The 72,089-nt window shown below is 36.2% G+C and overlaps 2 protein-coding genes and 1 long non-coding RNA gene across 4 annotated transcripts; all 3 read left to right on the forward strand.

Annotated features, from left to right (window-relative positions):
- Positions 1-5,171: 5,171 nt before the first annotated feature.
- LOC145283473 (uncharacterized) lies at positions 5,172-31,442 on the forward strand. Of its 2 annotated transcripts, none has more exons than XM_080132284.1 (2): positions 5,172-5,310; positions 21,636-31,442. In XM_080132284.1, exon 2 carries the CDS (start codon positions 22,614-22,616, stop codon positions 23,919-23,921), a length of 1,308 nt encoding a protein of 435 aa, XP_079988410.1. In that variant the 5' UTR covers positions 5,172-5,310; positions 21,636-22,613; the 3' UTR covers positions 23,922-31,442. The 2 variants fall into 2 exon arrangements, with proteins under 2 accessions (XP_079988410.1, XP_079988409.1); XM_080132283.1 differs by lacking the exon at positions 5,172-5,310 and adding an exon at positions 5,362-5,956.
- Positions 31,443-33,985: 2,543 nt separating this feature from the next.
- On the forward strand, positions 33,986-38,219 carry LOC145283475 (uncharacterized). Its single transcript, XM_080132285.1, has 2 exons — positions 33,986-35,116; positions 37,990-38,219. The coding sequence occupies exons 1-2, from the start codon at positions 34,549-34,551 to the stop codon at positions 37,992-37,994; spliced, it is 573 nt and encodes a 190-aa protein (XP_079988411.1). The 5' UTR covers positions 33,986-34,548; the 3' UTR covers positions 37,995-38,219.
- Positions 38,220-39,802: 1,583 nt separating this feature from the next.
- LOC145283476 (uncharacterized) lies at positions 39,803-47,558 on the forward strand. The gene is made up of 3 exons (XR_013868619.1): positions 39,803-40,186; positions 43,747-43,773; positions 45,747-47,558. It is a non-coding gene; the product is annotated as an uncharacterized LOC145283476 (long non-coding RNA).
- Positions 47,559-72,089: the final 24,531 nt, after the last annotated feature.

The raw sequence follows: 72,089 nt of genomic DNA on the forward strand, positions 1-72,089 counted from the left end.
TAAAATGGGAGAAAGAAGTAATTTCCTTTGTTAAGGCTCATGTGCCTTTTAATTTAAAGGGAGAGAATACCATGAAGCCGCTTTGGTAGGCTTTATGAGGAGTAAATTCTTGAATTATGGAAGATTTGAAGGTTGAAAATCTTTCAAAGAGGGGATTTCTTTTCTAGGGGCGATATTCTGCTCGTCTCGTTGGCGAAATTAAATTTTGTTCTTCTAAGGAAAGAACTCCACAACACACAGTAGTTTCCTTCGTTAGTTCTTTGACAATAATAATTTACCAGTTGTAAGACTCGATTGTCTTTTAATAACCGGTATTAATCTTCCCGTCGTAAGACCTTGTTGTCTTATAAGGACTGAGAATAAAATAACGTTGATAGTTTAGTTCTAAACAAACGTCTTTTTCCAAAGGATGAGAGAAAAAAAAACGTAGAATTTAACATCAAGAATCCTTTCTGATCTGACGGAGCCAAATAGTGTCCTTCTTCTTGGTCGGCTAGATTCGAACTGACGAAAACGGGCAAAACCCTTTCCTCCTCCTCCTCCTCCTCCTCCTCCTCCTCCTCCAGAGGGTAGGAGAGGGGCTCTGCTGATGATGATAATAGAAGTGACCTGCCGGTCAAGGAATGCGTTCCTTGACCTAAATGCGGAGATGTTGAATTCGTATAAATAAAAAATAAATAAAAATTATTTCTCTATTAAAAAATTTCCCCAATATATGGATAGAGTATTTCGAGATATCGACTGTGTCTTCGTATATATCGATGATATACTCATTTTCAGCAATGACGAACAATCCCATAAAAAAGATATCGCCAGAGTTTTCCAAATCCTTCAAGAAAACAATCTCAAAATATCACTCCAAATCGATTTTCCACGTAACTGCCCTTGACTTCTTAGGCTTTAAAATTAACTCAAAGGGAATTACACCAACTGCAAATAAAGTAAAAGAAATAGAATCCTTTCCGTGCCCTAAAGATGCTAAAAGCCTTCGCAGATTTCTTGGTATGATAGGATTTTACAGAAAATTAATACCAGGATTTGCAAAGTTAGTTTTTCCTTTATCTGAGAGAATGTGCCTAACACCGAAAGGATTAATCACCTTGAATACATTAGAAAAAGAATCCTTCTCTTCCATGACTAAAATATTAGGTAAACTAACGGAATTACCCCATCCTCAACCAAGCTGCACACAGTATCAACTTGTCACGGACAGCAGCAAATATGCAGTAGGTGCTGCCTTACATCAAGTCGTGAATGGAAGCCCTATACCAATAGGATTTTTCTCGAAGAAACTAACAGCAACACAGACAAGATATTCTACTTTCGACCGTGAACTTTTAGCAGCTTATTTGGCTGTATTACATTTTCGCCACCTCATTAAAAGTTGCGAATACTACTTCTAACAGACCACAGGCCAATATGCGGCGCATTCCACAGTTTAAAACCAGCAAAATCGGATAGGCAACAGAGGCAACAGCTAAAAATTGTGCCTACATTAAAGATGGCTTCCCGTGTGGCAGGGATATCTCTAGAGAAGATCCTAACTTACCGTATATGTGCTTCCGGGTTGCACTTGCTAACACCACTGCATTTATATTTGCCTTCTATCGGCCCCACAACAGCGGAGTTACTATCTTTAAGAGCATATCTGAGAAAATAGACCACATCCTGTCTGCACATCCCTCGGCTAACATCCACATCTGTGGTGACTTCAACGTCCATAACGTGGAATGGCTGACCCATTCAAATAAGACAGATGATGAGGGGAGGTTTTGTCATGATTTTGCCATTGCTTATGACCTCACTCAGATTGTTCGCGAACTCACCCATGTGCCCGATACACCCGGTCAATATGCAAGCCTACTAGACCTTTTTCTCTCAACTTCCCCTGAGCTATGTTCATATTCCGTTCATTCTCCTCTAGGATCCTTCGACCACTCCGTTGTATCAGTTAAGATAAAAACGAAATGTAATAAGTCCCCAGATGTACCCCTCCACCGTAATGTGTACCGATACTCTAAGGCTGACTGGGATAGCTTCCGTACATTCATATCTGATTTACCTCTGCACTCCATGTTTAAAAAGGAAGTGTCCTCTATAGTATCAGATCTGACCGAATGGTTAATTGTAGGCATAGACCAATTCATACCATCTAAAAAATTCCAATAAAAACCTAACAGCCAGACATGGTTCTCCCCACAATGTGCTGCTGCTATTGCACACAGAAATCACTTTTTCCATAGCTACCAACGTAATAGATGCACTGAGACTAAAGCTGCTTTCAGGACTGACAGCAACCACTGTCAAAGAGTAATAAAAAATGCAAGAGAGCTATATGCCCAGTCTGTTAAATCCAAGGTAGCTGATCAGCGGCTTGGATCCCACCAGTTTTGGCAAATAACAAATAGGATCCTGAACAGAAGTGTGCGTTCTATCCCAACCATTATCAATGGACCAGAGGTCATCTCGTCAACGTCAGACAAGGCCAAACTATTTGCAAAGAACTTTGCAGCTAATTCTACCCTATGCGATAAAGGCCATCAACTCCCCATATTTCCTCCTATAACACAGAACAAGCTAGGTAACATACAAATATCCGTGCATGAGGTCGCCAAGCTAATCAAGAACCTTGATTCCAGTAAAGCAACTAGCCCTGATGGCATCCCAATTATAGTGTTAAAAAAGCTTCAACCAGAACTTGCTCCCATACTTACGAAACTGTTTAAGCGCTGCCTTAAAGAGAAGTGCTTTCCGACTCCCTGGAAGACCTCATCAGTTTGCCCTGTATTTAAGAATTCAGGTGATAAGTCATCTCCCTCTCAATACAGACCAATAAGTCTCCTGTGTGTTATGAGTAAGTTGCTGGAATCCATATTAAATAGAGAAATAGTCAACCACCTCAGCAGAAACAACATTCTTAGTGACACACAATATGGTTTCCACTCTGCAAGATCTACCGCAGATGTGCTGACGGTTATATCTTACAGGATTAGTGAATCTCTTGACAAAGGCTTCCTTTCTAGGGCAATTGCTCTCGACATATCAAAGGCCTTCGACAAGGTATGGCATAAGGGTCTACTTCACAAGATTTCCAGCTACGGTATAGCTGGAAATGTTTTCTCAATCATTAAATCATTTCTCTCCGATAGGCTCATAAGAGTAGTGGTAGATGGACAAAAATCGGAGGCCTGCAATATAAATGCTGGAGTCCCTCAGGGGTCAATCCTGGGCCCAACTCTCTTCCTGATCTACATCAATGACCTCCCTAAACACATACTTAAATCATTCGTTGACATCTATGCTGATGACACGACCATCTACGGCAACACATCAAAGGCTGTAAATGACAAAGTTCTCTCTGATCTCGAGCGCGTGGTTCAGTGGGGGAAGATGTGGCTGGTTACCTTTAATGCATCTAAAACCAAACTCCTATCCTTACATCATCAACGCTCTGATCCCCAGCTGGCATCAATTGGGAATGATGTCTCTCGTCTGAGAGAGGCCCCGTGTTTTGACAAGCTTCTGGGTTTGACTTTTACTCCTGATCTGAAATGGAACACGTACATCAAGTCTGTTGCCAAGGTCGCTGGAAAGATGGTGGGATCCTTCTACCGTTCCAGAAGAGATCTCACTACTGATGCAATTCTCTATCTATATAAAAGCCAAGTACGTCCAAGGATGGAATACTACTGCCATATCTGGGCAGGAGCTGCTAAAACAGCCTATCCTGCATTGACAGAGTACAAAATAGACTTCGTGGCTTAGTGGGGGATGCCCTTTTATCTGTGCCTAAATCAAAACACAGATTCCATGAACAAAGCTTCTTTCTTAGAACTGCACGCCTGTGGAACTCTGTTCCGTCTGCCTGCTTCCTACCTTACTACAACTTGGATGTGTTCAAGTCCAACATTAACAAATCCTAATGAACCGCCCCCTTAAGTAAACACTTCATCAAATCTCCACACTAATGTAATGTACTTGCAATAACCCTTATCCCTGAGTGGCTTCCGGGCCTTGATAAGTGGTGACCACTGTGTAAAAAAAAAAATATATACATATATATATTCTTACATGCATAGATCGAACCAGTCGATTGATAGAAGCACAATCCATAGCAGATATTACAGCACAAACTGTTGCAGAAGCTTTTGTAAATATGTGGATTACTCGCTTTGGTGTCCCACTTCATGTCATAACAGACAGTGGCACACAATTTAAAAGTGAATTATTCATGGAATTATCAAAAATTATCGGATTCTATAGGCTAAGAACAACATCGTATCACCCACAATGCAACGGGCTGATAGAAAGAGCTCACAGAACTATCAAAGCAGTTATAATGGCCCGAAAAGAATCTTGGATTTCAGCCCTACCAATTGTTCTTTTGGGAATTCGAAGTATGCCCAACTGCTCTAATTTTTCCCCTTTCTATGCAGTCACAGGTGCAAAAATGTTATTGCCACACCAAATGATAGATTCGGAAAATCCAGAAACACTCACACAAAATTTTACTAAAGAACTACTTAAAACCATGGCAAAATTTGACTTGACTTACTTTTCAAACAGAGAAAAATCAACACAAAAATCTTACATACCAAATCAACTGCAAACCTGTACAAAAGTTTGGATAAGGATTGACCGCGTTCAAAAACTGCTAGAAGCCCCCTATTCAGGTCCTTACACTGTACTTGAAAGAACACCTAAATATTTCCTTATAGAAACTAACCCAAACACGCATACACAAGTTTCAATAGATCGTTTAAAACCTTACATTGAAAACAAGCAAAAATGTACACAAAATACAACTACCAACAAAAATAAAGAGCCTGATATTTTACCGCCTGAAAAAGTACAAGAACATAAAATAAAAACAAAAAACTCTGGTATGAGAGTCAAATGGAAAAAAGATAATGAATATTATTAAAAAAAAAAAAAAAAAAAAAAACACTCCGTTATCTGGTAGGAGAGTATTGTAGGAGTGAACCTAAGTGACCTCAGGCCACATACTACTATCATGAAGAAAATACATTGTTTCTTTAATCCTCTCTTTCTCTAAAAGAACTCAACTAACCAAGATACCCCAAAATCTATTCCCTTTTCTCTTCTGCTGTTGCTGCTCGCTCACCCCCCCCCTCTCTCTCTCTCTCTCTCTCTCTCTCTCTCTGACCGATGATTGACCTAAAAAGGATTGGACAGTCAGTCTCCAGGCTTCTACGTTGTCACACGTGTCCTGCGAAGAGCAGACACAGAATTCTAAAAGTATGTAAAGACTAAGAAAACAAAATAATCCATATCTTGACACACTTTAAGGTAAAAAAGTTACTTATGAAAACAGTTTTCGAAGGCAATTAGCGAAAATTAAGTTTTTCTAAATTGGCCCAAGACTTTCAAACTTTTAAGATAATTACCCCCCTTGTTCCGATTGTTCTGTTTATTTTATTAGCAAAACTCAATAATATTTTTAATCGATATTTTTGAATTTCGCTCTAATAAGGAAGACCCCCCCCCCAATAAAATCTTATCCAGGTAGGTAAGAATTACTTATCTTTCCTTTAGTAACATTTACTTGTTATAAATTTATTTTTCATCCATTTTTTGTTGGCCGTTCTAATAAATCTCCGTAAATGGTTAAGCAAATAAAATATTGAAAATGTTTCGTTAAGCTAATTTACGTAATCCTTTTTTTTTTTTTTTTTTATAAGTGACAAAAAGTGTCGACACCGGTTCATGTTTACTACTCACTTCACATCTCACCTCTTTCTCTCGGAAATAGAGAAATATTAATTATTTCATGTTTTTCCATAAATTAATTTTAACTTCTTACATTATTAATTGAACGATAAATGTCAAATTAAATTATTAGAAAAAATATTGAAAAAGAAAATTAAATGATTAGAAAAAAGATTCTGAAAATCCAAATTTGTTTTCCTTACAAAGGAAACGAAGCGAGACAAAGGTAAGTTTTTAAAAGATAAAAACTTGATGCAAAGTCAGAATTCAGCCTTATTAAAAAAAGAAAATCTTTATGATGCATGTACTGTTCAAGGAACGAAAGTCATATTCCAAGAATCATATAAATTAATCAAGTAGTTTTTTTTTTATATTATAGAAAATCAGTTTAGCGATTTTAATAGTAATTCGTAGCCATTACAAAGCAGATTGGCGAAACAAAAGTCTAGGTGATTCGAAGTACGCCTTCGTATCTATATAAAAAATGTATCGCTAACCAAACCGAACTTTCTGTTTTAGTTAAAAATAATCAAATTGGCTGTTAAAGCTGTAAAACATTGGAAACTTTTTATTATGTAAAATATATTACTTTAATATTTGATTTCTTTATTTTAGAAAAAACAAAACAAAAACAATGTTTTTGGGGTTTATTTTTAATTATAATAATATCTAATATATTTGTATTATGAGAATATCTAATATATTCTCTTGTGAGAAATCACAACGTTTTACGCACTATCGGCGATATCATCATTTGGTGTGTGCTTGAAATTCTGTCAACTCTATGGATGCTCATCGGCGCTAAAATTGATTAATTGAAGTGGCGATTTTGCTATTGGTTTCTTAGATTTTGATATTTACGTAAATATTACATTTATAAAAAAAAGAAAAATAATTAATTTAAAATATTTATTTATTTATCCGCTTGGCTGATATTTTTCCTTATGCAATAAATCTATCGAAACAACTAACGTATTAATAAGTTGGTTATCTTCAAGTTCCATCACCCGATGTTTACAAAGGTTTTGCCCAAAGCTGTCATTTGCAAAATGAAACTATTATTAAAAAAAAAAAAAAAAATGGGGGGGGGACTTATGCACTTATGTTATTGTGCTGAAATAATAAAGTTATTATTTAGAAAACCGTTCTTAGCATGGGAAGGAGAAGTGTTTTGCAATTATTCTGTACTTTTACCTAACAATTTAATAAAAAAGATATAATAAAACTTGACCTTGAAAATACTAGTTAAAATATAGCACGGTAATATAAGTGCATAAGCACTATTCCTTTTTTGCAAATCGTATTATTTAAAATAAAAAATATTGAAAACATGTTTATATTGGTTAATATATAAATAACTTTTAAGTGTATTTACTACGAAAATAATCAGATTATAAGCACACTTTTTTTTATTGCATTTTTACCTCCAACAAAGCACAATGCCACTTTCATGGAGAGGGTACTATCTAGGACACAAATTGCAGGGATACTGTTAAGGGTTTACAAAGAAAAAAAAAGATGCCAAAATAAAGTAACATGTACTGCAAAGCATACAATAGGTGGGTTATTTGCTGTAGCTGACGAACGACTTAGGTTGGTCCACCGAATATAGACTGATTATTTATTTGTTTCCCCACGAAACAAAATGTGACACTAGGTTGTTTTTAATGTGGGAGATAACCAGCTCCCCTGAAAAGGGGATTCTGCAAAAATAAAATTGCCTTAGTATAGAAGGGTTTCCCCCTCCATTGATTAAAGACAATTAATTTGAGTGCAGACACACACACACAATTCAGTGACCAGCCCAGTACAAGTACCGAGTTAACTGGTTATTTATTTGTTTCCCACAAAACAAAATGTGACACAAGGTTAGTTAAATGTGGGAGATAACCAGCTCCCCTCAAAAGGGGCATTCTGCAAAAATGAAATTGCCTTAGTATAGAAAGGTTTCCCCCTCCATTGACTAAGGACAATTAATTTGAGTGCAGCATCTGTGCAGACACCACACTTCAGTGACCAGCCCAGTACAAGTGTCGGGTGTCGACTGACACCTTACAGTTTAGTCTTCCGGTATTTATTGAGATTGGCATAGTCTATTAGTAGGTAGCATGGGTTAGTTCTGCCACAACACCTCCCCCTCTCAAGCTGATAACCAGATAGTATATCAGTATTTTTTACTCTTTAAGTAGACCATAAATAGCTCAGTGATTTTCCTTTCCCTGCCCAAACATCAAGGTCCTGCTGTGATTTGGGGAGGCTCAATATCAGATGTGTCGTAGATGGTTTCAATAGACTCTACTTCTTGGGGGATTCATTATTCAGGGCAAAATTTTTTCTTTGCCATTTTCTCATATATTAATTGCAAGAATTCAATAAAACAATTGATTACTTGCATGGATAGACTCTGCTACAAGTAATTAAGACTCAGCTTGTAATAATCTATCAGACAAGGGGCGATATTGTTCCAAGGGTTTCCACTAATGTTGTTAACCTGATAAACTGTCTATTTTGAAAAGATATGGGGTAAAATGGTTTGGCAGTTCTTTCATATTGTGGAAAAACAATTTGAGTGCTGTTATTTTGCTGCACATATCTTTGAATGACAGTAACTCTTGGTAAATAATGTTCCAATATTGAGAAAAATAGAGTTGTGACTAGTACCTATTGAGGTGTATCTGAAGTTTTCATATCCGGTGAAAAATTGGCTGCAGTCAAATAGATATTTACGACTGGGTTGGTTGGCAAGTGTGTCATCACTTTAGGACTAACAATAAAGTACCCTGCCTGATTTTGGTTTCTTGGTTTGTGCTCAGGCTTTAGGGGAGAGCTACTTTTGTTTGGTCTGCAACAGTATCAGTTTGTTTGCACCTTCTGTTTTGCTTTTTGTTGTCTTGAACAAGAAAAGTTTACTTTTAATTTGTTTTTCAATTTGAGTCTATTGTACTTTTTATTTTCATTTTGCAAAATTTATTGCTTAGCTAGTTCCATAATTTAAATTCATGAATCTAGTTCGACTCAAGTAGGTTAGTGCTATTCCTTAATATATAAGGTTTTAAATTTTTGGCTTTCCCAGTAATGTGATGGTGACTAAAAATTCACCTTCGAAGTTAATTTGCATACCATTAACAGCCTTTGCTGTTTTGTGTGTTTTAGCATTGTGGGTTTATTTAATTTCTTCCACTTATTTAAATTTACTATCAAAAGGTCTGAACTCGAATTGAGTTGCATTTTGCTGTTTACCAGCCCAGCTATTTCAGCCAAATAAACAGGCATTACATGGGCTGGTAAACAACAAAACAAAATAAACCAAATACAATACGCAAAAGTCCAGCTAGAATTCATCACTGACAACTTTCTCTCTCAACTTTCAGCACGTCTCTCCCCACTGCCTCTGCCAACAGACATTTTATCAGAAAACTAAACCCATTCCATTTGCATACATGTGCAGTGGAAGATGAGATCTCATGAGATTCCACAAGACTACAGCTTATAAATCCATGGCTGCCATCTTTAATTTCTCTTTCTCTCAGATCCCATCCAAAGGTAACTTGTATGACCGCATGACACACACACACAGGGGCACTTTCCGCTTTGATTATCACATTCAACTCTACAAAATTATTTACTTTCTTGAGGTCTGTAGCAGAAATTGTCAATGGCATTCCATATTGAATCTTATGAAAATGTGGTAGTGTTATCGGTAGACTTATTTTTTATGACTTGAGTAACCAGCTCTTACATGTCCAATTGATTTTCATAGAGTTGAGCCTCTAGCTTCATGAATGGTTTTTGTTGCTGGTGTTGTCTTTCATCTGAGCATTTCTGGTGTTCAAATAATTGTTGTTGATGTTGTCTTTCCTCTACACATTTTGTCTTTCCTTTGCACATTGTTGTTATTCAATTTGCAGTTTTAATAATTGTTCCAATGTACTTTGTAATGGTGTCTGTTGTTATATAATGAGTAAAATACTGAATTTACAGAAATTAAACAAAATCATGTTCAGATTAGCCAGTTTTTAGTATTTTGGGAACAACTAGGGGAAAAGAAAACAGTATTTCGTTTCCTTTAATAACTTTGCAATTGAACATTGAACATACAATTTTAAATCACTTTTTCCATAGCTACCAACGTAATACATGCACTGAGACTAAAGCTGCTTTTAGGTCTGCCAGCAACCACTGTAAAAGAGTAATAAAAAATGCAAGAGAGCTATATGCCCAGTCTGTTAAATCCAAGGTAGCTGATCAGCGGCTTGGATCCCACCAGTTTTGGCAAATAACAAATAGGATCCTGAACAGAAGTGTGCGTTCTATCCCAACCATTATCAATGGACCAGAGGTCATCTCGTCAGCGTCAGACAAGGCCAAACTATTTGCAAAGAACTTTGCAGCTAATTCTACCCTATGCGACCAAGGCCATCAACTCCCCATATTTCCTCCTATAACACAGAACAAGCAAGGTAACATACAAATATCTGTGCATGAGGTCGCCAAGCTAATAAAGAACCTAGATTCCAGTAAAGCAACTGGCCCTGATGGCATCCCAATTATAGTGTTAAAAAAGCTTCAACCAGAACTTGCTCCCATACTTACGAAACTATTTAAGCACTGCCTTAAGGAGAAGTGCTTTCCGACTCCCTGGAAGACCTCATCAGTTTGCCCTGTATTTAAGAATTCAGGTGATAAGTCATCTCCCTCTCAGTACAGACCAATAAGTCTCCTGTGTGTTATGAGTAAGTTGCTGGAATCCATATTAAATAGAGAAATAGTCAACCACCTCAGCAGGAATAACCTTCTTAGTGACACACAATATGGTTTCCGCTCTGCAAGATCTACCGCAGATGTGCTGACGGTTATATCCCACAGGATTAGTGAATCTCTTGACAAAGGCTTCCTTTCTAGGGCAATTGCTCTCGACATATCAAAGGCCTTCGACAAGGTATGGCATAAGGGTCTACTTCACAAGATTTCCAGCTACGGTATAACTGGAAATGTTTTCTCAATCATTAAATCATTTCTCTCCGATAGGCTCATAAGAGTAGTGGTAGATGGACAAAAATCGGAGGCCTGCAATATAAATTCTGGAGTGCCTCAGGGGTCAATCCTGGGCCCAACTCTCTTCCTGATCTACATCAATGACCTCCCTAAACACATACTTAAATCATTCGTTGACATCTATGCTGATGACACGACCATCTACGGCAACACATCAAAGGCTGTAAACGACAAAGTTCTCTCTGATTCTCTCTCCTCTGATCTCAAGCGCGTGGTTCAGTGGGGGAAGATGTGGCTGGTTACTTTTAATGCATCCAAAACCAAACTCCTATCCTTACATCATGAACGCTCTGATCCCCATCTGGCATCAATTGTGATGGATGGCTCTCGTCTGGGTGAGGCCCCGTGTTTTGACAAGCTTCTGGGTTTGACCTTTACTCCTGATCTGAAATGGAACACGTACATCAAGTCTGTTGCCAAGGTCGCTGGAAAGATGGTGGGATCCTTCTACCGCTCCAGAAGATATCTCACTACGGATGCAATTCTCTATCTATATAAAAGCCAAGTACGTCCAAGGATGGAGTACTGTTGCCATATCTGGGCAGGAGCTGCTAAGGACAGCCTATCCTGCCTTGACAGAGTACAAAATAGACTTCGTGGCTTAGTGAGGGATGCCCTTTTCTCTACCCTGCAACCTCTCTCCCACAGAAGAGACGTTGCGAGCCTGTCCTTGTTTTATCGTTATTTCCATGGCAGATGCTCATCTGAACTCCAATTTCTGGTCCCCCTTCGCCAATCTTTCACGAAAAACACCCGTCTAGCTGAATCCACTGTGAAAAATTTCCCCCACTCTTTATCTGTGCCTAAATCAAAACGCAGATTCCATGAACAAAGCTTCTTTCTTATAACTGCACGCCTGTGGAACTCTGTTCCGTCTGCCTGCTTCCCTCCGGACTACGACTTGGTTGTCTTCAAGTCCAATATTAACAAATTCCTAATGAACCGCCCCCTTAAGTAAACATTTCAGCAAATCTCACTAACGTAATGTACTTGCAATAACCCTTATCCCTGAGTGGCTTTCAGGGCCTTGATAAGTGGTGATCACTGTGTAAAAAAAAAAAAAAAAAAAATTCCTTGGAAAGAGTATTTCTTCTAAAAAAGAATGTCTTTTTTGTAGACAAGAAAATATAAATATCTCAACAGAAATATTCAATATTTTTTCAAAGCAAATGTCTTTATCATAGAACAGAAAAAAATATTGACCATGATGAAAAAAGCTGAAAACTGTATATAATTTTTTTTTTTGGTAAGTAAAAAAAGTTTGCTGACACACTTATTTAATGATGCAAGAAAAAAAACATGAACAGTTCATATTTCTCTTTCTTTTTTATTTATGGGTGTGCCAAGATGTCATGATAGTCCCAAACAAAGTGAAAAAAAAATGAAAATATTGCTACTTTCCATGAGTATGCAATACACTTATTTGTTTGTCGCAAGTTCCTCTCTTTCTCCTTTCCTCCGTGTTTTCTGAACACTTGCTTGGTTTGATTCAGTTTTTTGCCATGAGTGCTTTTGAATGTTGGGGTATTTTAAATTTGAGTTTGAAATCTGACATTGCCACTGTTATAGCCCTGTTAAAGAGTTACAAAGAAAAACAACACCAAAATAAAGTAACAACATGTATTGCAAAGCATACAATAGGTGGGTTGTTTGTCGTAAATGACGAATAACCTAGGTTGGCCAACTGAACATTGACACACCTTACAGCTTAGTCTTCAGATATTTATTGCGATTAGAATCGTCTATTAGTAGGTAACATAGGTTAGGTCTGCCACAACATATGTAGCACGATGAAACTAATGATATTTTTTTTACATTTATTTCTATACAAATGTAAAGTCCTTACTCAGAAAGTCTGTTTCAACTTCCAAATTCATATGACATTCCACATATAGCAGTATATGGTTAAAACAATCAAGTGTTAACAGTTTTATATTTACCTTTTTTTTTTCTTTTTTTTTTTACACAGTGATCTCCACTTATCAAGGCCCGGAAGCCACTCAGGGATAAGGGTTATTTCAAGTACATTACGTTAGTGTGGAGATTTGATGAAGTGTTTACTTAAGGGGGCGGTTCATTAGGAATTTGTTAACGTTGGACTTGAACACATCCAAGTTGTAGTCCGGTGGGAAGCAGGCAGACGGAACAGAGTTCCACAGGCGTGCAGTTCTAAGAAAGAAGCTTTGTTCATGGAATCCGCATTTTGATTTAGGCACAGATAAAGAGTGGGTGAAACTTTTCACAGTGGATTCAGCTAGACGGGTGTTTTTCGTGAAAGATTGGCGAGGGGGGGACCAGAGATTGGAGTTCAGATGAGCATCTGCCATGGAAATAACGATAAAACAAGGATAGGCTCGCAATGTCTCTTCTGTGGGAGAGAGGTAGAGAAAAGGGCATCCCCCACTAAGCCACGAAGTCTATTTTGTACTCTGTCAAGGCAGGATAGGCTGTTTTTAGCAGCTCCTGCCCAGATATGGCAACAGTATTCCATCCTTGGACGTACTTGGCTTTTATATAGATAGAGAATTGCATCAGTAGTGAGATATCTTCTGGATTCCACCATCTTTCCAGCGACCTTGGCAACAGACTTGATGTACGTGTTCCATTTCAGATCAGGAGTAAAGGTCAAACCCAGAAGCTTGTCAAAACATGGGGCCTCTCTCAGACGATCACAATTGATGCCAGCTGGGGATGATGTAAGGATAGGAGTTTGGTTTTGGATGCATTAAAGGTAACCAGCCACATCTTCCCCCCACTGAACCACGCGCTCGAGATCAGAGAGAACTTTGTCATTTACAGCCTTTGATGTGTTGCCATAAATGGTCGTGTCATCAGTATAGATGTCAACGAATGATTTAAGTATGTGTTTAGGGAGGTCATTGATGTAGATCAGGAAGAGAGTTGGGCCCAGGATTGACCCCTGAGGCACTCCAGCATTTATATTGCAGGCCTCCGATTTTTGTCACCTACCACTACTCTTATAAGCCTATCGGAGAGAAATGATTTAATGATTGAGAAAACATTTCCAGTTATACCGTAGCTGGAAATCTTGTGAAGTAGACCCTTATGCCATACCTTGTCGAAGACCTTTGATATGTCAAGAGCAATTGCCCTAGAAAGGAAGCCTTTGTCAAGAGATTCACTAATCCTGTGAGATTTAACCGTCAGCACATCTGCAGAAGATCTTGCAGAGCGGAAACCATATTGTGTGTCACTAAGAAAGTTGTTTCTGCTGAGGTGGTTGACTATTTCTCTATTTAATATGGATTCCAGCAACTTACTCATAACACACAGGAGACTTATAGGTCTGTACTGAGAGGGAGATGACTTATCACCTGAATTCCTAAATACAGGGCAAACTGATGAGGTCTTTCAGGGAGTCGGAAAGCACTTCTCTTTAAGTCAGTGCTTAAATAGTTTCGTAAATATGGGAGCAAGTTCTGGTTGAAGCTTTTTTAACACTATAATTGGGATGCCATCAGGGCCAGTTGCTTTACTGGAATCTAGGTTCTTTATTAGCTTGGCAACCTCATGCACGGATATTTGTATGTTACCTAGCTTGTTCTGTGTTACAGGAGGAAATATGGGGAGTTGATGGCCTTCACTGCATAGGGTAGAATTAGCTGCAAAGTTCTTTGCAAATAGTTTGGCCTTGTCTGACGCTGACGAGATGACCTCTGGTCCATTGATAATGGTTGGGATAGAACGCACACTTCTGTTCAGGATCCTATTTGTTATTTGCCAAAACTGGTGGGATCCAAGCCGCTGATCAGCTACCTTGGATTTAACAGACTGGGCATATAGCTCTCTTGCATTTTTTATTACTCTTTGACAGTGGTTGCTGGCAGACCTGAAAGCAGCTTTAGTTTCAGTGCATGTATTACGTTGGTAGCTATGGAAAAAGTGATTTCTGTGCGCGATAGCAGCAGCACATTTTGGGGAGAAGCATGGCTGGCTGTTAGGTTTTTGTTGAAATTTTTTAGATGGTATGAATTGGTCTATGCCTACAATTAACCATTCGGTCAGATCTGATACTATAGGAGACTTCCTTTTTAAACATGGAGTGCAGAGGTAAATCAGATATGAATGTATGGAAGCTATCCCAGTCAGCCATAGAGTATCAGTATACAGTATGGTGGAGGGGTACGTCTGGGGGCTTCTTACATTTCGTTTTTATCTTAACTGATACGATGGAGTGGTCGGAGGATCCTAGAGGAGAATGAACGGAATATGAACATAGCTCAGGGGAAGTTGAGAGAAAAAGGTCTAAGAGGTTTGCATATTGACCGGGTGTATCGGGCACACGGGTGGGTTCGCGAACAATCTGAGTGAGGTCATAAGCAATGGCAAAATCATGACAAAACCTCCCCTCATCGTCTGTCTTATTTGAATGGGTCAGCCATTCCACGTTATGGACGTTGAAGTCACCACAGATGTGGATGTTAGCCAAGGGATGTGAAGACAGTATGTGGTCTTTTTTCTCAGATATGCTCTTAAAGATAGTAACTCCACTGTTGTGGGGCCTATAGAGGGCAAATATAAATGCAGTGGTGTTAGCAAGTGCAACCCTGAAGCACATATAGGGTAAATTAGGATCTTCTCTAGAGATATCCCTGCCACACGGGAAGCCATCCTTAATGTAGGCACATATTCCATGCCCATGGCGATCTTGGGTATCAGATTTAGCTGTTAAATTAGAGTATCCGTTAATTTTGAACTCATCTAGGGAAGTGGTTGGCCCTATTTCAGTTTCACTTGGAAATAATATGTCCGGTTTTGTCTCCTGTAATTGGGTTTCAACCTCTGGAAGGTTGGAACGTAGACCCCTGATGTTGGAGAAGGAGACCTGGTAGTAGGGGTCTACATTGGAAGATGGGGTTCTAGGTTTAATCGAGTTTTTATTCTGGAGATATTTCATGTTGAGGTTTTGAGATTTGTAGAATAGGTCGGCATACTTGGTTAGAGCAGTACAGAGAGGGAAAGTAAGAGAGAAAAAGACAGGAATTTTTTTTTTTTTGGAGCACACGAAAAGGTAAAGCTGTAACAATTACCCACTAGTATGGCATCGAGAAGTCCCACCATAGACTACTGCATGGTCCAGATCCACTCACCAAATGGCAATACAGCAGTCCCAGTACTTTGCGCCTGCTGATAGGACAGCCTCCTTAGTGGTTAATCCAATGTTCGGGTCCCTGACTATCAGGCGGATAACGTCAGCCCAGACAAAACGTTTACCTCCAGCACCCTTACTAGTGACATGGCCACAAGGACAGACAGAGACAGAAAAATTTCCGACATCTCAGACTACTGGTCACCAAGTACTACCGACCTTTTAGCAGCTTTTTCTTCACCCTTTGTCAGAAAAATCACTCATTGAATGAGGACTGAATGACAAAATAGGAGAAGCGAGAGTTACTGGAGCTGCCGATAACACATCCACTGTATTATCTACTCTCCATATCTTGATAGATTGTTAACTATGCTGCACTCCCAAATAACAATTTCCAGGATTAAATTCGACACACTCCTGCCAAAAACTTTCAACTCCAAATCTTGATGTTCTGCTGTCAAAACTCTTAACTCCAAAACACAACGCACTGCTGACAGCATTTACTATTTTCACATCCAAAATCAACTCAGTCTCAGAAAGTTCAAGCTTTTTATGTCCAACTGAAAACATCTAAGTTTCATGTTAGTTGAACATAACGCAAGCTTATAAGAAGAAAAGTGGACATTTTTTTTCTTTTTTTTTTTCATTCTTTTTGTCTGCATGAGACTCTACAGGCTGCTAAAAATAGGTTTGTACTAATTTTTTAAGTGTCTAATCACAAAAGAGTAACTTTTTTTCCCTTTGGTAGCATTTCCGACTACATTTTGTTTTGAGACCAGTATTTGTAATTTGGAAAATATTAATAATCATTCTTATTTCATAATATGAAATTATTGGAAACCATTGTTTTGGTTTTAAGATATAGCCCATTTGGCTATGGCCTGTAATGTATTAGTTTTCTTTTGCCTTTTTTTATATGTCCAACTAAAACCGGAAAACCAGGTTTTACTTGAGAGGATGGTTTCAATATTCCTCTAACTAAAATTAAAACATCAATATTAAAAATATTTGCCTGTGCTCTATGCTAATTTATAATAGTGTTAGTTTTCTGATTAACAATATTTTAAATATTTGTTTTTTGTTTTTTTTTTAATTCAATTTTCACCCCAAACAAGGCACAGTGCCACTTTGAAGCAGGGGGCTACTATTAGGGAATTAATTGGCGGGGTCATTATGAAGGGAGAAGAGTAGAAAGATGTTTGTTAACATTACACTTGAACTTCTGCATATCATTGCAGTTGGGAAAGCAGAATCCCGGAAGGGAGTTCCAAAGACCCGCAGTTCTGGGGAAGAAACTATTGGAGTAAAAGGCTTTCTTGCACCTAGGGATCTCCACTGTAAAGGGATGAGACTTAGTAGCTTGTCGGGTTTGTCGGGGGTAGTTACGTCGGGGAGGTACAAGTGTTTGCAGTTCGTCAGAGCATTCACCATTAAAGTATTTGTAGAACAGGCAGAGGGATGCAACATCTCGTCGATGGGACAGAGGTTGAAGCCTAGATGACAGTTCAGGACCTATCAGGTTTGCGACTCTTCTTTGAACCCTGTCCAGGAGCGAGAGACAAGCAGCAGATGCACCAGCCCAGATGTGACAACAGTACTCCATACATGGGCGAATGGTTGCCTTATAGAGGTATAGGATACTGGCAGGCGTAAGTAGTTTTCTAGCACGGTAGAGGGAGCCAACCTTCCTTGCAGCAGCCTTGGCAATGCTCTCAATGTATCTATTCCAGTTCATATTCCCTGTAAACGTTAGGCCGAGGAGTTTAAAAGAAGTACTTTCAGGCAATGTGTTCTTGGCCATTGCTATTGGTGGTAGAGAAGGTTTCTTGTAGTTATTGAAGGAAACAAGCTTAGTCTTAGCAGCATTGAATGAGACCAACCATTTTTGTCCCCATTCCACTACGGATTGGAGGTCATCCTCTAGTGTTTCTGCCATTTTCTTGGATATGTGTTCATTTGTTTTCCCCTCATATCTGTTATAGAGAGTGGTGTCATCGGCAAATATACCCATCTCCGAAACAATATTATCAGGGAGGTCGTTTATGAATATCAGGAACAATAGAGGTCCAAGGATAGACCCCTGAGGCACTCCCGCATTTATGTCATATTGTTTGGATGTACGTCCGTCGAGGACAACTTTGATTTTTCTATTACTTAAGAAGGATTTAATTACGTTATGAATTCTTCCAGTGATTCCATATGATCTAATTTTCCTTAGAAGACCATCGTGCCATACCCTGTCAAAAGCCTTAGATATATCAAGGGCCACCGCTCTACCCTCCCCTGTTTTATCCAATGAACGGTATATACGTTCAGAAACTACAGTTAAGATATCTGCTGTTGAACGGGCTTGCCTGAATCCATATTGTTTGTCAGTCAAGAGTTTAGCAGCTGTTAGGTGCTGGACTAGGGCTTTATTAACTAAGGACTCAAATATTTTGGCGAAAAGCGGGAGGAGGCTAATGGGGCGATAATTTAGTGGGTCAGTTCTTTCACCAGAATTCTTGAAGACTGGTACCACAGAGGCAGTTTTCCAGCAGTCGGGAAAACAAGATTCGTTAAGGCATTTATTGTAAAGTTTGGACAGAACTGGAGCAACCTCGGCAGAGCATTTTTTTAATAGCACAGCCGGGATGAGATCTGGTCCACATGCTTTAGAGGTGTCTAGGTTTTTTATAATAGCATGTACCTGAGAAGGGGTGATAAAATTCCAACAGTACTCATCGAAAAAACAGTGAAAATAAGAGTAGGCTAAAAGTTTTTGTTTATTTTTCATTAAATAAAAAATCGTAGATGTTAATAATTAAATAAAAAAATGATTTCTAAATAAAAAAATGATTTCTAAATAAAAAAATGATTTCTCATATATTACAAAAAAGAATCTACAGTCAATGTTACTGTTAATGATATCAATATAACTGTAAGAAACATAAAAAATTGCAAAAAACAATACAAATATACATGTAAACTAAAAGATAATCATTTAACTAAGTTTTTAAAAAGAAATTTATGAATAAACTAGCATGCCACCTGGCGTTGCCCGATCATAAAATACACATAATATCATATTTTAATTCATGCAGAATTCTTATTTATTATAAACAGAAATACCATTGGTATTAAGCATAATGTTAAATTTCTTTTAAAAAAATGAAGTAAAAAAACAAAACAAAATGAAATTGAAATATATGCATGCGAGTATTATGTTCTTTCTAAACAGTTCACTTTTTGTAAATAAAAATAATTCTTGAGGTGAGATCGAAACCAAAACCTAAAGACTGTGTCAAGTACGATAATCATTACACCAACTTGACAGGATCTTTAAAATGTGTTTTTAAAGCAACTTATACTAAACGTATTGTGTATTGCCATACGCAGTTGTGAAACAGTTGGAAAACAGATAAAAATTCGATCATATTGTATACCAATTTTTCAATTTTGACCCCTTAGCAGCACTTTTTTCCGGATGAAAGCTGATTAAAATTTTTCCACATGTCTGAATACGCTATATACTAATTTCAAGTCTGTAAATCCAAAATTTGTTGAGTATATAGGTTGAGAAATGTCCTCACACACATTCTCATTTATATAGGTATATAGATAGTCATTTACAAAACAAACCGAATGAAAAATGATATAAGACACTTTTTGTAAAATAAATAAGTTCTTTTTAAGAACCTACACTGACAAGAGTTAATATCATAAAATTAATTTTAATTAAGATTCTGTAACAACCAGACTGTTAATTTAATTAACATGAGGCCTCTGTACATGACTTTTAAAAAGGCACTAAAATATAATTGCCCCTACTACAATTAAAACATCAAATCAAAAGTGATTTTTCTTAGGTTATTAAATTTCCTAATTTAACATTATAAATAGTCACTTTCTGTATTTTTTAAATATTGGAGACCTAACTAAAATTTCTGTTTAAGACTTCACATCACGAAATACTGGAATTTAATATTTAAATATTTTAAAAATTAATTACTTTTTAGAATTCTGTTTCTTTTGTTGTAGTTCAACTATTGAAAAAATATTGATTTTTTAACATAATATTGATATTCATGCCCATATATTATTTACAACTTCAAAGTAAGTGAAATAAGTAATAGGTTCATATATATATATATATATATATATGTGTGTGTGTGTGTGTAAATATTTTTTATTATTTAAATTCTTCAGATTTATAAAATGTTGTTTTTATGAACCTAAATTTATTTTTAGTTTTCATAACATGAAATATGGAGAGGATAAAACACCTAAAAATATATATTTCCTTAATATATTTAGTGAAAACTACTATTAAAATATAGGGTAATTTAAAAATGAATAAGTATTGAAAATTTAATGAAAATTGAACCAGTAGTTGAATTTTTTGCTAATTTTTTTAAACACAAGTATGTTTATGCTTTTGAAATAATCACTACATAGGAATGTTGTTTTATTGCATCGATAATGTAAACACAATTTTAATCACGCATTTTCATTGTTTTTGTACGCTGAAAAATATTTTTTTAAATATTACTAGTTTATTTTAAACTTCTTTCAAATTGTACAAAAAATATATTAAATTAGATTAGTTACATCATGTTACATATATGGGGATTAAATCTTTGGTGCACCTTGGCGGTACCTACTGTATTAATGTATTTTGTTAACTGTGATGCTAGAACTCCTGCTGGTTTTTGCTTTTTGAGGGAAGAGAGAAAGAAAAAATTTCATCACACATGGCAGTACAATCTTAAACAATTGCATCCATGTGACCTGACATAATACTGAACAACTCTGTCAACTCAAACCTGTACATCTCCCTTGATTCTACATGACACAATCCTGAACAACTTGGTTGATTCAAACCCAAACACCTCTGATGATTTGACAGTACATAATCTTGAACAACTCCACACATGCTCGTCACATCAGTAACTTCTTAATTTTCAGCACTAGTTCCTGGCATCACTGGGAATCTGCTTTTTTATAGAATATATTTAAAAAAATAAAAATGTGTACAAATGTTTTACATATTTTCTTTCATGTCGATTTAATTATTTATTTTTACTAGAACAGAAAGTCTGGTTTAGTAAGCATAATATTATTATCTGACACCAATCACAGCAGACCGAGTCGCCTATGCTTCTCTTTCACCAATCAGTCTTGTAATGGCTGTGAGTTACTATTAAAATCGCTAAAAATTGTAAGAAAATGATTTTCTATATTATACAAAAAAATACTTGATTAATTTTCGTGATTTTTGGAATATGACATTTTTGATCAAAGACTTTTCTTTATTTTTGGTCTTTATAATTAGGTTGAAGTCTGGATAAAACAAAACAAAACCTTGTACAAGAGTAAATTAAATAATTATTTTTTGTATTTTTAAAAAATTAAGTTGAACTCGGGGTATGCGTCAAAAATTCTACAAATAGTTTTTGTTAATTTTTATTAAATTAATTGATTTTATCTTATAACAAATTGGGTTGTAAAGTGTAAACGTAATGCAATAAAAATGGTTTTATTTTTATATTAAATGGAGAACTATTTCATGTTGAAGTTTATTTAGTATGACATGTAAACTAGACAACACATTTGAAATGTATAAATATGCTAAAATAATCCAGATTTTTACAAAACTGAATTTGCATACGTAATTATTCTTTTTTACTATCATTAATTATAAAAATACTGATTAGCTCAACTATTAAATAAAACCTTTAATTTTTTTTTTTTTTCACAGATTGGTCATTGCGATGGATTGAAATAGAAAATCATCAAAATTTCACAACACTGTAAAATGTGGATTTAATTTTGAGTTCCAGAATTTATGATTATTGGATTTAATCTTTCACTAGATGAAAGAAATGTGCAAGTTATGAGTTGAAAATCTACATGCTTAGCAAGATTGACAAAAAGACATTTCTGTGCATGGAGTGCTAATCTGAAGAAAAACATTATCATTGTGAAGTGTGCACAATTTTGTTCCTGGACAGTTTCAAGTGCTAACTCTGTGTGGCAACTTGGTATCACTAGAAATTTAAACTCATTTTTTTGTTGTATTATTTTTATAAAATGCTCAGAGCTTCCTAGACTAATATATATATATATATATATAGTCATCCATAAGCAGACTTTTTCGCTTTAACAGAGCTTTTTAGTGTAGCTAGACCAGCACCTATTCCAGGCATGCACATATATATATATATATATATATATATATATATATATATATATACACAGCTTTTCAATCTGGTTACACTAGCACTTATAAACCAATTAATTCCCTTGCTTAAAAAGGTTGCAAGTAAAAAATGTACATGCCAAGTGAGATTGACAAAAAGACATTTTCTTGCATGAAATATGGCTTGATATTTCAACACCAAGCAAATCTCCAATGCCATTTTTGCTTTCACAGTGGAGAAAAAATTTTACCATTGCGAAGTGTGCACATCTTTGTTCTTGGACAGTTGCAAGTGCTAAGTCTGTGTTGAACTTGGTATCACTAGGAATTTAAAATTCATTTTTTGTTTTATTTTTATAAAATATGCAAAGCTTGCTATGACACAGCTTTTCAAGGTGGCTAAATCAGCACCGATTCCAAGCACATATATATATATAGTCATCATAAAAAAACTGTTTTGCTGTAACACAGCTTTTCAGTGTGGCTAGACCAGCACCTATAAGCCAATTTATTGCTTAAAAAAGTTTTGAGTCAAAAATGTACCAAATGTCAAGTGAGATTGACAACAAAAAGACATTTTCTTGCGTGGAATGCGGCTCGATATTTCAGCATCAAGCAAACCTCCAACGCCACCTCCGCATTCACAGTGGTGAAAAGCCATACCATTGCGAAGTGTGTGCATCCTCGTTCTCGGACAGTTCCACACTCAAACGACATGTTCGTATACATACTGGGGAAAGGCCCTATTCTTGCAATGTCTGTGCATCTACATTTGCACGAAAATCCGATCTAAAGACGCACATGCGGACACATTCGCAGGAAGATCCATATTTTTGTGACGTTTGCCAATCAGCTTTCATCGATGCTGCGCAATTAGATGTGCACATGAGATTCCATACAGCTGATGAACTCTTTTCATGCACATTGTGTGAGTGTTTGTTTGCGTCAGGTTCACAGCTGAAAAGCCACATGCAGATGCATGCTGGTGAAAAAGCGCATGTTTGTAAAATGTGTGGATATGCATTCAAACAGAGCGGACATTTAAAGCGACACATGCAAACTCATAGCGGCGTTAAACCGCATGTGTGCACAGTGTGCAGTGCTGCATTTTTGCAACATGGCAGCTTAAAACGACATCTGCGCATCCACTCTGGTGAAAAACCTTACGTCTGTGAAGTCTGCGATGCATCTTTTTCTGACAGCTCAACGCTGAAACGACATGCACGCATACACAGTGGGGAAAGGCCTTACAAATGCAGTGTATGTGCATTTGCATTTTCACGTAAATCTAATCTGCAAACGCATTTGCGCATACACAGTGGTGAGACGCCTTACACATGTGATATATGCGGATCAGCATTTTCACGGAAATCTAACTTGCAAATTCATGCGCGCATACACACAGCTACAAAATCAAATTCTACCAATGCGAATGATTCCAATGTTGGCAAGAGTTCAGGTGAATCTGCAGAATCTTCAAACAAAGGAGAACTTTATACATACAACTCAGGTGGAGCTATGTTCATTTCAAGGTCACCTTTAAAAAAGCACTCACACACACCTGACAAAGATGGCACATATGTTTGTAAAGTTTGTGGCATAAAATTTCTGAAAAGTGAAAGTTTACAAAAACATGTCCAAGCAGATCATACGGAAAGGCAACAATATTTTTGTGATGTTTGTGGGACGGCCTTCATACAACGCGGAAATTTAAAACGACATTTGAAGATTCATGCCAATGAAAAAATGTTCAATCGCAAATTGTATGAATCAACACTTTTGGAGAATTCAAAGAAGAAAAAAAAAGGTAAAGGTCGCAAAAAATCAAAATCTAAGATTTTATAGCAGTATTATGCCAATCTGTATTTTGAGTTTAATAATAAAAAATTCAAATTTTGAGCTATCATTGAAGAGATACTTATTGTGATGAGTCTTGATGTTGTAGAGCAGAAAATTTTCAATTCCTGCAACATCATGGATACCAAAAGGATGTTGGCATTTATACTCTGCTAATGAAGAATTGTTCAATCGCAAATAGTATGAATTGACACTTTTGGAGAATTCAAAGAAGAAAAAAGAGGTAATGGTAACAAAAAATGAAAATCTAAGATTTTATAACAATACTAGCAGCCTACCCAGCATTGCTCAATTGTAAAATAAACAAATATTATATTTTAATTCATACAGAACTGAGATGTGCATGTGAGAAAGGTTTTTCTAAACTGTTCACTTTTTGTAAGTAAAAAAATACTCGAGCAGAGATCCTAAAGAGAAAACCTAAAGACAATGAGTTAAGTACCATAATCATTGGGTCAGCGTGACATGATTTTTAAAAAGTGTTTTCAACCTGCTTATTCTTAACATAAATAATGTCATTTGAACCATTCATACATTCATAAACCATTCATGAAACAACAGATAAAAATCTGATGACTCTCGTGTACAAATTGTTCAATTTTGACCCTCTTAGCAGCCCTTTTTTTTCCACATGGAAGCCTATTAAAAAGTTTTCCACAAGTCTGAATACCCGATATACCAAATTTGTAGTATTTTTATTAAAAGTTCATTGAGTATATAGGTTGAGAAGTATCTTCATGCACACACATTCTCACTTTTATAGATATATAGATTATACCAATCTGTATTTTGAATTTAATGGTAAAAACTTCAAATTTTGAACTATCGTCGAAGGGAAACTGATTGTGATCACTCTTGATGTGGAGCAAATGATTTTCAATTCTGATAACATCATGAATACCAAAAGGACCTTGGCATTTACACTCGGATGTACAAAGTCAGAAACAAAAAAAAGTTACAGATGCTTTGTCATGTTTAAATTTTAGTTGAATTGACAATATTAATACTTTTGCAGTTGAATGGAAATAAGAAAGAATAGCTCATAGTAATTGTTATATCTGATGATGCAACTATCTCTTAATATTTCTTATGTCTTTGCAAGCTTTAGAAAAAAAATTACCTGTTTTATTAACATGGCTATCTAATTTATATATGTTTATGTACATATCACAAACACATGTAATATTTTTCCCTGGGTTTACAGTGCCAATAGGAAACAATGAACACTACCTACACAAACAGCACACACTTAGCACATACAGCATTTTCTAAACTACTATTTTGCAAGACTATGTTTTCTATTTCAATTTCTATTGTAAGTTTTCTTCAAAAATTAAAATTAAATTGAAATGTTTTTCGATGGCTCTTAATGTTGTGTAGCAGAAAATTTTCAATTCCTGACAGGGCATGGGTACCAAAATAGTGATGAGTGTTACACTTGGAATGAACAAAGCGTAAACAATACAAAAAATTGCAGATGCTTTTGTCATTTTTAATTTGTAGTTGAATTGTGAATATTAACAATTTTTGAGCAAATGGAAGTAATAAAGGTAATTTTTATATCTGTGGTGATTAAAACAATCTCTAATATTTCTTATGTCTTTGTAAACATTAAGAGAAAAAAGTGAGTCTATTTTCATCTGAAAGAGAAGGGTTTAAGGCAGTATAATTTCGTGGTCATTTGAAAACGAAACTGATAGGTGGAGTCCAGCAGCAATTTGAGAGAAATTTTGAGGACAAATAGAGCCACAAACAAACTTTCGAATCACATGCTTCTACTTGCAACATTATGCACAGAAAGAAACCAAAAACATTGATGATTTTTGTAGCGAAATGCAAGCTGCAGATTCAAATGCAAGTTCAGGGACAAGTGTTAGATGGAAGACTAAGTAACTGATCAAATCATTGCTGAAACAAAATACCTGGAATTACAAAAACAACTACTTAGCAATACTGTGGCAATGTCTATGCCCAAACATAGAAGGTTTGAGGCCTCTGTGAATTGTATGAGACAGATAGGCAAACTACAAAAGAAACAGGACAGCCAAGTAAATGCAATAAAGCACAGATCAATGAATACAGACACATGTGGTGAATGTGGACATATCCATCAAAATGGAAACTACCAAATTTGAGGCAGCACATGTTCATTCTGTGATCGGAAAAACCACTAGACTAAGGTGTGTAACAGTAAAAAGGAACCCTGACAAACAGCCACAGACTAACAGGTCTATTAAAAACAAAGACTTCACATTGATACAGTATGCTTATGAAAACAGACAAAACTTTGTTAATATTTAGGACCAGATATATTACGACTTTGAGAAAATGTCCTTTTATTCAGTTAAAAAACACATTCAACAGAGCACTCAGTCAGAGACATTCGCCACATTAGATGTAATCCTACCAAACAAGAAAGGAGTGTATGAATTGAAAATTAAGGTGGACACAAGTGCGAAAGGAAATATACTCCCCTTATACATATTCCAACAAATGTTTCCGGAATGTGTAGACCAAAATGAACAACCATGTCCTGGCATGACATAGAAAAATTCTCGCTGCTTACAATGGATTCAGTATCCCACAACATGAATCCATACAAATTCAATTTGTATTCAAGGGTAAATGGAGGTACATGAAGTTCTATGTAGTGACCTCTCAGGGATCTACTATACTAGGACTCCCTCCCTCCCAGACTTGAAGCTAGTTACCTTACACTGTTCCATCCAAAGAACAAAGTGTGCCCCAGTCAATTATGAAGTAGCTGCTCCAGTTGCTCTTTCAATCAACACCCACAATCAACAAAAGATCTGATGGAAGCATATCCAGATCAATTTGATTGGGTTGGTAACTTTGCAGGAAAATACCACATCGTGCTTCGACCAAATAATCACTTTATAGTTCAGGCACTGACGAAATGCTCCATCCACATGAGGGATGAAATAAGAACAGAACTGGATGAAATTTTATCCCAGGAAATAATCTGCAAGGTTAATGAGCCAACAATCTGGGTTAACAGTATTGTGAATGTATGCAAGAGCAACAGCGAACTTCACCTCAAAAATCTAAACAAGAACATCATGCATTGCCACTATAAGACATCAACAATGGAGGAAATCTCCCACAAACTATCCTGTATTAAATTATACTCTTGATGGCAAAAACGATTGCTGGTCTGTAAAGCTAGATAAGGAGCCACGGTTATTAACTACCTTCGATTGTCCCTTAGGAAGATATTGTTTCGGAAGAACGCTCTTTGGTTTAGTTATGCCCTTAAACGTTTTCCAACAGAAGACTAATGTGATCATAGTAAAGTAGAATTCAGCACAGATTGCAGGTCTCACATTTGACAGTAACAAATGTGCTGTCAACCAGAAGCAAGTCAATTTCTTCAGTGCTATCTTCAACAAAGACGAGATACATCAGACCCCAAAAAATGGTGGAAATAAAATCACTCCCCAGTCCAATTAATGTAACAGCTACAAAAGGTACTAAGAATCATTACCTATATGACACCTTTTATTCCTAGGTTTTCAGACCTCACAGCAAACCTCAGGGAACTCCTAAAGAAGAAGGTTGGCTATGAGTGGCGCAATAGTCACCAGAAGTCACTGCAAAAGATAAAGGAAATGCCACTCTGTTATTGTGACCCTTTTTACAAGGTTCATAATATAAATCGATGCATCATTTAGAGGCTTTGGAGCAACCGTGATGCAAAATGACAAACCCATAGCCTTTACTTCAAAGTCCCTGACCCAAACAGAACAACGCTATGCAAATATCGAGGTGGACCTCTTAACTGTAGATTCATTTATTTATGGCTACTCGTTTGAAGTTGAAAATGACCACACACCTTTGGGAATGATTTGTCTCAAGAATTTAATCACTGCATCTCCACGAATTCAATGAATGCTGTTAAGACTCCAGGAATTGTATATGCTCATCAAATACCATCCAGGCAAAGAGATGCTACTGGCAAATGTAATATGGAGACTTCTCTAAAAAAAAAAAAAGCAAAAATAAAGGAGTCATTAATTTATACATTCAAGTAAACTTTGTACAATTCTCTATTGAAAAATTAATGTACATCTGTCAAATTACGAATACTGATACTATACTGTGTGGTCTGTAGTGACAGTCTTCAAGGTTGGCCAATATTTCACGGAGAACTATGTAAAGACATTCAATCGTGCTAGTCTTATCGAGAAGCTTTCTATAGAAAATGGCATTTTACTCAAAGGATATTAATCTCTGAATCAATAAGACCTGAAGTATTGGAAAATATATATTATATTATTTTATTATTATTTTATTTATATATTATATTATTGGAAAATATATATTATGGCTATATATATATATATATATATATATATTCACATGCTTTTTGTATGCATTCCTTGTAATCTGCATATGCTCTCATGTTGTCTCCTTTTATTTTACTAACCTTAAACTTTAACAAAATCTGCATAATGTTAGCTCATGCAAAACTGTAAACATTAGCTGATTTACTAAACTATTTGGTTTTAAAGCTGGAAATAATAACACGTGTATTGGAAATAATTAATAAAATAATTTAGAAAATTTTATTAATGGAAAATAATAAATTTGATTGTTAAAATATTGCTGTAACCCTTATAATTAAGCCTAGAATTTACTGAGATCTGAAAAATATGAAGGACAGGCAAAAGCAAGTAAAGAAATGCCAGCTACCCACTAGTACACATGTCGTGGATATATTGTAAGGCAAATGTATTTTAATTTAAAATGCAAATGAAGTCTGTTTGATGCATTATATATATCTTGTGTAAAAAACAATGAATACTTGCTATGTTTCATGGAATGTGAAACTCTTGACAAAATTGTTTTTTCTATGTGCTGATGAAGCCCAGTTGTGCAAAATTATAATTAATTAACTATTATACACTTATATGCTAACAGCAAGGCTAAAACAATTGTACACAACGTATTACCAATTAAAAACAACATTTTATAAATGAGTAACTATATTAGTATCTGTTCCTACTAACATATCTCTAAGAAAATATTTACAACTGTAGTATCGCACTATTGAGCTCTTTGAAAAGAGAAATTTATCTTTTATGTTATAACTTTACCAAATAGTAAAATTGCATACAAGATTACACACACACATATATATACACAACAAAATGGAACATAAGAATATAATTAAAAAACTAGATAAATATAATTAAAAATAAATAAAATGACAAAGAAAGAAACAATTAAAGAAAAGGAAAATACGTATAATAGAAAAAGATATAAGGGAAGCAACTCTAGTAATAAAAAATACATTCCATGAGTGTGACCACCCCTGAAATCCAAAATATTATCTAATAAATAAGAATCCGAAACCAAACAGAATGAATATTAGAATAAACACACATAAATGTGGAAATAAAATTATTTAAAAATGGAAATGAAAATAAATAAATAAAATATACAAAATTATGGTTTAAAACAGACATTTCAGTTAGCTTCACACCCAAGATGGCCGACTTGTAACAACGTGGGGATGAGATTTATTCTCCCCAAGCACCAGATTTCTCATGTACAAAATCAACTTTTTGTTGGCAACATCGAATGGAAACAACATCTGACAAGTTGGTAGGAACCAAGATATTTTTACGAACACATAAAATCATAAAATTGCCATCCCACTAACGAAACAGCTGTAATGAAGAAATCCAAGATGAAATAAACTGAAGTTACAAAAATGAAAAAAAGTAAGTCTTTGAATTTCAACAAAGTTTTGCACTATATATGCTCTGCACCTATAAAATAGACACATTGAGCTTCACTCAAAATTGACGGTGATTCAGTTTGTATCATAACAATCTCCACCCGTTAAACGAAAACTGTATATATTGAAATGAACAAAATTTCAAAAATGCTTTTATATAAAATAAAGAAAAAAGAAAATTTTTCCTACTCCTCGATTTGAGCTGAGACGTTATACTAGTTTACAATGTGGATTAAAGAAGAAATAACTTTCAGCCCCCAAAACAGCAATTCCAATACACAAAATGTACATGATGGACATGGTACAGGCCGTGAATTCCTTTATTAAAAGAATTCAATGGAGGATCTTCCACCACAAAAGTACAGAGGAAAACGGTACTAATGGGAACACACAAGCTAACCTGAATTACACAACCACCACTGAAAATGAAAGCACAGATATCCCATATGATAGAAAATATAAAATTAAATCCAGGAAATTTCCACCAATAATTCCTGCCTTGGAGACGTTCGAATTAGACATGTTAAAATGAACAAAAAACCTAAAAATCAAGAAGAAACAAAAATACATGAACCCAACAATTAAAAAAATCAACCCTACCTTTAAAAATATTAAAGATAACCCAAACTTAATGATTCCAGCAGACAAAACCATGAATGTATACATCATGAATTTCGAAACCTACAACAACTTAATTATGAAGGAACTCAATAAAAACTACAGAGTAGCATGTAATGAAGGACTGAATAATATAAGCTCTGAAACCTAAGTGAAAAAATGAACATACAGGATAAGATAGAGGGGTACACATCACTGTGCCCACGTTTTAAAAAAGATCATAAACCAGAATTCAATAATAATCCTAGCATTAGACTTATTTCCCCATGTATTTCAGATGTAGGAAACATTAGCAAAAAAATATTAGACGAAATCCTACCTAACATAAAATCCAACATTCACCATGACTTATAGAAATCATCTGAAGAGATAATTGGATGGTTCAGTAAACTACCCCAAGGCAGAAATAGAAAATTCCTTATGTTTGATATAGATTCCTATTACCTTTCTATTTCACCCAATCTCTTTGATGAAGCATTACAAAATTAGAATTAGACATTATAAGATTAGCAAGAAGGACTCTAATAAAATATGATAACAAACTATGGACTAGAAAAAAACAGGGACCTCACCTTTGACGTCACAATGAGTTCTCGGACTCTGCACAAGTAATGGACCTTGTTGGCCTTTATATACTAGATGAACTATATTCAACCCCGTTGTAAATTTACCGTTTGCATGGTATTAACCCCTGAATGCTTAGACTACGCACGAGCGCGCAGTGTTTCATACACAAATTTACATTGGTCGTCGCTCGTCGACAAGTACTTTTCCTGATATTAATGCGTGCGTGTTGTTTTCACTGGTTGCCATGTGTTGTCTCCGCGCGCGCAAAAACAACACATGGCGACCAGTGAAAACAACACGCAATACACTGGATAATAAACGCATTAATATCAGGAAAAGTACTTGTCATCACTTTAAAGAAAAGTGTGGAGGTTGACCTAATGTAAATTCGTTTATGCGCTCGCGCGTTGTCCCAGGGTTTAGGTGTTAATACCATGCAAACAGTAAATTTGCGACGGGCTTGAATATCAGATTCGTTGTCAGCGACCCCAAAACCTCCTTAAAAAACAATTGTTTTTGGTTGGGGCTATTATGGTATTAAACCAGATATTTACCTTTTCTTTTGGTTGTTGTTTATTTTTTGACTAGTCTAAGTTTCACGTAACAATTTAATAAAGAAAACATACCGAAAAACTGAAATGAAATAACTAAGAAATGTTTTTTTTCTTTTACTTTTGAAAATTCAACTAGACTAGTTTCTCATAACGATTTAATCAACAAAAAAATACCGTAAAAATTAAATTTCATGTTCCATCTCTGCATAATCACCAAAAGAAAACAATAAAGTAAAAAAAAAGTAAAAATTTCTTTTGTTTTTTTTTTCGAAATAGAACTTAATCAACAGTCGAGTTTTTTTTTTTTTTTTTTTTTGTTTTAACAATTTTGTTTTTAAATACTGGAAATCTGCATGAAATAAAAATAGAATCAGTTTGTTTTTTTTTTTTTGTTTTTTTTTTTAATTCTTATGCCCAAAACAATAAGCAATCGCTGTCGCGATCAGCATTCACCTGTAGGCGACCAATAGATAATCCCTTTTATTGTTTTTCTAAAACTTTAATCACAATATTATAATGTTAGATAATCGAAACTGTCCCTTAAACTTGAAGAAAACTATTTGTTTATTTTTACGCTAGTTTAATTTTTAATAGTAGATCCCCCACCTCAAAAAAAAAAAAACAAAAAAAAAAACAAGCAGTGTTCATCAAGTTGTTTCATTCTACAAAATTCTCGGGCAGAAATATTGCGTTCAAATCTATACGTACATCATAGCAAGCAAACTATACGAACATAGCAAGCAATCTATACGTATATAGCTAGCAATCTATACGTACATAGATTGCTAGCTATGTACGTATAGATTGCTTGCTATGTTCGTATAGCTTGCTTGCTATGTTCGTATAGTTTGCTTGCTATGATGTACGTATAGATTTGAACGCAATATTTCTGCCCGAGAATTTTGCAGAATGAAGCAACTTGATGAACACTGTTTGTTTGTTGTTGTTTCTTGGGAGGAGGTTGGGGATCTACTATTAAAAATTAAACTAGCGTAAAAATAAACAAATAGTTTTCTTCAATTTTAAGGGGACAGTTTCGATTATCCAACATTATAATATTGTGATAAAAGTTTCAGAAAAACATTAAAAGGGATTATCTAGCTGTTAGTCGCCTAGGGCGTCCCTTCAGGTGAATGCTGACGCGGCAACAATTGCTTATTGTTTTCGGAATAAGAATTTAAAAAAAAAAAAAAAAACTGATTCTATTTTTTTTATCTTATGCAGATTTCCAGTATTTAAAAAAAAATTGTTTTTCAAAAAAAAAAAAAAAAAAACTCCACTCCACTCCTGATAAAATTCTATTGAGGGGGGGGGGGCGAAAACAAAAGGAGTTTTTTTTTTTTTTTTTTTTTTTTTTAAATAGGCATAACCACTTATCAAGGCCCAGAGACCACTCCGGGAATAAGGGTTAAGAGTGTACAGCAATTAATTGGAGAATATAGTAATCGTCAGTAATGGAAATTCGGTAAATTTGTTAACAAGTGGAATCAAGAACTTGTTTACGTTGGACTTGAAGACAACCATATTGTAGTCAACTAGAAAGCAGGAAAACGGAAGACGATTCCACAGGCGTCAATTCTAAGAAAGAAGCTTTTTTCATGGAATCTACGTTTAGGTTTAGGCACAGATAAAGAGTGGGGGGAATTATTGATAGTGTTTTCAGCTAGACGAGTGTTTCTTGTGAAAGTTTGGCGAGGGGGACCATAGATTGAAGCTCAGTCGAACACTTTCCATGTAAATAACGATACAGCAGAGACAAACTTGCAACATTTCTGTGAGATAGAGGTTACAGTGAAGAGAAAAGGACATCTCCCACGAGGCCACAAAGTCTATTTTGAACTCTATGAAGGCAGGACAAGTCCTTTCTAGCAGCTCCTGTGGCAACAGTACTCCATCCTTGAACGTATCTGGCTCTTATATGGATAGAGAATTGCATCAGCAGTGAGATATCTACTGGATCGATAGAAGGATCCGACCATTTTTCCAGCAGCCTTGGCAACAGATTTGATGTACAAGTTCCATTTAAGATCAGGAGTAAAGGTCAAGCCCAGAAGCTTGTCAAAACTTGGGGCCTCCCCAAGACGAGAGCCATTCATTTTAATTGATACCAGATGGGGATCAGAACGTTGATGATGTAAAGATAGAAGCTTGCTTTTAGATGCATTAAAAGTAACCAGCCACTCCTTTCCCCATTGTACAACGTGATCAAGATCAGAGGAGAGAGAATCGGAGAGAACTTGGTCGTTTACTGTATTAGATGTGCTACCATAGATGGTAGTGTCATCAGCAAAAATGTCTATGAATGATGTAAGGATGTGATTTGGAAGATCATTAATGTAGATCAGGAAAAGAGTTGGGCCCAGGATGGACCCCTGAGGGACTCCAGCATTAATACTGTGAGGTTCTGATTTTTGCCCATCAACTACTACTCTTATGAACCTATCAGAGAGAAATGATTTAATAACTGAGAAGACTATAAGAGAAGTTTTTACTTTTTTATTTCATTGTTTTCTTTCGGTAATTATGCAGAGATTGAACAAGAAATTTAATTTTTATTGTATTTTTTGTTTATTAAATCGTCATGGGAAAGTGCAGCCTAGTTGAATTAAAAAAATAAACGAAAAAATAAAAAAACAAATATTTCTATGTTATTTCTGACCTGAAAATAAAAGAACTCTTCTTTTTCTTCCCTACCCCGAATTACCTCCTCTGTTTCTCTCTCCTTCTGGGAGACAGTAGTAGCAGCGATCGGCCATCTTTCTTTCCCCTTTTTTTTTTTTTTGCCGGCGCTCTTTTTAGCTGAATAAAGCTTTATACAAGCTAAATAAATCTTCAGTCTCATTTCGTCATACATCTACACAACAATTTATTCAGCTAAAAAGTAAAAGATGGAAAAATGTCTGAAACCAGACCGACTAGATGTGGACGCCAGTAAATCAGACGCGGCAGACACATGGCGTCACTAAAAAAAATCTTTTCACATCTTTCTTGACGCAGTTGGAGAAACGCAGCAGACTCCTCTAACAGACAGACAAAAACTATGTTTACTAATTAACCTTGTCTCTACAACTATATTCAAATATATATCGGACATGGACGATTACAAACTGCTATGGATACTCTCGAAGCTGTGTTCGTGCAGCCTAAAAATACTATATTCTGCAGACATTTACTGGCTACTCGTCGTCAACAAACGGACGAAAGTGTAGACCAATATTTACAGGCCCTTAATAAACTCGCCAAGGACTGCAAGTTCCAAGCCGTCACAGCTCCTCAAGCGAGGGATAACTACGCCAGAGACGCCTTCATCAATGGAATTTCTTCCAATCATATACAACAGAGACTCCTGGAGAACAAGAAGCTGGATTTAAGCATGGCATATGACCAGGCTTTAACCCTCGAAATGGCGCAAAAGCAATTAGCCTCTTACTCCCTACAGAACTCTCTGAATGCAGCTGCCTCCACTGTCCGGACCAAAGTTACAGAGAGTGATGACCAGTCTGAGTGTGATGAGGGACGCACTATAGCTGCTGCCTCGGGACAAAAATGCTTCTTCTGTGGGAACCCGAGACACGATAGATTTAGGTGCCCTGCCCGAAGCTCCGTTTGCAAGAATTGCAACAAGAAAGGTCATTTTGCTCGTGTCTGCCGATCCCCTACAGCAGCCGCTATAAATCACGGTGAGTCGATTCTTGCTTCTATTCCATCTTACAATTTTACAGAGAGTCTATCTCACTCATCGTTGTGTGGTAAAATTGAGGGCAAGTCTGTTAATATACTCATTAATACGGGAAGCTCGGAAAAGTTCATTCATCCTGATAAGGTGAAAAGGCTGCAACTGTCAACCATGGCAAGTTCGAGAAAAATTTTTATGGCTAGCAGTTCGCATTCGTCTTCTACTCTCGAGCATTGCATAGTATCCCTCAATCTGGGCGGAAGAAAATATGATGATGTCAAACTAGCTGTTATGGCCGACTTATGCTGTCACGTCATCCTTGGACATAATTTCCTACGCCAACACTCTTCTGTGAAAATACCTTTTGGAGGACCGTTCCCCCCTCTTACGATTTGTGGATTGACAGCAATTAATAATATCCCTTATCCTTCTCTGTTTACGAACCTAACCCCCGACTGTCGTCCAATAGCAGTAAAATCAAGGAGGCACAGCCTACCAGATGCTAAATTCATCAAATCTGAAATATCGTGCATGCTGAAGGAAGGGATTATCGAATCCTCTCAGTCTCCATGGCGAGCTCAAACGCTTGTGATATCCCCTGATAACCACAAGAAGAGACTCGTAGTAGATTATTCTCAGACAATAAACAGATTTACTCTTCTGGACGCTTATTCCCTACCTCGGATAGAAGACATGGTAAACAAGATTGCTGGTTATAAAGTATTTAGCACTCTGGATTTAACCAGTGCGTATCACCAGGTTGCCATCAGACCAGAAGAAAGAAAATATACTGCATTCGAAGCTGCAAGGAGCCTCTACAAATTTTGTCGGATACCTTTTGGAGTGACCAATGGGGTAGCTAGCTTCCAGTGAGTTATGGATGACATAATCAAGCAAGATGACCTCAAAGGAACTTATGCCTACATTAACAATGTCGCTATCTGTGGCCAGAACCAGGCAGAACATGATAACCATCTGAAGCAGTTCATGAATAGCGTGGATAAGTACGGTTTGACGCTGAATAAAAACAAATGCCATTATTCGCTTAGCTCTGTGAATCTGCTCGGATATACAATAAGCAGTGGTTCAGTAAGACCCGACCCCGATAGACTCAAGGGATGGGTGGACCTCCCTCTACCTCTAGACCATACTTCTCTTCGGCGAGCTATGGGGATGTTTTCCCACTACTCCAGGTGGATCTCAAATTTTTCAGTTTAACTAGGGTCACCCACTTTCCCCTCAACGAGGAACAAACGGATGCCTTCAAGCATCTGAAGAAAGAAATTGCAAAAGAAACCCTGGTAGCCATAGACTCAACTCTACCATTTGAAGTCGAAACAAATGCTTCAGAACATGCCATCGCCGCTTCGCTCACCCAAAATGGTCGTCCTGTGGCTTTCTTTTCTAGGACTTTAACGTCTGCTGAACAAAAACACTCTTCAGTTGAAAAAGAGGCCTACACTATCGTAGAAGCCATTCGAAAATGGTGATACCTACTACTTGGAAAGCATTTTAAACTTGTCACGGATCAAAAATCTGTTTCTTTTATGTTAAACCCCAAAAGCAGGAGCAAAATAAAAAATGAGAAGATCACAAGATGGAAGCTAGAACTCACCTGCTTCAGCTACAACATACCTTATCGTCCAGGAAAACAAAATGCAGTTGCGGATGCTCTATCTTGAATTTGCTCAGCCACAATTTCTATCGAGAAACTATACGCTCTGCACAGGGATTTGTGTCACCCTGGAGTAACCCGAATGGTGCACTTTGTTAGAAGCAAGAATATGCCATACTCCGTAGATGATGTAAGAGCGGTAACCAGATCATGCCAGATCTGTTCTGAGATAAAGCCTAGATTTGTTAAAACTCCGCCTCAAACACTCATTAAGCCAAGTCAACCCTTTGAGAGGTTAAGTATAGACTTTAAGGGACCTTTGCCAACAAATTCTCGAAATCGATTTTTGCTAACTGTAGTAGACGAATACTCCCATTTCCCTTTTGCTTATCCTTGTGCAGATGTCTCGGCAGCAACTGTCAAGAAACACCTTACCAGTCTATTTTCTATTTTTGGAAATCCTTCATACATACATTCGGATCGAGGCACTGGTTTCATGTCCGACGAACTCAAGGAATTCCTTCTCTCTCGGCGCATTGCTACCAGTCGAACAACTGCATTTAATTCACAAGGCAACGGCCAAGTGGAGAGATATAACGGGATCATCTGGCAAACAGTTAGCCTCGCTCTACGATTGAACAATCTCCCCATAACTAGCTGGGATAAGGTGCTAGATGTAGCACTACACTGCATACGCTCATTGCTCTCTACTGCCTCCAACTGCACCCCTCATGAACGTCTGTTTAATTTCCAAAGGAAATCTGCGTCTGGCAATTCTATACCAACTTGGTTAGCCAAATCAAAATCTGCGCTCCTGAGACGCCATGTATGCGGAAGTAAATATGAACCCTTAGTTGAGACAGTGGAAATTCTGGATGTTAATCCGAACTATGCGTATGTGCGACTTAATAATGGGCGAGAAACGACAGTGTCACTACGCCATATTGCACCACTTGGTGACGAAAACAACTATTCACAGCCTGAACTTGCTGCTACGGAGGATCCTATCAAGTCTAGCCTTGATCATCCTCCTCCACCAAGCGTCACTAAAGACTTTGCTATTAATACTCTGGCAGACATCAAAAATTATGCCCTCGAAACTGGCACTCCTACATCTCCTCGCCACTCACATTTGGATGATTTGCAAAGAACTTCCAATACTGATGCATTAAATCCCAGACGCTCGTCTCGCGTTCATTGCAAACCTCCATATTTAGCTGAAAATTACCAGCTTTGAATTTGTTCCTTTTCTCTATTTTCAGTTTGAGCAGAAGCTGTCCGAAAATATGTCCTGGAAGAACCTTGTGATACTGGACTTTCTTAGGCGGCGGAGAATGACCTGAAAATAAAAGAACTCTTCTTTTTCTTCCCTACCCCGAATTACCTCCTCTGTTTCTCTCTCCTTCTGGGAGACAGTAGTAGCAGCGATCGGCCATCTTTCTTTCCCCCTTTTATTTTTTGCCGGCGCTCTTTTTAGCTGAATAAAGCTTTATACAAGCTAAATAAATCTTCAGTCTCATTTTGTCATACATCTACACAACAATTTCATTTTTTCTGTGTTTTCTTTATTCAATTTTTACGTGAAACTAAGATTAGTTGAAAAAATAAACAACAACCAAAAGAAAAGGTAAATATCTGGTTTAATATGATAATAGCCCCAACCAAAAACAATTGTTTTTTTAAGGAGGTTTTGGGGTCGCTGACAACGAATCTGATATTCAAGCCCGTCGCAAATTTACTGTTTGCATGGTATTAACACCTAAACCCTGGGACAGCGCACGAGCGCATAAACGAATTTACATTAGGTCAACTTCCACACTTTTCTTTAAAGTGATGAAAAGTACTTTTCCTGATATTAATGCGTTTATTATCCAGTGTATTGCGTGTTGTTTTCACTGGTCGCCATGTGTTGTTTTTGCGCGCGGAAAAAACACATGGCAACCAGTGTAAACAACACGCACGCATTAATATTAGGAAAAGTACTTGTCGACGAGCGACGACCAATGTAAATTTGTGTATGCTACCGCGCGCTCGTGCGTAGTCCAAGCGTTTAGGGGTTAATACCATGCAAACGGTAAATTTACAACGGGGTTGAATATCAGACTCATTGTCAGTGACCCCAAAACCCTTAAGCAAACAAATTTTATTTACTAAAAAAAAACAAAAGTAAACACTACTGTGTCTTTTTTTTTAACATATTCATAACAAGTATAGACTAGTTAAAAAAATTAATACACGCTTATTATTATTGACGTGATAATCTCGTTTTGCTTAAATGTGCGTTCCGTTCCATTTTCATTTTGTACATTCGTTCACAGCCGCTATCTTGTGGACATCTCAAGTCAACCTTGCCAAATATAAATAAATATTTCATAGTGATATATTTTTACAAGTATTATAATATAATACTAAAAACGAACACAAAACAGTGGAACCCCCCCCCCAAAAAAAAAACAAAAACACAACTGAAACATTGAAACAATAAGCATTTTATTTGCTCACACCGAGTAAGTAGTCACCTAATCTTCCGTTACGCTTTTTTTTTTTCTTTTCCTATGTATTTGACATATGACTAAAAACCGTTTTAGAATACTTCGAAAGGCATTAGATAATTGCTAGTCGCCCGAGGAGGCGCCCGTACTTGAAAATGTCGATGGGACCGTCCGGGCATTTTTGTAGGCCAGAGTGTTTTCCTTTTTACTTTTGACTCGTATTTTATTATTATTTTTTAAAATATTTCCCTAATTCTGAAAATAAAAAAAAGCATTTTTTACAAAAATGTTTAACGCAAAAACAAAACAAACAGCATGCGAATGGTCGAAAACTCGATTCTTTTCTTGTTTTTGAATCCTCCAAAACTAGTGTAAATTACTAAATATAATTCTAATTTTATTTTATGCAGATCTTTTATTGTATTTTACAAATTCTTAGGAAAAGATCACTTGTCCGAACATTATTGTATTTTCTTTAACAAAGAAAATATATATATATATTTTAAAAATAGCACACAATAATTTCCACTGGCAAAATCCGGAAGTGGCTTTAAAGAAGTTGCTTCATAATTATCAGGAGCAGCAGCAATTACATATATGACGGACATAAAGTAGACGTACATTTTTAGTACGATCCCTTCAAATACAAAACAGGGAAGGTTCGCAACATTTCTTAGGAGGAAGTGTCTTGTTTCCATTAAGCGGTCAAAATGAACTCGCAACGCCATTGCGATATTTATTTTTTTTTGTCTTTATAAAGCTATCAAAATATCGCTACAAATCAAATAACAATTTTATGCACAATATTCACCGAAAATACCGACTGTTGCGCAATAGTACATTTAAATTAGCTCGACTTTAATTTTCTGCGAACTTGTTATTCCGGGCGCCATCTTTAAACTCGTCACATTTTAGTTAACACGTTTGTTAATCGTTTCTTTCGTGAAAGCAATTTGTCAAACATTTGGTACGTATTACTTTAATTGAATTCCTTTTGTAAGTTTTATAAGTTTATTTTCGTACAGGGCAAGTCCGAACCATTATGACCCCCTTATATTTTTACATATAGAAATTAGTTTACGTCTCTAGTTTGCATATAAACGTATAAAGAGCATTTTATACTAGGTATGACACTCATTTTCGACACCCATTACAACAGCAAAAATTTAAAAAAAAAAAACACACACAAGTAAAAACTAGTAAATTGAAATTAATTCATCATGATTTTTACTCTATATTGAAGAAGATGGACCAGGGTTTAAATCGCACATAAACATTACTTATTATACACCCCATAAAACCGGTGAAATTTGCTTTGAATATCGCAAAATGACAAAAGCTTAAAAAATAACAATGGAAGCAAATATTTCATAAATATCAGAAAAACAGCCGGTACTAGTGCACTTATTGATCCGTGCTGAAATAATAACGTTATTATTTAAAAAGCCATTCTTAACATGAGGAGGGGAAGGTGTTTTGGTATTCTGTACTTTAACCTTACAATTGAATAAAAAACATATCATAAAACTTTAATTAAACTTGGAAATACGATTTAAAAAATAGCGTGGATCAGTAAGTGCACTAAAAGCCAAATGTAGAAAAGAAAAACCTATTACAAATATACAATATACCTTGTTAAAGTTTTGATTCAATCATTCGTCAAATGAAATATAACAGTAAAAGTTTTCCCTTTGACTTAAAATATTATGAACAAAACATATATAAATGTGTATATCCAGAAATCATATATTTAAGCAGACAAAGCCTAAAACAATTAACTTCTGGTTCCTGTGGATGGCCCTTAGTGACAAATTTTCCTCATAAATTCATGTTTATTTATTATCTGATCTTCCATAGTCGGGTCAATACCGATTGGTATATATATTATTCCTTAATTGGAATTCATTTTTGAGATGAGCATTATATATATTAATTTATTTTTATTTCGGACTATTATTCTCATCTTTATTAGTTGTTTTCATCTTTATTGGTTGTTGTTTTTCACGACGTTTCGGCCAACTATTCCTCTGGCCTTCATCAGGTGGTAACCTCGACGTATAGGGACTTCGAATCTCCTAAGTGCATTCTCAGCAATCACTGCCATCCATAGTTGTTGTCATCTCACCACATTTTGGCCAAGTAAACCAAAATCAGATAATAAATAAATGTGGATTTATAAGATCAAAGAATCCAACCTTGATTGCCCTTCGGGGTCCGTGGCACAGTTGATAGAGATGTTGAATCTCTATGGACATTGTCTGAATGTTACGTTGCGCAGGACCCCAGGTTGGGAACGGTCGTAGTTAGTAGGTTTGTAACAAAAACGTAGTAGCTGTCAATTTCCTTGATCGTCCACTAGTGTCACTTGTTTACAATCCGAGCTAAACAGTTGTCATGGCAACTGCTAAGACAGCATGGTTATTTCCCCCTTGACCGGGCATTTTTTTATTCAAGCTGACTTATCAATTGTCGATCTTGTCATAACAACGACGGTATCTGAAACAAAGTTTTGACATGCACATAACGATCAGGCGTAACTCAAAACATAAAGGAAAGACATAAGTCACGATTGCTTTTCATATAAAAATATATTTTTAACTAAAGCCTTACATGCATTTTATCAAATTGTTAATTTTTGTGGCTTGGCTTTCCTTTCATTGAGCGATCGGAGGGGGGGGGGGAGAACGTGATTTCACTTCGACAATCGCACGTCCTTCAGCAGTCCTCAGACCTACTTCTGTTCTTCTGACTCCAAAAATCACATCGTTATATTCACAGGTTTTTTTTTGTTCCCGTATTTTTCCACAATTACGATCTCCGCCGGCTTGCATTTGATTGGTTAATTCATTTACTGTCGATAATTGATTCTTCAATTCCCAGGCAAGTTTTAGCTTTGTTTACAAAATGCATTGCTTGCATTTGACCCAGATCTCCAGTAACCCATTTTCTCTTAGTCAGGCGACTATTGTTTTTGTTTATTGCACGTGTCTTTACAACACGTTCCAGCCTTGACCATAATTGTTTTTTCCAGGACATTCCAATCTTTCTTTGTTCTCGCAAAGGAATGTCCCATTCCAGCAAAATATGCAATCTCCCCCACAATCACTTTACTTTGTAAACAAAAAATCATCGTCCGATTTTTCTGTTTACGCCGTAATTACTTTTGTCTGGTGGACAATCGATATTCGATGCCCTCCTTTCGAGTTTCTTAAAAAGGTTTGTTTTAACCGTTATGTATCGGATGGTCCCAGACATCCGTTACATAACATGAAGATAGCGGTTTCAATCCTACCCAAAGCTGGTCAGAGGTTTACTTGGCCAAAAATTGGTGAGATGACAACAACTACGGATGGCAGAATAATAGTCCGAAATAAAAATAAATTAATATATATAATGCTCATCTCAAAAATGAATTCCAATTAAGGAATAATATATATACCAATCGGTATGGACCCGACTATGGAAGATCAGATAATAAATAAACGTGGATTTATAAGATCAAAGAATCCAACCTTCGGGGCCCGTGGCACAGTTGATAGAGACATTGAATCTCTAGGGTTCCAGATGGACATTGTCTGAAGATAGCAGTTTCAATCCTACCCAAAGCCGGCCAGAGGTTTACTTGGCCAAAACGTGGTGAGACGACAACAACTATGGATGGCAGTGATTGCTGAGAATGCACTTAGGAGATTCAAAGTTCCTTTCCGTCGTGGTTACCACCTGAGGAAGGCCAGAGGTATAGTTGGCCGAAACGTTGTGAAAAATAACAACCAATAAAGATGAAAACAACAACTAATAAAGATGAGAATAATAGTCCGAAATGAAAATAAATTAATATCCAACTGACTGCTATTTAACTGCACTGAAACTGGTGCAATTTCCCATATAAAACTTGCAACATTTTTTTGACATTTTTTCATGTTTTTTTTATTTTTGAGCGATTATTCAGAAAAATAGGTAACTTTACACAAATAGGGAGGATTTTTTTTCATGTTTGAGTGATCCGTCCGAATGCCATTAACCCGGAATAATCAACGCAACCATAAAACATATTGTTTTACTGTGTACGTTTTCAGAGTCCCAATTGTTCTTTTGTTTTTTTCCTGTTTAAATTATCCAAATAAACAATTGTTAATACTGTCTGCTTTTTTTTTTTTTACATCATTCATTTCTGTATTACGTTTAAGTTATTTTGATGCAATTTTTTGTTTTACAAATAATCTACTTTAACCCATTGACAGCCATAAGAGCATATTACAACAGTGATTTTACCCACGGCCTTCCTTCCTATATATTTTTTTTACATTTTCTTCTCCATTTTTTAATAACCTTACAACCTTTTTTATCTACACACTTAACATACATAAATAAATCTGAAAACTATTTTTTTAAGTCACAAGTGTCACGCTCATACATGAATTCCATAGCTAATATAACATACTGATCCAATGGGTCACGGGTAATCTAGTAGTTACTAAAATGCTTTCACCCCATACTTTGTACTTACCCTTTCTTTTTTATTTACAGCATAAACTCTGTTACAGTTCTTTTAAGGTGTGTATCTTTTCATTAAATATATATACACTTAGTATTAACTTAATCCTAACTACCCATGTGGGGACGTAGAAATATTTGGTTTAGAAACCAAGCGTAGGGCTACTCTTGGATTTGATGGATCCGTAGATCTTGCCAGGTCATCTGTGTAAGAGAAGGAAAACTTTGATGTTAAATCTGTGCTACTGACCTAATACGTCTTGGCACCAGATAAATGGGAGAAGGAGGCCTTTTTAGTCCTGGTCGACAGCCTTCCTAGAGCTGGTGACAAACAAATTACTGGTTTGCAAACCTAAACTGCTTAGAGTAGATGAACTCTGCCTATCGCATGGCTTTCACACTCCTTCTTTGCCTATTAGCCAGGCACAGAAGTGTGATCACAGGGACTTAGTAGAAACACCCTGTAGTTGGCCTTGTTTCTTGACTAGGGCAATAAACATAGTTCCTCGCTCATGCATCATTCCCATCCCCTAAAACTGGGCATCTGTAGGGTGTTTAATGGCCACATATGCCAGCATGATTAAACCTCTCTCCCTAAAACAAACTATTAAATAAAATGATAGTTTAATCAAAACCTACGATTAAACCAGATACAAACTCAAACAAAACCAAATCGCCTCTCTTGACGCTTGCATTCACAAATATCCCCAAAGAACTAACAGATGATGTAGAATCATTTCTTCTAGCAAACTTTCTGGATATCTTATCACTAAGTTAAATTAATGTACAATCCTCCTTTACATGCCTGTTTATCTTCCACTTTGCTGTAAGAACTCAGAAAGACATATGCATAGACTTGGAGTCTATATTTGAAACACCTTCTCCTTGACTTGAGAATCCCAAGTAGAATCAGATGGCTAGGCTTTCATGTGCTTTAAACTAAACCTGCAACAAACTCCTTATATTTTCTCTACTCTTCTCCCTCGACCCAGGAATGTACCCTAATAAACTTAGTGTCTGACAGCATAGCTACAGCACCCTCATTAGATACTAGTGCCCAAGTACACGTGTTTGGTAACTCCAATGTCCACCAGAGTGCTTGGCTTGGTTTCTCTAGTTACGCAGACACAACTGGTAGCATCACACATAGCTTTTCTATATCCTATTCCCTATCACAGAAACACATTCTCAACCCATCTCCCTCATCAGCAGGATTAGCAAACCTCACTTTTAGATCTATTTCTGACCACAGTTCCCAAGGATTGTTTGACAAATGTCGATAGTACACTCGGATATGCTGATCACATTGTGATAATGATAGAAATCTCCCTAAATTCTCGACCCCAAGTTGAAGAGTCATTATTGAAAATTACAAGATACTATAAGAAGGCTGACTGGGAGGCCATAAGGAATGACATCAGAGATGCCTCATCCTGTAGTAGCTGCTTGTTAGGTTTGTCAAAGGTGAACTCCACATTCCCAATCTATACAATATTAGATTGGTTTGAGTCTGCACTACTAATCGCTGGTATTAGTGTTTAGTAAAAGTTGTCTTCAAGCCTCTGAGATAGTTTGTAATATTTAAAAGTAAAACTCTTTCAACTTTGGTCACTTTACATCTTCCTACAACCATAATTGCTTTAAAGTCTTTCAACTGTAATTGCTTTCAAGTCTGTCTTTATCTGTGATTACTTTTAAGTCTTATTTGTAATTGCTTTCAAGTCTTGCTTCAACTGTAATTGATTCTAGGTCTTGTTTCAACTGTAATTGATTTCAAATCTTTTATCAATCCAAAATAAGAAAACGAGTTTCATTCAATTACTGAATATTTCTTTACAGAAAAACTCATTTTAATAAATTGAGTAATTAAATTAAAAATATAATACCTTATGTTTTGAAATCACTAGACATAAAAAATATTTATTAAAAATATGACAGTGCATTTACAATAATTTGTAATTGTTTTAATTTTGCAGAATATGTATAAAATATTTTTCTTGGAATTTACCTTTTAATTGTTTTTAATTTTGCAGAATATCATTCATTGGATTAGAAAGAATATACATTCTCTGGGTGACTTGAAACATGGAAATGTTACGAAAAATATTTTTAAATTTCAAGAATATTTAATGTATATTGGCTTCCATTATGAACTATATATATCTTTTTATTTCATCGAACCTGAATTATAGAAGATATATTTGACAAAACTGTATATATATTTCATCTCTTTTTGATCCTTTTTAGCAGAACACAAACTTGACTGCTTGTCACAAATGCACATGACTTTAGAGACTTGCATATGATTAATGCCATCAGTAATTTATTCATATGATTATATTTGAAATCCATAATAAATTTTTAAAATGTAATGATACGATTTCTTACACAAGTACAGCATTTAAAAATACAGGGAATAAGATTGTTTGAAAAAAAAACACTCAAATATCTCATCATCAGAAATGAGTTTGGAATGTGATACCAGGAAAGATTCATATTCTTGTAAAATATGTGGTTGTTTTTTTGCCAAGAAAAACAATTTGGCTATTCATATGCGAATACATACTGGAGATAAACCATATTCTTGTGAAGTATGTGGCTTTTCTTTTACACAAAAACAGCATATGTTGCAACATATGCGAATGCATACTGGAGAGAAACCATATAATTGTGAAATATGTGGTTCTTCTTTTACACAGAAATCTGATATGGTAAGACATATGCGAACACATACTGGAGAGAAACCATATTCTTGTGAAGTATGTGGCTCTTCTTTCGCTAGGAAAGAAAATATGCTGCTACATATTCGATCACATACTGGAGAGAAACCATATTCTTGTGAAGTATGTGATGCTTCTTTTGCAAGGAAACATTATTTGTCTCTACATATACGAACGCATAATAAAGAGAGACCACATTTTTGTGAAGTGTGTGGTTCTTCTTTTACACGAAAACATTCTGTATTGCTACATATGCGAACACATACTGGCGAGAAACCTTATACTTGTGAAGTATGTGGCTCGTCTTTCACAGAAAAACAGCATATGCTGCTGCACGTGCGAACACATACTGGAGAAAAACCTTATTCTTGTGAAGTATGTGGCTCTTCTTTTACACAAAAAACAAATATGCTGAAACATATGCGAATACATACTGGAGAGAAACCATATTCTTGTGAAATATGTGGCTCTTCTTTTACATATAAACACAGTATGTTGATACATATGCGAACACATACTGGTGAGAAACCATATTCTTGTGAATTATGTGGGTCCTCTTTTACAATGAAACATCATATGTTGGGACACATGCAAACACATACTGGAGAGAAACCATATTCATGTGAAATATGTGGTTCATCTTTTACACGGAAGCAGCATATGTTACAACATATGCGAAAACATACTGACTTAAGCAAGTAACAATACTATAGACATATCAGTTGCATATAAGAGTAGCATTTTACCTGGACAAATGTACCAATTGGTTCATCAGAGCTGAGAAAGGTCCAAACAAAAACATTTTGCTTGATGACATTGATATCAAGGATTCAATTTTGGTTTGACTTGAGAAAAGGAAAGAAAAATAAATAAATAAAAATAAAACAAACAAATGAACAAATAAAAATAAACCAATAAAATATTTTTTTTGTTTTGGGGAAATTTGTCTTTATTCTCATTGGTCAAAAGAAATTGTTAATATATTGGTATAATGTGTGACAAAAAGAAATTTTATTTTTGGTACATATAAAAATAAACAATTTTCAAATATATATAAACATACAAATAGAATTCTTTTCAAATACATATAAACATATGCACAAAAATTCACAAATATACATTTTTGTTTTTAACAAATGTTTGCCAAAAAAAAAGATACAAAAAAAATTATTTGACAAAAAGGAAGTTTTTAACAAGTGGCTTTTTTTTTAACAAAAACTGGAAGCATTATGTTAGGTATTAGTTGGTTAATTTTGATAGTTAGGTAGAAATGGTCGCAGTTTAACATCGTGCCCCGGACAATAATAACTCCAGCAATATTATGAAGTTCAAAAATGCTTCTCGAAAACAGACACCACCAAGTTCACACTGCGCCGCAACGTGTTCACCAAAAGTAATTTTCCCAAGAAAAAGAATAAAATTATGTGCTATAATTGTGGACGACCCAACCACAAAAGTTTCCAATGCCAATATAAACGCTCTTAAATGGACTCCGTAAAAAACGTTGAGAACTTTGAGGAAGAACATACATTTCTAATCGCATGTAACCTTGACAATACCACAAATGGTAAAAATCGCCTTGTAGACTGTGGTGCTACAGCACACGTTATCACCAAAGAATCTTATTTTATTAATTTTGATTCAAACTTCAATCCCCAAAGTCATTTTGTTGAACTTGCCGACGGTAGTCAAATAAATGATCTAGTCTTGAAAAGAGGCGATGCTAAAATATCCCTAAAAAATAATAAAGGCGAAATCTGTAACTGTATTCTTAAAAATGCTCTTTTCATACCTACATTTAAGCAAGACATATTTTCCATACAGGCTACAATTAAACAAGGCGCGAATATAAAGTTTGGCCAAAACAAGTCAAAATTGATATACCCCAATGGAACTGTATTTGACATTAAAGAAAATGGCTGACTATATTATTTAAAATGTATGGTTCCTTAAAAAAACTGCCTGTCACGACTTAGAAACCTGGCATAAAATTCTAGGACACTCAATACAGCTGATATAAAAAAATTACCAAATGTAGTCAAAAGCATGAAAATAATACCTTCAGACGATCTTCCGAATTGTGATGTGTGCGCACAGGGGAAAATGACAAAACATATAAGCCGAACGTCAGACAAAAAAGCTATAAAAATTCTCTCACTTGTGCATTGTGACTTAGCAGGTCCGATCAGCCCGATGGGGAGAAATAATCTAAGGTATGTTTTGAACTTTATTGATGATTTTTCCGGTTTAATTCTAGTTTATTTTCTAAAAAACAAATCCAGTACTATCCTCGCCACTAAGAAATATTTAGCTGATATTGTCCGGTACAGCTCAGTAAAATGTATTTGCTCAAACAATGGGACTGAATTTACTAGTAAAGACTTTGAACTTAATACAACAGGTATTAAACACAAGAAATCTGCACCGTATTCCCTCTTCCAAAATGGCACAGCTGAAAGAGCATGGTGAACCCTTTTTGAGATGACAAGATGCCTACTTATCGAATCAAAATTAATACATAGTTTATGGACGTACGCTTTAATGGCAGCAGCAGATATCAAAAATAGATTGTTCTATAAAAGACTAGGGAAAATGCCATATGAAGCATTTTGCGGTGTAAAACCTAAAATAAACAGAATGCATCTATTTAGTTCTGATTGTTTTGCATTTATAGAAAACACCAGTAAACTAAATACTAAAAGCGAAAAAGGTATTTTCGTAGGTTACAATAAAACAGCCTAGCATATATAATCTACTTTCCAACCAAAACGAAAATATTAACCAGACACATCGATACTCAATAAGGGAGTGAAAAAGGTCAGACTTCTTACAAATTGTAAAGATACAAGATTATGCAGTGAATTAATGTTACTCATTGAACAGCACATCGGAAAGTTATAATGAGGCAAATTTATTACAAAAGAAAGTTATAATGAGGCAAATTTATTACAAAAGAAAGTTATAATGAGGCAAATTTATTACAAAAGAAAGTTATATTGAGGCGAATTTATTACAAAAGAAAAAAGAGTGAGCGAAAAAAAAAAGTCACTTGTTAAAAACTTGTAAATTTCCTTTTAGTCAAATATTTTTTTTTTTTTTTTGCTAATAAAATACTGCTTTGATTGTCACAATAAATTACTATAGGTTTTTTGCTTAGATCTGGTTTTAAAATAGATTTTAGAAGGATGTTCAGAAAAATTGCCTCCTGCATGGAATGGGTAAGGGCCACATATTCTGCTTTACAAGTAGAAAGGGCAACAATTTGTTGCTTTTTAGTTTTCCAAGGGATCACAGATCCAGTCTCTGACAGTCTGAAACAATACCCCATTATACTTTTTCTATCCTCAGAGTTACCCCAATCTGAATCTGAAAATCCTTCTAAATTTAGAGGATATGTAGACTTTTAAAAAATTAAAGATTGTTCCTTGGTTCCTTTTAGGTAATGAAGGATTTGTTTTGCACGATTAAAGTCCTTAATTGTCGTTTTTTATATGTTTTGAGATAGCTTTGTTACCGTGTAACATATGTCAGGCCTAGTGGCGGTCATCAAATAGATGAGGCTCCCTACCATTTCACTGTATAACTGATTATCTATGGATTTTGTTTCGGTCTCTATATTTTTATTTATGTCCATTTCGATGGGAGTTTTACGCGGTTTGCAATCTTGCATTCCGAACTTGAGCAGAATTTTTTCAATGTATCGTGATGGTTCATAGTTATAGTCTTATTTTCACAGGTAAATTTTGTACCGAGGAACCATTACAGCCATTCAAGATCGGCCATTTTTAATTTTTTATTTAATTTATTTTTAACATCTTTTAAAAGAGTTGTCTTTTTGTGTTATAACAGTTGTAAATGGTTTAAAATCGGCTGGAAGTCCCTTGAGGGTCATTGATATCAACAAGCTATCACTTATTATTTCACCTTAGAGTTTTATGGCATTGCCGGTTGTTTCTGCCCTTATAACATAGGCGGTAATAGTTTCATCCTTGTTATGTTTCAGAGACGTTAGTTCTGTATATAGTGATATAATTTTCCCTTTTGATAAATAATGTTCTCTTAATATGTTCAATGCTTTTCGTCCGTAATCCAATGCATCTCTTATAATCAGAGACAGACTTCTATCGTCTAAGCATTGAATTAGTTCTGCAAAAACAGTCGTGTTCTTTTTGAAAAATTCGGGGTCGTTAGGATTCTCTGTTGGAGATTGTATCACTTTGTGTAGTTTTTGAATCCTTAGATATCCCAGAAATTTTACCTGCCACAATTTGAATTTAGATTCCGATCCGTCAAAGAAAAGCTGATGGCTGGGCACATAACCTGTTAAGTGTTGTGACATTATGTTGAACAAAGATGGCGGCGTTGTTCAGATCAGATCCTGACTATAATTGGCAGTAACCAAGATGGCGGCCAAGAATCAAACGCGGTCCGTGATGTATTTAGCGGCGAACTGATTGAATCCAAAATTCGACAAATTTTATACTAACTTTGGAAGGTTTTCATTGGTTGTTTAGCACAGCCGGTGGTTATGAAAATGATTGGTGAATTTATTCGCTTATACCCCCATTAGTAGTCAAAAACATTTTACAAGTTAGTTGTACACCATGTAAGGAAAATTACTAAAACACAGTTTCCAAACAAAAACAAAGGAAATACCATTAACAATTAGCCATGCCTTTGAACACATGCACCTGTAACATTATTGACTGGCGACAAAGAGACAAAAACTAGACTTTAAAATGCAAAAATGCTGACAATTTACATAATATACAAAACTAGTATCTGCCTAGACTTTTCAACCAGCACACTATATATACCACTGTTATGAGAGCCATGCAATATCTTATGAGCTCCTAAAATCCAAACCTCCAAATAGTTCATTAACATCAAAAAACAAGATCGAGTGGGATAACCTCCATCACAAAACTGGCCAACATTTTGGACAAAACTGTCTTATGAGACAAAATCAGAAAACAAGTCTGTTATAGAAATAGCCTTAAAGAGTCACCAAAAGATACACAAAGAACCTTGATTGCAAAAGCTTGAAAAATGGGTCGACCAACAGCATACCAAATATTTTCTGGATGAATTCACCCAGGACTATATGCATGAGGAAGGCTCTATATATTGGCTTAAAGGCGGATCTCTCCACTATGATCAGGAGAGGATTATAATGGCTGGCCATAATGAAGGCTTGATGTCAAATGCTTATAAGAAGTTTTCAGCAATGACAAGTGCAGCTGCTGCCACACAGAAGCAGAGATTGTGAGCCACTTGGTATTCGCCTGTTTAGTTCTGCCAGAATACAGCTGCTATACAGTGTGACATAATGGAGTGTCTAAAAATCTTCACTAGACAATCTGTAAAAGTTGAATATCTAATACAGCAGCAAGTCCTGAGAACATACACCAAAAACAGTTGGAAATAAGTTACGCACCATCAACTATAACTATGCGATTCTTACAGCTAAAAAAGGGGCTATTAAACCTGACATTGAGATTTGGAATAAGAAAGAGAGTAATAACCTTAGTAGAATTTAGTATCCCTAATGATATTGGGTTAAACAAAGCTAAGAGGTAAAAGATAACAAAATACCAAGGTCTTGTGTTCGATATTAAAAGAAACTGGAATCTTTAAGTAATAAAAGGAGCAGATGAACTCATGAAAAAGAATTAAAAAAAAAAAACTACCTGACAAATATACCTGATAAACCAAGTGCAAAAATAATTTAATCAATTTCACTTAAAGAGGCCGTCATAATCTTAAAAAGATCTCTTGGTTGAAATGTATGAGATAGCAGGTGAACGTCGGGCATCCAGTAGTATGTCCCACCCTTAAAATGATAAGAAAATTGCAAAAAAAGAGAGAAATCGTCGTTGTGTGAGACTTATTCTTTCAGATGAAAACTCCATATAAACACATACTTGTAATAATTGTATTTTTCTAATGTATTTGGGTATTGTCTTTCAAAAAAAATAAAATATTGCGCATATGAACACATTCTAAATGAAATTGTGAAGTATATATTACTTATTTTTTATACGAATGCAATACTGTGAATATGTATGGAAACTAGATTCCTTTAAGTTATGTGACTCCTTTCAAACATTTAATAAGCTGATGCTAAAAAGAAACCATATCCTTGTAAAGAATTTATATCATTTATGATATAATAAATGTTACAACACAGGCGAATTAATGTGGCTGTTATACTTTACTTTGGTAATTCATAATAAAACTGGAAATGAATAAAAATTCGGGTTAGCATTTTATTTCTATAAACGCAAAGCCCAAGCACACATTCCAATTTGGACACTCGCCCAAATGCTGCTCTTGCCATTAATACAATCACTTGCAATCCATCTTTTGGCTGCTGCTGATTCTCTCATGTGCTCATATGCGCTATGTTACAGAACAAATACATTATGGTAACTACATTATTTGCAATTTTACACATAAGCACATGTAGTGACGTATATATGTACACATGTAGTGACGTATATATGTATACATAGTTAATTACTTAGAAGTGTTTGGCTCTTTTTAACATTACTGAATTGCATTATATACCGGACATATTCTTTCTAAGTGAAACTGGCATAGGGCCAACCACTTTTCTAGACGGATTCATAATTAAAGGATACTCTAACTTAACATCTAAATCTGACCTTCAAGATCGCCATGGGCATGGAATATGTGCCTACATCAAAGATGGCTTTCCATGTGGTAGGGATATCTCCAGAGAAGACCCTAATTTACCTTATATGTGCTTTCGGGTTGCACTAGCTTACACCACTGCATTTATATTTGCCCTCTATCGGCCCCACAACAGTGGAGTTACTATCTTTTAGAGCATATCTGAGAAAATTGACCACATCCTGTCTGCTCATCCTTCGCCTAAAATTCACATTTGCGGTGACTTCAATGTCCATAATGTGGAATGGCTGACCCACTCAAATAAAACCGATGACAAGGGGAGGTTTTGTCACGATTTTTCCATTGCCTATGATCTCACTCAGATTGTTCACGAATCCATCCATGTACCCGATACACCCGGTCAATATGCAAGCCTTCTAGACCTTTTCCTCACAACTTCCCCTGAGCTGTGTTCATGTTCCGTTCTATCTCCTCTGGGATCCTCTGACCACTCTGTTGTAGCAGTTCAGATAAAAATGAAATGTAATAAGTCTTCAGACGTTCCTCGCCACCGTACTGTATATCGATACTCTATGGCTGACTGGGATAGCTTCCGTACATTCATATCTGAGCTACCTCTGCATTCCATGTTTAAAAAGGATGTGTCCTCTATAGTATCAGACCTGACCGAATGGTTAATTATAGGCACAGACCGATTCATACCATCCAAAAAATTCCAACAAAAACCTAACAGCCAGCCATGGTTCTCCCCTGAATGTACTGCTGCCATCGCGCATAGAAATCACTTTTACCATAGCTACCAACATAATAGATGTACTGAGACTAAAGCTGCTTTCAGGACTGCCAGCAACCACTGTAAAAGAGTAATAAAACATGCAAGAGAGCTATATGCTCAGTCTGTTAAATCCAAAGTAGCTGAGCAGCGGCTTGGTTCCCACCAGTTCTGGCAAATAGCAAACAGAATCTTGAACAGAAGTGTGCGTTCTATCCCAACTATCATCAATGAATCTGAGGTCATCTCGTCAGCATCAGACAAGGCCAGACTATTTGCCAAGAACTTTGCAGCTAATTCTACCCTATGCGACAATGACCATCAACTCCCTGTATTTCCTCCTATAACAGACAACACGCTATGCAACATACAAATATCTGTGCGTGAGGTCGGCAAGCTAATCAAGAACCTTGATTCCAGTAAAGCCCTGATGGCATTCCAGTTATAGTGCTGAAAAAGCTCCAACCAGAACTTGCCCCCATACTAACAAAACTGTTTAAGCGTTGCCTTAAGGAGAAGTGCTTTCCAACACCCTGGAAAACCTCATCAGTATGCCCTGTATTTAAGAATTCAGGTGAAAAGTCATCTCCCTCTCAGCACAGACCAATAAGTCTCCTGTGTGTCATGAGTAAGTTGTTGGAATCCATATTAAATAAAGAAGTAATCAACAACCTTCTTAGTGACATGGAATATGGTTTCCGCTCTGCAAGATCTACAGCAGATGTGCTAATGGTTATATCACCTAAGATTAGTGAATCTCTTGACAAAGGTTTCCTTTCCAGGGCAATTGCTCTTGACATATCAAAAGCCTTCGATAAGATATGGCATAAGGGCCTACTTCACAAGATTTCCAGTTACAGTATTACTGGAAATGTTTTCTCAATCATTAAATCATTTCTCTCCAATAGGTTCATAAGAGTAGTGGTTGATGGGCAGAAATCGGAGGCCTGCAGTATTAATGCTGGAGTCCCCCAGGGGTCCGTCCTGGGCCCAACTCTCTTCCTGATCTACATCAATGATCTCCCAAAACACATACTTAAATCATTCGTTGACATCTATGCTGATGACACGACCATCTATGGCAACACATCAAAGGCTGTAAATGACAAAGTTCTCTCTAATTCTCTCTCCTCTGATCTTGAGCACGTGGTACAATGGGGGAAGAGGTGGCTGGTCACTTTTAATGCATCCAAACTCAAGCTTCTATCTTTACATCATCAATGCTCTGATCCCCATATGGCATCAATTGAAATGGATGGCTCTCGTCTTGGAGAGGCTCCATGTTTTGACAAGCTTCTGGGTTTGACCTTTACTCCTGATCTGAAATGGAACACGTACATCAAATCTGTTGCCAGGGACGCTGGGAAAATGGTGGGATCCTTCTACCGCTCCAGAAGATATCTCACTACTAATGCAATTCTCTATCTGTATAAAAGCCAAGTACATCCAAGGATGAAGTACTGCTGCCACATCTGGGCAGGAGCTGCTAAAAACAGCCTATCCTGCCTTGACAGAGTACAAAATAGACTTTGTGGTTTAGTGGGGGATACCCTTTTCTCTTCCCTTCAACCTCTCTCCCACAGAAGAGACGTTGCAAGCCTGTCTTTGTTTTATCGCTATTTCCATGGCAGGTGCTCGTCTGAGCTCCAATCCCTCGTCCTCCCTCGCCAATCTTTCACGAGAAATACCCGTCTGGCTGAAACTACGGTCAATAATTTTCCCCACTCTTTATTTCTGCCTAAATCCAAACGTAGATTCCATGAGCAAAGCTTCTTTCTTAGACCTGAACGCCACTGGAACTCTCTGCCGCTTGCCTGTTTCCCACCTGACTACAACTTGGATGTCTTCAAGTCCAACATAAACAAACTCCTGATAAACCGCCCTTTAAGTAAGACACTATATCAAAACCCCCAATACTAATGATTACTACAACACTATCTCATTGATTACTGTACACGCAATAACCCTTATCTCTGAGTGGCCTTTGATCCTTGTATAAGTCGTGACCCCCATGTAAAAAAAAAACAAACTATATTCTTGTGAAATATGTGACATTTCTTATTCATGGAATCTGATATCTTTCAGAATAATGAAACTAAGATTCCAGCAAAATATATAATTATTTACATAACGGTTGAATATCATATGAAAGCGTTCTTGATAGATACCTAAATATGAAGTTTTCTTTTTTCAGTAAAAATTCTGAAACTTTAGAAACACAATTGTCAAGTAAATGCCTAATTTCTTACAGCGAAATTACTATAATACAATGCAACCCAATGGAATATGTAAATATGCAAATATCTCCACTAGAAATTCTGTAAAAAGCTAAATATAAGGGCAGAAACAAGTTTTTGAAACATATGCTAGAAAAACAGTTGGAAATAAATCATACACAATTCACAACACACACAACATACGTAATCCATTATAACTGAAATTCCTACAGCTATGTACCTAGAAAAGGGAGCTGTTAAGTCATATATAGTGACATGGACAAGAGAAAGAAGGTAATAACCCTGTAGGGGACTAAAAATTAGAAGACACCGGGAGGAGTAATCTGCCCCTGCTCTAACGCTGGTTAGTTTTTCCCTTTGGTCACAGGCAGACGTGTTGCCTTTTCCTCCTCAAGAAGAGGAGAACCTTCGTTCCACCACGTGGTGAGCTCTGAGAACTTTTTTCACCAGTCAGTGAGTCTTATCGAACTGTCGCTATTGTATTGTGTTTTATTACTGTTTAAATGTTTGTCAGTGTATAATAAATGTATAAACGTAATTGGGCAATTGTGTTTATTCATATATTTTTTGTTTAGTTAAAACTAACAAATTGGTGACTCCGAGAAAATATATATGTACACGCACATACATAATAATAAGTTCTGTTAAAAAAAAAGAAGTAAAATAATATTTTTATGAACAATAAGAAAAAGTTAGGATGTAAATTTTATTTCTAGAATTCTAATTATTATTCCCTAAATAAAAATTCGTAGGGTAGCGTAATTAAGATAGCAACACGATTTTTCTTCTATTCTTTACATATTTTTGTCGATAGAATAAGGATAGAACTAGGGCTTTGTTTTAATCGTGCACAACAAATGCAACAAGCTTTTTTTCAAAACTAAATTATCCTTTATAGGAAAATTTCGTTCCTGAAACGGCTGTCGGTATTCCTGTCAAATTCGGCGCCTGATACAAGATTGGCTGATATGGGCGAGTACGTTGCATTCTGTCTCTGTGCCCCCTTACCCTCCATGTTGTATTATTACTATTCCTTTCTTTCCATGCCCTGCTGCTAGACTGTTGTAGTTTCCAGTGCGGTAAAATAAATGAATAAATAAAATAATATATATTTTTTTTTAAATGGCGACAACTTGTAACGTTAATGCCTCGTTAGTTTGCGACGACCCTGCTTTGTTTTTTGCTCAACTCGATTTATTTTTCAAACGAAGATCGATTGACAACCAGACAGATAAATTCTGTTACGTCGCATCCATTTTACCTTAGGATACAATTACTGAGGTAAGAGAGTTAATAATCTCTCCACCTACAGAAAAGCTGTATGATGTACTTAAGGAGAGAGTCACGACTGCTGTGACTGTTTCAATACATAAGCGTATTTCGCAGTTGTTGGAACAAGAGACCCTGGGAGATAGCAAGTTGTCCCAATTTCTAAAACGGTTACAAAAATTGGCTGAAGGTGCGATGGATAAAAGCATCGTTAAGCATATTTTCCTCCAACGGATCCCGATGGAGTATAAGGTGGCTATCGCTGCTTAGGACGAGTCCACGCCGGTGGAACAACTCGCCATCATGGCAGATCACATAGCAGACATATTATCCAAACAATCGTCTGCAGTATCCAGCGTGAAGACCTCTGGAAGAGACAAGCTTCTGGAAAAATTAATGGAGGGCCAAACACATTTGGAAACCTGTATGGATAGAATGGCGTAAGACATCGCCAGACTATCATTAAAACAGAAGCAGGGACATGGCAGCAGAGGAGGTCGCAGCCAGTTCTGGGAATGCAAGCAAGAAGCTATTTGTTGGAAGCACAAGAGATTTGGCGAAAATGCCAACTCTTCTATTCCACCTTGCAACTATAAGGGGCAGGGAAAAGCCTATACCGACAGACGAGAGCGGTGTATCCTGCTATGGCCGCCTACTTTATGTTGTAGATAAAAATACCGGCACCTCGTTTTTAGTGTACAGTGGGGCACAAGTTTCCCTTATCCCGGCAACATCAGTTGACAAAAGGTCTCCTCCCTGTAAATTTACACTGCGAGCTGTAAACAGTTCGATAATACGGACTTATGGGGAGAGGTGCATGGACCTTAACTTGGGTTTACGCAGATCGTTTATCCATGTTTTCATAGTGGCTGACGTAAGCAGTGCTATACTGGGTACTGACTCTCTGCAAGCATTTGGCCTGGTAGTAGATATGTCAGGCCAGTGTCTCCGAGATCCAAGCACACAACTTGCAGCATGTGGGGAGGTGGGGACTGGCACACCATTAGGTCCACAGGTAGCACATGCAGACGAGGACGAAACCTTCCTGAGTCTGTTGAAGGAATATCTTTCAATATCGGTCCCCTCCTTTCACAAGGAAGTGTTACCACACACTGTAACTCATTACATTGAGACAAAAGGCCCACCCGTCCATTGTAAAGCCAGCCGTTTAACACCTAAAAAAATAAAGGCTGCAAAAGCAGAATTTCAGCAGATGATGCAGCTTGGCATAGTTCGTCCTTCAAATAGCGAATCTTGTTAGTAAGGGTCCAAATGCATGGCGGGCATGTGGAGACTACCGATCTTTAAATGCCGCTACGAAACTGGATAGGTACCCAGTACCACATATCCAAGATATAACAGCAGTGGCCCAGAATAATAGGGTATTTACTAAATTAGACCTTATTCGGGCATACCACCAGATCCATGTGAAGCCCGAACATATTCCCAAAACGGCAATTACCACACCGTTTGGAATGTTTGAATTTTTGTGTGTTCCATTTGGTTTACACAACGCAGCTCAAACGTTCCAACGTTTTATAGACCAGGTTCTGCGAGATTTGCCATTTGTGTGTGCATACATAGATGACGTCCTCATTGCTAGCAGGAATAGGCAGGAACACATAGATCATGTGCACCAAGTATTCGATCGCCTGAACCAATATGGTGTTGTTTTAAATCCATCGAAATGTACTTTTGGTCAATCCGAGGTTATATTTTTGGGGCACCATATTTCAGAGAAGGGAATTTCCCCATCCCCTGAGACAGTCAAGTTCATCCGAGATATCCCTATCCCTGCTACAATGAGACAGTTGCGGCAATTTTTAGGATTAGTTAACTTCTATCGTAGGTTTCTACCTCATAATGCCCAAGTACTTTTGCCATTGACAGGTATGCTGACAAATGTGAAGAACTGCAACATTACAGAGGAAGCAATAGCAGCATTCAACAAAGTAAAGGCCATGTTAGAAGACACCACAAAGCTGTCCCACGTTCAACCCGATAGTGAACTTTGCCTGGCAGTAGATGCATCTGCAACTGGAATTGGAGCGGTCCTGCAGAAAAAATGTAATGGGAACTGGCGACCTATTTCTTTCTTCTTCAGGAAATTGACTGACACAGAAACACGCTATAGCACATTTTCCAGAGGGTTGTTGGCCTCGTTTTCCGCAATAAGACATTATCGGCAGCTCCTAGAGGGACAGCGTTTCTACTTGGTGACTGACCACAAGCCTCTATTAGGCGCTCTGCAGTCCTCCTCAGACAAATACTCTCCTCGGGAGGTTCGTCAGTTGCACTATATCCTACAGTTTACGTCGGATGTCAGATGTGAAGGGAGCTGACAATATACCAGCAGGTACACTGTCACGAGGAATAAACTCATTCACATTGGGACCTTCCGTCGAAGCCAACACCTTAGCTATGGAGCAAGAAAAAGACGAGCACCTGCAGAAGCTTCTGCAGATTAATGGAACATCACTGCAGCTGGTGAAAATGGCACACCCAACAGCCCTAGAAAAATAGTGTGTGATATCAACACTACCAAACTGCGCCCATATGTTCCAGCATCCTTAAGGAAAGACATATTCAACGCGGTACACGGGTTGTCACACCCAGGGGCCAATGCGTCGATACGTTTGATAACAGACAGGTATGTCTGGCCGAGGATGAAAGCAGACGTGCGAGAATGGACAAAGAAGTGCGTGCAGTGTCAAAAGGCCAAGGTTGGTCGACATACACGTGCACCACTAGGCACATTTCCAGTACCTGATGAGAGGTTCAAGCACATACACCTCGACATCACTGGTCCATTTCTGACATGTGAAGGCCAATGCTATCTTTTGACATGTGTCGACAGATTTTCAAGGTGGTTTGAAGCCTTACCAATGCCGGATATGACAGCATACACAACAGCCAGGACTTTTCTCACTGGATGGGTAGCAAGATTCGGTCTCCCGGAAAATGTGACAACTGACAGAGGTAGACAGCTCGAGTCCAAACTGTTTCATAAACTCTCAGGACTTTTGGGTACCAGAAGTATACACACGACAGCATACCATGCACAAGCAAACGGAGCAGTCGAACGTCTATATCGTAGCCTAAAGGCCTCTTTACGCACAGTGCTTACTAGCAATACAAAGTGGTTAGAACACCTTCCTCTAATTTTGCTGGGTTTGCGCACAGCAGTGAAGAAGAATATGAATTGCTCAGCAGCAGAAGCGCTGTATGGTACCACACTACGCCTGCCAGCACAATACTTTTGTGATACACCAAATAAAGTTTGGGACCCTGCATCATTTGTTGATAGACTGACAAGAACCATGGCCAAAATGGCATATTCTCCATCAGGAATAAACAAGTGCGCTAACACATATGTGCCAAAGGCACTAGAGACATGCACACATGTTTGTTCGCGATACAGCTAGGTCGCATACCCTGCAACCACCGTACCGCAGACCTTTTAAAGTCAACAAGAAAAACAAAGAGAACAAAATATCTCAATTGACAGGTTGAAATCCACAACACTCGAGGATGCATATTTAGAAGTAGATCCCTCACAAAGGATGCCAGTCGAAGTGACATTGGAAAAACGCCCTTATAAAAAAACATATTCGGGCAGACAGGTAAAATGGCCTGCCCATTTAAGAGACTTTGTCTCTACATAATAAAACAAAACAAAAACAATCCTCTCACAACATTCAATTAAAAGTACTCCGTATTTTGGGGGGAGTGTTGTAGGGGACTAAAAATTAAAGGACACCGGGAAGGAGTAATCTGTCCCTGCTCTAACGCTGGTTGCAGTGGCGGCTCGTGCATGGAGCTGTGGGACAGCAGCACCCCCAAGTTATTTCCACACAATATTAATGATAAAATTAAAAATAATACGTTTGTTTATTATTATTATTATTATTATTATTATTTTTTCTATGTGTACATTATAAAATTTTAATGTCGGTATCTCCAAATTCATATAATAACAAAAATAAAACTTGCTTGGAGCTGTGAAATTCACAGTTACACTTTCTTAATGAAATTCTCTTGTAAGCATGCGCGGATTAGATGCTTTAGACAGCCGATGAAAGCCTCTTGAGGAACTGTCGCTTGGCGCATCTCCGTGTCGTGAAATTCGTTGTTTGCTTAAAGTGTGCGCCTGTATAGATATGATAACATTGTTATTGAAAAAAAAGGAGGTTTACTTATATTTTTTAAAATTATTATTAAAATCTGCACATAACGTGTTCTTGTACATAAAATATTGTGCTATTTTTTTTTTAAAAATATGCACACTTTTAGCGTTGCAATTTAAGTCGGTAGCAGACGGAAATATATAATATGCAGAAACTGTTGTATTTAAATACGCACACTTTTAGCGTTGTGATTTAAGTTGGTAGCAGACGGAAATATATAATATGCAGAAACTGTTTATTTTTATTTATTAAAAGTATTCGGGAATTTTGCAGTGAAGCTAACACGCGGTCAAGGGTAAAAACCAAATATACAATAAATAAATCTTACCATAAAAATAAAGTTACTTTTCCATCTACCTGCCTTTTTGTTTGTTTCTTTAAAGTAGTTTTATATTATATATTATATTTTGCAACAACTAAACTTTGCAAAAAAAAACTGTTTACATTTTTTCCTAGAAGCAAAAAAGCGAAGAAACAGTTTATGTTGAAAATACATTTTAGTTAGAAATCTTTTTAACGTGTATGTTTTAGATATAAAAAAAAATTAGCATTTATTTGCCTCCGACAAGGACAATGTTAGAAGTTTTACACTTTGAAAAATGGATTTTTTACACAAGATTTTTTTAATTAAAATGTGTTTGTAAGTAAAAAAAAAAAAAAAAAAAAAAAGCACACAGTTTTTTATAATTATGCATTTTTAAACTTTACATTGAATTTGTTAGTAGATGGGTCAGATAATACGCATTAAAAAAAAGTAATTAGAAATCCTTCTGGACTGAGACAATTTTAATTTTTTGTTTTTTGGGGGAGAAAGCTACATTAAAATTCGATGTTTTATAATGCTTATATATGACATCCTATTTTCTTATAATAAATCTCCACTTTATGTCGATCTTTACCGGCATGGGAAGGTCAGTAAATAGCCAAGTTTGTTCTTTTTATATAAAAAGCAAGTTGTTAAAAGATTTGTAAATAAAATTTTGTATCTTTAAATATTTTTGTTTGTTTGCTCACTATATAAAAATGTAAACTTTTTTATTTTGCATTTTATTTACAAATACGTTTTGTTATAAATACATCTTTAAAAATAAATTTTGTAAATAAAACTGTTATTAAATAAAACGCTATTTTCAAATAGTAAACTCCTAAATTAACCCTCGTAGGGAGGCAGGTAAATTGTTTTTAGAAAAAATAAGTTATTTTTAAAAATGTTTTTCGTTTGTTTGTGTAATATATTGGACAGGATTATCTCCCTTAACTTAATGAGGAAGGGTGCTCCCTGGGTATGGGGTGCTGGACAAACCAGGGCTTTTGAAGAAACAAAGAAAATGCTGTGTTCTGCACCTCTTTTAACTCATTTTGATCCATCTAGACCGATTCTGGTGCAAGTAGATGCTTCTCCCTATGGACTGGGAGCTGTAATGGCTCACAAAATGGAAGATGGAAGGGAGAAACCAGTATGCTACATATCACGAACGCTGTCGGAGGCAGAACGGAATTATGCGCACATTGAGAAGGAGGGGCTGGCCCTAGTCTTTGCGGTGAAAAAGTTGCACCAATATCTGTATGGGAATAATTTTACGTTGTTCACTGACCACAAACCGTTATTGGGGTTGTTTGCTGAAAACAAACCGATCCCTTCTCTTGCTGCTGCCAGAGTTCAACGCTGGGCCATATTTCTGGCTGCCTATAATTACAGGTTGGAGTATCGTGCCGGGTCCCTTAATGGAAATGCAGATTGCCTCAGTCGTCTTCCAATCAGTGTGCAGGAGCAAGATGTCACACCTAATTCTAACAGGATACACATGATGAACTTGGTTGATGCTCCAGTGACTGTGGCGGCAGTAAGATTGGAGACAAGAAGAGACCCTACTTTGAGTCGGGTGTACGAATACATCCTGAATGGCTGGAGTAGGTGTATTCCAGACACGGCAATGAAGCCCTACTTCAACAAACGGACAGAGTTGACATGTGAAGATGGTACCGTATTATGAGGGAGTAGAGTAGTAATTCCGGCTATACTCAGAACAAAAGTGTTGCAGCAATTACATCAGACACACATAGGGATTGTGCGAATGAAGGCCCTTGCTTGCAGCTATGTGTGGTGGCCAAATCTTGATGCAGATATTGAGAGAGCCGGTAAAGCTTGTGGAACCTGCATACATTATCAAAGCAACCTCGGCAAGGCTCCCATTCATTGCTGGGAATATCCAAGTTCACCATGGGAGAGAGTCCACTTAGATTATGCGGGTCCATTTTTGGGGCACATGTTTTTGATAATAGTGGATGCTCATTCAAAGTGGACTGAAGTTTGCATTACAAAATCATCTTCTGCTATGACCACAATTGAAAAATTGAGAGGGGTCTTCACAATTCATGGACTACCGGTATTAATTGTGAGTGACAACGTTCCCTGTTTTACAAGTGAAGAATTCAAAGCATTCATGAATGCTAATGGAATTCGGCACATTTTCACAGCTCCTTACGATCCTTCCTCGAATGGACTAGCAGAACGCAGTGTACGCACCTTCAAGGAAGCGCTTAAAAGGATGAATACAGACGGCAAGGCAACACTTGAAACCAAGGTGAACCGATTTTTATTCACTTATAGGATAACTCCAAACTAATCAACTGGGGTTTCTCCTGCCGAGCTGATGTTCAAACGGCAGTTATGAACAGCATTTCATTTGGCAAAGCCAGACACGTACAAGGCTATGGATGTAAAAACTAAATGGAAAGGGGGAGCAAGGTAATGGTGCCGCTCCGTGAATTTAAAGTAGCCGATCCTGTGCTTGTGCGTAACTATGGATCTACTCAGCGATGGATTGAAGGTACCATTACCAGACAGTTGGGAGCAGTGAATTTTGAAGTGGAAACCGGTAGAGGGCTAGTAAGGAGGCATGTGGAGCAGCTTGTGAAACTCTCATCACCAGTAGCAGTGGAACTTACGCCTGAGATACATGCAGATAATGCTGCAAAGAATCTTGAGAGTTTCGGCACACCTGAAGTTTCCAGCACACCCGACAGTCCTGAGGAAAGTTTAATACCTGAGAGCAGGCATATGGAAGAGGTTGCAGAGACTCCAGCAGTGGTGGAAAAATCGGCATCACCACCCTCTCGCAAGTCAGGGCGTATTCGGAGACCACCAAAAAAATTTGAAGACTATGTTCGTGATCCAGAGTAAGATTGAAGGGATGTAATATATTGGACAGGATTATCTCCCTTGCACTTCAATGAACTACGGATTATCTCCATTGCACTTCAATGAACTACCACTAGAGGCTGCGACAGTCTTGAAATCTCTTCTTTTTGTAAATAAAAGGACCGGGAGACAATCTTTCCCTACGAGACGTACCGTCTGCCGATCTATCTATAATGTTATTTTGTCTTGTGCATTTTTATTCATTATGCATTGTTAATGTTGATATACTTCAGTTTGCAAAAAAAAACAAAACAAAAAAAAACCGCAAACTTTTATTTAATCTGAAAAGTTTAAAAGGAATACATATATATATTATTTTTATTCTGTAAAGTGCACATAATTTTAAAAAATCTTTTTAATAAAAAAGTTTTTGCGTATTATCCATTTCTGATTGATTATTTGTCTTTGTTATATATTTGAATATTTATTTGAATGTTTGTTTATTATTTGATTAAATATTTATTTATATATTCGAATTCCTTTACACGATATTAAAAAAATATGAAGCAGCCTCCCACCCACACTAATCTCAGGCACGAGCCGCCACTGGCTGGTTGGTTTTTCCCTCTGGTCATGGGCAGACGTGTTGCCTTTTCCCTCTCAAGAAGAGGAGAACTTTCGTTCCACCACGAGGTGAGCTCTGAGAACTTTTTCCACCAGTCGGTGAGTCTTCTCGAACTGTCGCTATTGTATTGTGTTTTATTGTTGTTTAAATGTTTGTCAGTGTATAATAAATGTGTAAACGTAATTGGGCAATTGTGTTTATTTATTTATTTTTTTTCATTTTTTTTTTTTTCTTTACAGTGATCACCACTTATCAAGGCCCGGAAGCCACTCAAGGATAAGGGTTATTGCAAGTACATTAATTTAGTGAGGAGATTTGCTGAAGTGTTTACTTAAGGGGGCGGTTCATTAGGAATTTGTTAACATTGGACTTGAAGACATCCAAGTTGTAGTCCGGAGGGAAGCAGGCAGACGGAACAGAGTTCCACAGACGTGCAGTTCTAGGAAAGAAGCTTTGTTCATGGAATCCGCGTTTTGATTTAGGCACAGATAAAGAGTGGGGGAAATTTTTCACAGTGGATTCAGCTAGACGGGTGTTTTTCGTGAAAGATTGGCGAGGGGGGACCAGAGACTGGAGTTCAGACGAGCATCTGCCATGGAAATAACGATAAAACAAGGACAGGCTCGCAACGTCTCTTCTGTGCGAGAGAGGTTGCAGGGTAGAGAAAAGGGCATCCCCCACTAAGCCACGAAGTCTATTTTGTACTCTGTCAAGTCAGGATAGGCTGTTTCTAGCAGCTCCTGCCCAGATATGGCAACAGCACTCCATCCTTGGACGTACTTAGCTTTTATATAGATAGAGAATTGCATCAGCAGTGAGATATCTTCTGGAGCGGTAGAAGGATCCCACCATCTTTCCAGCGACCTTGGCAACAGACTTGATGTACGTGTTCCATTTCAGATCAGGAGTAAAGGTCAAACCCAGAAGCTTGTCAAAACACGGAGCCTCACCCAGACGAGAGCCATCCATCACAATTGATGCCAGCTGGGGATCAGAGCGTTGATGATGTAAGGATAGGAGTTTGGTTTTGGATGCATTAAAGGTAACCAGCCACATCTTCCCCCACTGAACCACGCGCTCGAGATCAGAGGATAGAGAATCAGAGAGAACTTTGTCATTTACAGCCTTTGATGTGTTGCCGTAGATGGTTGTGTCATCAGCATAGATGTCAACGAATGATTTAAGTATGTGTTTAGGGAGGTCATTGATGTAGATCAGGAAGAGAGTTGGGCCCAGGATTGACCCCTGGGGGACTCCAGCATTTATATTGCAGGCCTCCGATTTTTGGCCATCGACCACTACTCTTATGAGCCTATCGGAGAGAAATGATTTAATGATTGAGAAAACATTTCCCGTTATACCGTAGCTGGAAATCTTGTGAAGTAGACCCTTATGCCATACCTTGTCGAAGGCCTTTGATATGTCAAGAGCAATTGCCCTAGAAAGGAAGCCTTTGTCAAGAGATTCACTTATCCTGTGGGACATAACCGTCAGCACATCTGCGGTAGATCTTGCAGAGCGGAAACCATATTGAGTGTCACTAAGAAGGTTATTCCTGCTGAGGTGGTTTACTATTTCTCTATTTAATATGGATTCCAGAAACTTACTCATAACACAGAGAAGACTTATTGGTCTGTACTGAGAGGGAGATGACTTATCACCTGAATTCTTAAATATAGGGCAAACTGAAGAGGTCTTCCAGGGAGTCGGAAAGCACTTCTCCTTAAGGCAGCGCTTAAATAGTTTCGTAAGTATGGGAGCAAGTTCTGGTTGAAGCTTTTTTAACACTATAATTGGGATGCCATCAGGGCCAGTTGCTTTACTGGAATCTAGGTTCTTTATTAGTTTGGCGACCTCCTGCACGGATATTTGTATGTTACCTAGCTTATTCTGTGTTATAGGAGGAAATATGGGGAGCTGATGGCCTTCGTCGCATAGGGTAGAATTAGCTGCAAAGTTCTTTGCAAATAGTTTGGCCTTGTCTGACGCTGACGAGATGACCTCTGGTCCATTAATAATGGTTGGTATAGAACGCACACTTCTGTTCAGGATTTTATTTGTTATTTGCCAAAACTGGTGGGATCCAAGTCGCTGATCAGCTACCTTGGATTTAACAGACTGGGCATATTGCTCTCTTGCATTTTTGATTACTCTTTTACAGTGGTTGCTGGCAGACCTGAAAGCAGCTTTAGTTTCATATATTTTTTGTTTAGTTAAAACTAACAACCCTAGTTGAAGTGTCTCCAATAATGCTGGCTTAACAGAGCTGAGTAAAAGACGATAAAGAAATACAAAGTACAATATGAAAAGAAACTGGAATCATAAGATCTCCATCATTTTAGTAAATATAGGATCAAACGATCTCATAAATTTTTTTTTTAAATTAACCGACACATATACCCAGTGAATCCACTGAATCATGTGCAAAAGAAATACAAAAATTGCACTCAAAGGGATGTTAGAATCTTAAAAAGATCTCTCTGTTAAAGTGATTGTAATAGTGGGTGAATGTCTGGCATACAGCAGAATACCCTATCCCCAGCAAAAACAAAATAATACGAAAATTAACACAAAAGTGAGATAAATTCCAGTAATCATATGTGCCAATCGGATCAGAGAAAGCATTTTAAAGCATTACTTAGCAAATATACCTGGTGAACTAATACAAGATAAGTGAAAATTGTACTTAAAGGAACATTTGAAATCTCAGCTTTTAATATTTGCATATGATTCATAGAATTAAATGATGATGTATATGTTAAAAAAAAAAGAAAAAAAAGAAACAACTTTAATAGTTTATTTTGGAAGTATATTCCATAAAGAAAATAAACAACCCACTTAAAAAAGAGAAATTACGAGTTGTTTTTTATATTTTATTCTTATACACCGAATGACTTGTACAGCAGGCAGCGCACGCATAGCAGTGTCAGAAATTTCGTGAAAATAGTGAATAATTCCACCCCATCTTTCCAAGCTTATAACTCCTCGAAAAATGTAATTCAAGCCCTAATTTTTTTTTTCAATTAAAGGAGTAAGGACCAAGGTTTTATTTAAAAAAAAAACAAAACAAAACAATGTGTTTTTTTTTTTTAAAAAAGGTTTTAAACTTCGGACTTTACAGGTAAATTTCTAAAAAACTGATTTTTTTTTTTGTTTTAAATTTGAATATATTATTTATTGACCTTTTCTCTTCAATTTGTGATATATAAACCTATTAAACATAAATTAATTATTTACTTTTTAATAGACATTTCAAAATGAGAGGCGTAAATTATTCGACCCCCTATCTTTCTAAGCTTATAACTCCTCGAAAAATGTAATTCAAGCCCTAATTTTTTTTTCAATTAAAGGAGCAAGGACCAAGGTTTCATTAAAAAAAAAAAAAAGACAAAAAGAAAAAATGTGTTCTTATAAAATAAGGTTTTAAACTTCGGACTTTACAGGTAAATTTCTAAAAAACTGATTTTTTTTTTTGTTTTAAATTTGAATATATTATTTATTGACCTTTTCTCTTCAATTTGTGATATATAAACCTATTAAACATAAATTAATTATTTACTTTTTAATAGACATTTCAAAATGGGGGGGGCGTGAAAATGGGGGGGCGTGAAAATGGGGGGGCGTGAATTTAAAAAAAACGTTTGTCTAAAATATTATATTCGGTTTATTGGAAAGAACATAAAATTTCACATTGACCCTGAAAATATCGTAAAAATAGAATCAATAGAAAAATTTTGATAGATTTTTAAAATTTAAAAATATTGAGTTTAAAAATTGAAAAATATTGAGTTCGGAAAATTCATTACTGTTTTAAAAAAAAATAAAAATATTTTTATTACTTTTAAAACAACTGTAATAGTTTATTTTGGAAGTATAATCCATAAAGAAAATAAATAACCCACTTTTAACAGAGAAATTACGAGATTTTTATATTGTATTCGCAGTTTCGTGTTAGGGGTGTCAAAAATTCCTACAAAAATTCTGATACTGCGCACGCATGTTCGTTGAACATTATGCCACTTTCAAACATGATAGAAAACTCCTATCGCTCTTGGGATTTATACTCAATTGGACAACTAATAGATAGTCTGCGAAAAGAAGAAGAAGAAGAAGAAGAAGAAGAAGAAGAAGAAGAAGAAGAAGAAGAAGAAGAAGAAAAAAGTTAATCAAACATCAATAGAATCAAGTCATCTTTCCTAAGACGACAATTTTATCGTTCCACCCGATTCCTGTTAAATTCAAGTTAGATAACTCTGTAAATATTTAACTGAGTTATTTCCCTTGTGTCAAACGTACTTTCTTTTTTAACGACAAGCTGCATTGCTGCAATGCTGCATAAGAACGAAGAGGAACAATTCTAACATCAGGATAATTTAGCGATTGTCTTTTTTACTTTCGGGTGGCAAAGTCATAGATGTGAATTATCTAAACTTAATTTTAGATTTTTTCAACATTTCATTTTTATTTTTCATTTCCCTCTTTTCTGAAAGCTATCGCAAATTTTGAAAAAGTGCATATATATATATATATATATATATATATATATATATATATATATATATATATATATATATAGGCATTCAAATATAGTACTGTTTCGCTGTTTCACAGCTCATCAGCGCGGCTAGACAGGCATCTACCTCAAGCCAGGATTAAAACCCGACCGTCTGTACGTATATACATACATATATATGTATATACTTTTTATGTTTTACATAAGCATTTATATGTCGCTACACATTTACGAGTATGTTTCCGTCAGTCAGTTACAAGTAACGAGAGACCTCTTCAGGAGATATTGCTTATACAAAAGTGAAGTCCGCATGAACTTATAATATCGCCTGAATGTGTAGCGACATATAAATTATGTTAACAAATAAAAAGTATACCTTGTAACCTTACCCTACTTCGGTATTGAGCATTCTTGCATTAATCTCGTTAAAATTATATCGGTTGCTTCAATAGTTGTGCCAGAACGTTTTAGGAATTTTTGACACCCTAACACAAAACTGCGAATAAAATATAAAAAACACTCGTAATTTCTCTTTTTAAAGTGGTTTGTTTAATTTCTTTATGGAATATACTTCCAAAACAAGCTATTAACGTTTTTTGAAAAATAATAGAAAGATTATTTTTTATTTTTTTTAAAAACATTGTTTACAAAGTACCTGCGCGCGCTCATGCAGCCATTTTTTCTACGTAATGAAATGAATTGAATTTTATGAGTTAAATTATTTTCAATTTTTTCAATTTAAAAATCTATGAAAATTTTTCTATTGGTTTAATTTTCAGGTTTAATGTAAAATTTCATGCTCTTTCCGATAAACCGAATATAATATTCTAGACAAACGTTTTTTTTTTAAATTCACCCTCCCCATTTATAAATGTTTATTAAAATGAAAATAATTAATTTTCTCACCTCATATTTCTATATCACAAATTGAAGATAAAAGATTAATAAATAAAATAATCTAATTCAAAACAAAAAAGAATAGTTTTGTGAAAATTTACCTGTAAATCAAAAGTTTAAAACCTTTTTTTTATAAACCATGTTGATTCTTTTTTTTTAAGTGGAACCTCAAATTTTTAAAATATTGCCAAGTAAATATTAAGCACTTGCTATAACTTTTCAATTTCATTCAATGTTATTTTATTTTAGATATTTTTAAAAAAAAGTTCATCTGATAAAGAAGAAATAAAATATCTTAAATCAAAAACTCATGTATTTCTTTAAGAGAATAAAAAAAATGGAAAATTTGCTGAAGGGTTTTTTTTTATAAAAGTAAACTTACTTATGAGTTAATGCGATCATTTTTCACGAATGGTGACCCATATTTAACTAACTTTTGTTTACAGCAAACACATGTTAGAAATAGAAAGGGGAGATTAATTCTGGTGCTGTTAGGCCACTGAAGTTCTCAACTGGGAGAAAGGGAGACATTTGTCAGTTGTGACCATCTGATATCGCAGCATTTTTTAATCCTTGCTTAAAAAATTATTTTATTTAAAAAGTACATGGAATATAAAATATAAATATGGATAAATTCTTAACATTGAAGAATGAAAGTATCCATTGATTAGTATTTTTTTTATAGGTAAGTGATTTTTTGGAATTTATATATATTTATTATATTCGAAGTAAGTTAAAATTCGTTGATTTTCTTTAAATCTTTTTTAAAGAAAACCGATTTAAAAAAAACAAATAGTGAATATTTTGCCATTAAACCTGTTATTTAACAATTTTGTCATTGCTCCTTTTATTAAAAAAAAATTAGGGTTTAAATTATATTTTTCAAGCAGTTGTAAGCTTCGAAAGATAGTAAGTTTTTTTCAAGTTTTTATCACGCATTTTTAATGGCGATTTCTGACACTGCTATTACTTCACCTCTGGAAAATATTAACTAGAAAATTACGGTATTTGCCCCTGCCTCATAATGTTATTTGATTATATACATGTGTATTATATATTGTACTGTATTTTGTTACAAATTTTTAATATCGTATCCCAGGGTTCTACTGTATAATTTTAACTTTTTTAACATTAGGATTTTTTGTGTTTTTTACAAAGGAGTGACCACTTATCAATGCCTGGAAACCACTCGAGGCTAAGTGTTAATGAGTGTTTAGTAGTCAATGGGACAATATCATAGCAATCATTAGTAGTGGAAATTTGGTAAATTAAATTACTTAAGGGGACAGCTCATCAAGAACTTGAAATCTTGTTCATGTTGGATTTGAAGACGACCATATTATAGTCAGCTAGAAAG

The sequence above is a fragment of the Euprymna scolopes genome, chromosome 8 (genome assembly GCF_053919585.1).
Source record: "Euprymna scolopes isolate OS-2025 chromosome 8, ASM5391958v1, whole genome shotgun sequence".
Lineage (NCBI taxonomy): Eukaryota > Metazoa > Mollusca > Cephalopoda > Sepiida > Sepiolidae > Euprymna > Euprymna scolopes.

Bases quoted from the DNA above. Each gene is read 5' to 3' on its own strand.
- LOC145283475 (XM_080132285.1), top strand. From the start codon at position 34,549: ATGGATACTCTCGAAGCTGTGTTCGTGCAGCCTAAAAATACTATATTC.
- LOC145283473 (XM_080132284.1), top strand. From the start codon at position 22,614: ATGTACCAAATGTCAAGTGAGATTGACAACAAAAAGACATTTTCTTGC.